General features: G+C 39.7%; 3 protein-coding genes across 5 annotated transcripts in view; 2 read left to right on the top strand and 1 right to left on the bottom strand.

Annotated features, from left to right (window-relative positions):
- The first annotated feature begins 16,050 nt into the window (after positions 1-16,050).
- Positions 16,051-36,639, top strand: LOC117371685 (nuclear receptor subfamily 1 group D member 1). The gene is made up of 8 exons (XM_033967386.2): positions 16,051-16,896; positions 27,166-27,501; positions 27,789-27,877; positions 28,307-28,451; positions 32,374-32,891; positions 33,245-33,430; positions 34,199-34,409; positions 34,752-36,639. The coding sequence occupies exons 1-8, from the start codon at positions 16,875-16,877 to the stop codon at positions 34,946-34,948; spliced, it is 1,704 nt and encodes a 567-aa protein (XP_033823277.1). The 5' UTR covers positions 16,051-16,874; the 3' UTR covers positions 34,949-36,639.
- Positions 36,640-44,004: 7,365 nt separating this feature from the next.
- Positions 44,005-50,965, top strand: faim2b (Fas apoptotic inhibitory molecule 2b). The gene is made up of 12 exons (XM_033967396.2): positions 44,005-44,217; positions 45,275-45,320; positions 45,409-45,476; positions 47,429-47,493; positions 47,581-47,634; positions 48,154-48,204; positions 48,291-48,330; positions 48,433-48,470; positions 49,113-49,200; positions 49,432-49,527; positions 50,120-50,173; positions 50,787-50,965. The coding sequence occupies exons 1-12, from the start codon at positions 44,203-44,205 to the stop codon at positions 50,934-50,936; spliced, it is 765 nt and encodes a 254-aa protein (XP_033823287.1). The 5' UTR covers positions 44,005-44,202; the 3' UTR covers positions 50,937-50,965.
- A 1,845-nt stretch (positions 50,966-52,810) lies between these two features.
- rbms2a (RNA binding motif, single stranded interacting protein 2a) overlaps positions 52,811-63,417 on the bottom strand; it is a 65,122-nt gene continuing 54,515 nt past the window's right edge. For all 3 annotated transcript variants that reach the window (XM_033967388.2, XM_033967389.2, XM_055222089.1), the window contains 4 exons: positions 63,104-63,214; positions 62,227-62,307; positions 61,705-61,786; positions 52,811-60,460 (listed from right to left, as the gene is read on the bottom strand). In XM_033967388.2, coding sequence (XP_033823279.1) covers positions 61,712-61,786; positions 62,227-62,307; positions 63,104-63,214 — 267 coding nt within the window. In that variant the 3' untranslated portion in view covers positions 52,811-60,460; positions 61,705-61,711. The remainder of the gene's footprint in view (positions 60,461-61,704; positions 61,787-62,226; positions 62,308-63,103; positions 63,215-63,417) is intronic.

Raw genomic sequence — 63,417 nt, 5'->3', positions numbered from 1 at the left:
AGGGAGAGAGAGGACAAGGAGGGAGGGAGGGAGAGAGAGAGAAGGAGGGAGGGAGGGAAAAAGAGAGAGGGAGACGGAGGTAGAGAGGGAGAGCAGGTGAGAGGGAGGGAAGGGAGAGAAGCAGAGAGGGAGGGAGAGAAGGAGATAGGGAGAAGGAGGAAGGGAGAAAAGAGGACAAGGAGGGAGAGAGAGGAGGGAGGGAAAAAGAGAGAGAGGGACAGAGAAGGAGGGAGGGGGAAGGAGAGATTGAGAGAGAAGGAGGGATGGAGAAAGAGACAGGAGAGGGAGGGAAGAAGGGATGGAAAAAGAAAGAGAGAGATGAGGAGAGGGAGGGAGGGAGAAAGAAAGGAGAGAAGGTGGAAAGGAGGGAGAAAGCGAAGGAGAGGGGGAGGGAGAAAGAGAAGAGAAGGAGAAAGAAAGGATAGAAGGAGAGGAGGGAGTGAAGATGAGAAGGAGAGGGAGAGAGATGGAGAGAAGGAGGGTGAGTGAGAAAGAGGGAGAGAGCAAAAGAGAAATAAGGAGAGAGGAGCAGAGAGAAAGGGAGAAGGAGGAGAAAGAGGGAGAGAGAAAGAGAGGTAGAGGCAGGGTGAGAAAGATGGAGAAAGAGAGAAAGGACAGAGGGAGAGAAGGGAGGCTGGAGAGTGAGGGAGGAGGTGCCAGAGAGAAATGAAAGAGAGAGAGATGATGGTGGGGTGAGGGAGGAGAGAGAGAGGCAGAGTGAGAAGGAGGAGAGAGGGAAGAGAGGGATGAACTGAAGAAGCGGCTTTGATGAGCAGCCAAACGTCTTCAGTCCTACAACGATTTGTCCAGTTACAGATTTAACTTTTGGCTTTACAATCGAGAATTGTTTCTGTTGAACAAAATCCTGCACAAACTTTTATCAACATTTGAACCTTTATAAGATCTCAAAATCTGTGTGAAATACTTTTAGTTTTTACTCTTAAAGTAAATTTTGAAACAAGTACTTTGATGTTTTTCTTTACTTAAGTAGATCTTTTCATGTGATACTTTTACTTTTACTTGAGTATGTTTTTGCTCCAGTATTTGTACTTTTATTTAAGTAACAGGTTTGGTTTACAGAAATACAAACATAAACAGAAGTCTGATTTCTCGGCTTGTTCCTTTGTTGTGACACGTCGACCAATCAGCTTTGAGAACTCGTTTGAACGTCCCAATCACGTTCACTTTCACTTTCAGACTCGTCCCAGATGGATCATGTGTAGAGCTCAGAGTACTACACAGGTCCAACTGTGAGGTCAGGAGTACCTCACCACAGGAGTACCTAAAGATACTATAACTACTGCTCCTCCTGCCAGTACTACTCCTCGTCTTCTGTGTAGTACTCGTGTGTTTGAAAGGAGCTGGAGGCGGGGCTTCGGCTCCACATGTGCATCCAATGAAGAGCCAGAGGTTTTTCCAATAAATGTTCCCCAAAATGAGGCATGATGTCACCGTGAACCTGCAGTGAACCCGACCTGTGTCAGCCGCCATTACTGTCTCCTCTCTCTCCTCTCTGTCTCTGTTTTCTCTCTCTCTCCTCTCTCTGCTCTCTCTATCTCTGTTCTCTCTCTCCTCTCTCATTCTCCACTCTCCGCTCTATCTCTCTCCTCTCCACTGTATATATCCCTCTCTCTCCATCTCTCCTCTCTGTCTCTTCTCTCTCCCCTCTCTCTGTCTCTTCTCTCTTTCCTTTACACTTTCTCTCTCTCCTCTCACATCTCCCCTCTCTCCTCTGCATTGCATTTCTCTCTCTACACTGTATCTCTCTCCATCTCCTTTTCCTCCTTCCCTTTCATCTTCTACACTTTCTCTTTCCAGCTTTCATCAGGCTTTGCTTTCTAGTTATTATCTGACTTGGTCTAGTCCTGGCCTTGTTCTGGTTCAGTCCTGGTTTAGTCCTGGTTTAGTCTTGGTTTAGACCTGGTTTAGTCCTGGTTTAGACCTGGTTTAGGCCTGGTTTAATCCTGGTTTAGTCCTGTTTAGTCCTGGTTTAGACCTGGTTTAGTCCTGGATTAGTCCTGGTTTAGACCTGGTTTAGTCCTGGTTTAGCCCTGGTTTAGTCCAGGTTTAGTCCTAGTTTAGATCTGGTTTAGATCTGGTTTAGTCCTGGTTTAATCCTGGTTTATCCCTGGTTTAGTCCTGGCCTTGTCCTGTTTAGTCCTGGTTTAGTCCAGGTTTAGTCCTGGTTTAGTAGTTCACTGTTGGACTTCTGTTTCAGGGCTGGTACTTCGGGTGTTATATATAAAAATGTTGTTTGGAGTTTTTGGAAGAACAGTAAAGAATTCCCAAAGACTTTTCCCAACAAACTCCCAAATGTTCCTAAGGATCCGTTTGGAAAATCTCTGCTCCAACCAGGACACTTTTAATGGAAACAGGCTGGCACATTCTGACTCCAGACCTGCACGTATGGGAACGCAATCAGAGGACAGAGGAGAGGAGGAGAGAAAGAGGGAGGAAGAGGAGAGGGAGGGAAGAGGAGAGAAAGAAGGGAGAGAAGAGGGAGGGAGAGACAGAGGAGCGGTGAAGGAAAAGAAGGGCACAGAGAGGGTAAAACTACAGAGACTTTCAGGAAGCAGACAAATGGTGAAGAGGAGAGAGAAAGAGAGATAGATGAAGAGAAAGAGGGAGAGAGAAAGAGTGAAGAGAGGGAGAGGGGAGACAAAGAAAGAGTGAGGAGAGAGAGTAAGAAAGACAGAGAGAGAGTGAGGGAGAGAGAGGTAAAGAGAAGAAGTGAAAGAGAAAGGAGACAAAGAAAGAGTGAAGAGAGAATAGGAGAGGGCATATGAAGGAAAAAACATGTGGGGTGATTCTGAAATACAGACACAGGAGAGAGAAAGGAGAGGGGGCAGAGAGCGAAAGAGGGAGGAGTGAGAATATAAGAAGTGAATAAGCTATTAAGTGAGAGAGAAAGAAACAGAGAGAGAAAGAGAGGGGTAGAGAGAGAATATAAGAAGTGAAGAAGCCATGTAGTAAAAAAGGCAGAGAAAAACAGACAGAAAGAAAAAAGGGGGTGAAAAAATGAGAAAGAGAGCAAGAGAGAGAGAGACAAAAAAGAGTGAGAGAGAAAGAAGAAAGAGAGAGACAAAGAAGGGGGTCTGTGTGAGTGGTCCCGCGGTTTGATCCACATGTGGAAGTGATCGTCTAATTACAACACAAATGTCAAAGTGTTGCAGGCGGCAGAGGAGGCGCCTGATTGGACGAGAGCTCAGGTCACATGACCAGGAGAGAGAAAGACGCTAATGAGGAGAGAAACAAAATGGTGAAGTCAAGTTTGGTTTTACAGTGATTTCATTTGAGTTTAAATGTCATAGTTTGTAAACGAGGGAAACAATAGAGAATGAATGAGCAGAGATGTGGCGAGAAGCACAACAAGACATAAAGCCGCTGTATGGAACGTTTTAGCCAGAAAATAGCTATGTCCATTTATATATACAGTCTATCCTCTGAGTGGGCTCACATCTCCACAAACCTGACTCGTATTCAGCCTAGAGGTTGTTCCTTTGGTAATAATATTCCTCAGTATGGTATAAAACTAACCTTTAACTCCATGGAAAATGTTCCAAAGTGTGGTTTTAATTTTGTATTTTTATGGAATCATGCAGAAGATGTCCCACCTCCAGAAAGTTACATACTGTGTCTTTAACTGAGAGCAGAAAGTAGTGGTCCAAGAAATTATTCAAGCTAAACTAATTGTACCTATTGCCACCTATTATATCTCTATAAATGAGGGACTGTGGGAAGGGCATCTGGTGTAGCAATGTGCACATGACCGGCCAGAAGGGGGCGCAATAAACCAAATTATAAAACCTGAATGAAAAGCAACGTAACACTGTGAATCTTACATGTCTTGGCATAATTAGAGTTTCTTTTAAAAATATAATAATTTTGGCTACACCACCTGCTTGTCTATCATATCTGGAATGTTTCATAATATGGCTTTAAATTTTTCTGTATCCGCGTAGGCAAGAGACACCACTGGGCCAGATTACAGGTCAGATCTGTGGAGAGGCGAGCCAACTTACAATAACAATGTTTTTTTTGTTTTTTCTAGATATCCCTGAGCAATAAAAACAGCTGTGATTGAATAAAAGCAAGATGGACACATTTAATGTCATACTGTGAAACATTCCAGGTAAAGCAATAGCATTTCCCTGCAGACAAGCCGGTGGCGGGCTCTTCTCTGGAAAAGTGACATAGTGCACCTTTAAACTGTTAAAAAAGTAGCTGGCCCTGAGTTCAAAGTTTTCAGAAGGTCTAGTTTTTGCTTATTGCTCTGAGTCTGTTTATGCTGCTTCAACTCTGCTGCTGTGTAACACTTCCATCTAGTGGTTATTATTGGTATTACAAGAACAAATGAAAATGCAGAATTTAGTCAAACATTTCAAGTGTTTTTGCCATGTCTGTGCCTTTAAATGCCTCCAGAAGCATCAGCCTGTTTGCAGAGGTGGTACTACTCACTCATATTTACTTCAGTAATGTTTTGAAGGTATTGTAGTTTCTGTTTTTCTCATACTTTTACTTCTATTGCAGTAGCCTAATGTATATACACAGTGTTGGGAAGTAACTGAACATGACATGCACCAAAAAATACTTATTCTGAATACTGATACTGAGTAACTGCATTCGAGTACAGTTACTTTTTCATTTGGTGATACAGTTTTCTGAACTAAAAAGGAATACATTGACATATTTGATCAAACGATTTAGCCTCAAACTGCACAGAATCAGTGAGAAATATAAAACTCAAAGCTCTTGTAGTGAAGCAGGTATGATTTTTCTGTCTTCAATCAGTGATAGAAATGCAGAACAAACAGTCAAACAAATATAAAACTGTTTATAATCCTATGTTGCGTCTTTACTCTATAAATAATACACACAACTCAATGTAAAAGTATTCAGATTACTCAGAATACAGTACTCTGATTGGCCCATGTATTAGAGTATGTTACAAAGTACATTTTAATGCAGGTATTCAGTACATGTATATGTTTTGTTTACTCTTCCCACTGAGTAAACAAGTGACAAACGCTCAATGGTAAATAAACACATAAGTCTGCCCGTAGAAAAATACTTATGTAATGTACTTCAAATTTCATAAAACGTAAATTACAAATCAAACACAACTCTTACAATTAGGCGTGTATGTTTACTAGTAGTTTCTCAAAGTACTCATATACTCTTACTCTTACTTTACTATGCTACTTTGTGCTTGAATAATGACTTTGCAGCAGTGATGGAAGAAGTGAAGAAGTACTCAATTTTGTTACTTAACTAAAAGTACAGATACAGTGGCAAAAAATACTCAAGTAAAAGTATTGTATGAAAAAATCTAGTAAAAGTATTAAAGTAACTTTTTAAAAATGTGCTTAAAGAGTAAAAAGTAAAAGTATTTCTTGCAGATTTTGAGTCGTATAAAGCTTCAAATGTTATGATTTTGAAAAAGATTTGAGCTGAGTTTTGTTCAACAGAAACAACTGAATCAGTTTTTTTTTTTTCTGACTGTTTTTATTTATAATTTTTTTGTTTTGCTCAAATTATGAACATGTTAAAAATAAACCTTTTCAGCAGGTCTCACACAATAATAAAAAATACTTTTACTTTTCAGTCCAGTTCAAAAATGTAGTGGAGTAGAAAGTACAGATACTGCTCTCAAATGTAGTGAAGTAAAAGTAAAAAGTATCCACAGTAAAATATGTAGTACTTAAGTAAAGTCCAGATACCTAAAAATTCTACTTAAGCACAGTACTACTTTTACTTCTTTACATCTCACCACTGTTTTGAAGTAACATTACTCGGCTGCATGTTTTGACTACTCTGCACCTCTGAGTATTTGACTATTTACTCGAGTAACTGTAACATTTTATTTAGAGCCTGTTTGTAATTTTACACTGATAAAAAGTAGGTCCAATCTGACAGAAACATAAAGCCCCACCACAAACACATCGAAGTCTAAGCAGCTCATATAACAAAAGGCTGATTATGAAACAGAGCCTGAAGCGCAGACGTGACTAGGCGGCGCTGTTGTGTCACTAAACCCTCCTCTCGTTTCCGGGAGCATCTGAGGACTCTCTATTTTTGAGTTGTTCTTGATGAGGCCATTACCCCGCCCCCTGAAGGCGCACGCGGAGCATTAGATGGATTCACCTGCACGAGAGGAACCTACATAAGACCGTGCACGAGCCTAACGACCGCCTGGAATGGAAGAACACGGCTAATTTAAGCTGTCAATCAATACAGAGACAGACATAGAGCAGCAGCCTGTAATACACAAGCCACAGGATCATGATGCCTCATTATGCACACATTTACATAATGAACATGGGACTTTTCACAGCTCCATAGGATAAAAATATACTGCAAAATATGATTGACTGAGTTTTTTCTATGGTTTAAACCTGCAGTGTGTAACTTTTCTAGTTAAGGCTCCGTCACCTGCTTGTTTCCATGGAGATAAGCTATTATTGTTCCGCAGTTTGGCATTAAGCACATCTTTTATTCATTGAGTTACAGGCGTCTCACTGCAAATAAACACCGTGAAGAAAAAAAAAAAAAAAAAATTCCTGCTGTGAGCTGTGGCGCCTCTCCACAGATCTGATCTGTAACTTGACCTGGCGTCGTCACCTGCTTGTCACCATGGAGATAGATACGCGTAACTCTAGCTGTGGAACGTTCCAGGCGGAGCAGTGACATCACCGTGGAGACAAGCAGGGGGCAGATGCACACAGAAAGTTCCGTGTTGCTCCTTTAACATCTCTGGGGTCCTCGTTTTTGTATTTTTACTTTTGACTTAGCGCGTTTTAGTTTATATCGTTTTCTAAATTTTATGTTTTTTTCCAGATCAATACATCTCTATGATATCTGTAATTCATCACCTGCTTGTTTCCATGGCGATGTTACTGCTTTGCCTATAAAATGTTTCACAGCATGGCATTAAACTCAGAAAATATGCTGTATTTTGTCTAATTAAATACAAAGTGACTTCATATCCTCTAGTTGACATACAGAGGAAGTAACTGAATACATGTAATGACAATATGTATTCAGAGTATTAATATTGAGTAACTGTAATCTGGTATAATTACTTTTTCATTTGGTGGTACTCAGGATACAGTCACTTTACTAAAAAAGGAATATATGGCAGTATTTTATCTCACAATTTAGGATTCAAACTGCACAGAATCAGTGAGAAAAAGAGAAAACACAACTCACGTGGTGAGGCAGGTGTTTCATGAGCATCATAGCAACTAAAGAACCAATCAGGAGCGAGGCTGTTAAAGGTAACGCCCCGCCCGTCCCGCCCGCACGCTGTCAATCAAACCTGTTGCTAACGTAGCGGGAGTGACCTCTGGGAAAGAAGGCGCCTGATTTGTCTGTTATTAATGTCCATATCTTGATTTACAGACACAATAGTGAAATAAAAACACCAGGATCATGTAGAGCGGGTTAATATGAACATTTAAGACCAAAATGATGAGTCAAGTACGCTGATTGGACCATGTACCAAAACATGTTACAAAATACTTTTTACTTTAGGTATTCAGTATTCTGTAAAGACATACATGTTCTAAATACTCGCCCCACTGCTGCTAGCATGTGTATATATATCTGTGTATATGTACAGTGGTGTTATATTGGCCTACATTAGTGGTTACGGGGGGAGGGCTTCTTCTTCTGTAAAATAGGTCTCTCAGTTTCACATTCGAGCGTCAGAGCCGACGTTGAGCCTGAGATAAGCTGATCGTTGAGCTGATTGCGTTACACTCTGAAGAACTGTCCAAATAGTGAAGACACAACACAAGAAGACCTCAGAGACTTTAAATGACAGGTTAAGGTCTGGCTGCGTGACAGTGCTGTTATTCAGCAGACAATGAGTGGGCGTGGCCTGATTGTGGGCGTGGCCTGAGGGTTATAAGGATCCTATATAATTATATTCTAACCCTTCAGCTTCCTGTTTATTTAAGTCTCTTTTTCTGACTAAACATTAGCGATCGTTTGGAGTCAGGATCGTGTTTCATTGTTGCTATTTTCCCCAAACATCAGTATCGGTCCGATATTTGGCATCAATATTTTTGATGCCAAATATCGGCGATAAGTTCATTTGTAAATTTCACTATAACTTAAAGGTGCACTATGTAGCTTTTCTGGTGTCTCGAGTGTCTGTCACCTGCTCGTCTCCAAGGAGATGTTTTTGTTTTGACTAGAATGTTCAGCAGTGCAGCGTTAAATTTGTCTGTCACCATGGAAACAAGCCAGTCACATCACCATGGGTTATTGAAGATAGTTTTGAAACGTAAAACACCTAAATGAGTAAATGCTAAATGGATGAGTTTAATGTCACACTGAGGAACATTATAGACAAAGCAAAGAAATCATCGTGGTGTGAAATCTATGATCTGTACTGTAGATTTTAAAAGTGTAATATCGACATAGCAGCAAGTCAAATATGGAATATCGGTATCGGCAAAACAAAATCCATAGTAGCCCATCCCTACTTTGGGGCAAATGTTAAAACTAGAAGAAGAGAACCTCACAGAAGAAGAGAACCTCATAGACTTTAAATAACAGGGTACGTTTTGCTTTGTTACAGTGGCATTATTCTGCGGGCAGTGGTCGGCCATAGGAAGTAATAAAGACAAGTGTCTTGCCCAGGGACACTACAGCCACGTCTCAGTCCAGTGACTGCACCCTTCAAAGGGTGGACCGCAAAGGCTGTGCCGAAATGGGAAAGGCCTACGCCACGGAGCGCATGTCAACCGCTGTCTGTGCACTTACGTCACTTGCGTCACATCGCCTAGCAACCATGACGGCTGTTTTTTATTCAGATTTTAACAGTTTCATGTAGCACTGCTGTAGGTGAGATAAACCAGTATTTACATGTAAAAGTGCATTCTGTAGCGGACACGGACTCCATTTTCTCCTGTTGAAGAAGTGACGCGCGGTGCATGATGGGACATAGAAGTGTGCGAAGTCTGCTTGGATGTACCCTTTGTTCATGGCCGATCTCCATGGAAACCCAGGGCTCATTTGTCGGCCGCATTTGTGGGGAGCATGAAATGGGACAGGCCTTGTCGCGCCGGAAGTGACCTAAGTGCCCTTCAAATGCAGCCGATGAAGTGTGCAACCATCGAATTGAGACGACGGTGCCACGGCAACGTTCGGAATACACTGAATAAAAACAGTAGAATAAGAACTATCATGTTGGAAATTAAATATCAGCCTATGCATAATATTAGATTGTCTGGAGTTTAATTCCCAATGTTTAAATTAATGACAAAATAGATTTTATATGAGAAGCTGTAATGGTGTATTTTACAACATGCAAACTACAATGTAATTCTATCAAATAAAACAAAAGGTATAGTCTACAGTTTTTAAGTTTTTAAGTCTTTGAAGAATTCATTTGTAAAAACAGATAAGAGCCATTTGCAAAAAATCCTTGAACGCAGTTCACTCGTAGTATTGTCATGTTTTTCAAAGCTAAATGTATTTTACTGCTATAAAAATATAATCCCATCCTTTCATGATAAAACCCACTCGACGCTATTACAGCGGTGGAAGAAGGACAGACAGGGAGAGAGAGAGACAAAGAGCATGACAGAAGGGAAGAGACAGAAAGAGAGACAGAGAGACAAAGAGCGTGACAGAGGGGAAGAGACAGAAAGAGAGACAGAGAGACAAAGAGCATGACAGAGGGGAAGAGACAGAAAGAGAGACAGAGAGACAAAGAGCGTGACAGAGGGGAAGAGACAGAAAGAGAGACAAAGAGACAAAGAGCGTGATAGAGGGGAGGAGACAGAAAGAGAGACAGAGAGACAAAGAGCGTGACAGAGGGGAAGAGACAGAGAGACAAAGAGCGTGACAGAGGGGAAGAGACAGAAAGAGAGACAGAGAGACAAAGAGCATGACAGAGGGGAAGAGACAGAAAGAGAGACAGAGAGACAAAGAGCGTGACAGAGGGGAAGAGACAGAAAGAGAGACAAAGAGACAAAGAGCGTGATAGAGGGGAGGAGACAGAAAGAGAGACAGAGAGACAAAGAGCGTAACAGAGGGGAAGAGACAGAGAGACAAAGAGCATGACAGAGGGGAAGAGACAGAAAGAGAGACAGAGAGACAAAGAGCGTGACAGGGGGGAAGAGACAGAAAGAGAGACAGAGAGACAAAGAGCGTGACAGAGGGGAAGAGACAGGGAGACAAAGAGCATGACAGAGGGGAAGAGACAGAAAGAGAGACAGAGAGACAAAGAGCATGACAGGAGAAGAGACAGAGAGACAAAGAGCATGACAGAGGGGAAGAGACAGAAAGAGAGACAGAGAGACAAAGAGAGGGTAACAGAGAGGGACAGAAACAGAGATAGACAGAGAGAGAGAGACAAAGAGAGGGACAGAGAAAGTTACCGGACCAAAAGAATACTCAAGTAAAAGTATAATACAAAAAAATCTACTTAAGTAAAAGTGTTAAAGCACCAACGTAAAAATGTACTTTAAAAGTAAAACGTTTTTACTCGTTTTGTTCCACTATACAGTACTGCCACTGTACTGTTAATATCTGTAGAAAATGGTAACAAAAAGAAAAAAAATCCACAAAATGGAGGTATGTTTGTGCTGTTGAACCGATTGACAAATCACAGACTTATTTGTAAAACACTAGTTTGTTCACACACTGTAAATCTATAAATAAAATAAACGTCAATAAACGAGTCTCATCCCCGTGTGGTATAGTAGGTAGAGAGACACAGAGAGAGAGAGAGCGACAGAGAGACAAAGAGACAGACAGAGAGAGACAGAGAGACACAAAAAGACAGAGAAAGAGAAAGAGAGAGGGGAGACAAAGAGACAGAGAGATGGAGAGAGACAAAGAAAGACAGAGAGAGAGACAGCAACAGAGAGATGGAGAGAGACAAGAGACAGACAGAGAAAGACAAAGAGAGGGAGAGAGACAAGAGACAGTGTCTGTCACTTGAGTAAAAGTACAGATACTGGAGCAAAAGAATACTCAAGTAAAAGTATCACATGAAAAAATCTACTTAAGTAAACGTATTAAAGTAAACGTTTAAAAATGTACTTAAAGAGTAAAAAGTAAAAGTAAAATGACATTAAATTACGTAAAGGTGTGCTTGTATAGGTCTAAACATGGCGTCTCCTCTCGTGTGCCACAGTAGGTAACAGTGTGATATTGGCTCTTTACGCCTGAAACTGAAGCTCGTGCGCGCGGATGCTTGCCCCAGTTTCTTTGAGGGCCGCGCGAGGATTCTCACAGGGATCACCTTCGCAGATAAAACTGGTTTAGAATAATAGCGCCCCGGGGTGCTCTAGGTGACCTAATTTCAGCCGTCGATGCGCAGAGGTCTTTTGTGGCGCACACAGAGAGACGCAGACAGCCAAAGCGCGCGCGGCGGCTGCTTTTTGGGCTCGTTTTCAATTCGCCGGGCCTCGTGTTTGCACAAGCCGCAGTTCTTGACCTACATTCGCAGCAGCAGCTCAGCCAATCAGCCAATCCTCTGCGATATTTTGGCTTTTCGCAAACACACACACACGCGGGGGCTGCAGCGGAGGAGAAAGGAAACGTGAGGCCAGTGGAGGAGGGGCCCCGAAGTCACGCTGAGCACCGCCCCCTCCGCACGTGCCGCCACTGACAGCCCGAGCTCGTGGACCAAGGAGAGGAGGTGTCACTCTGTACAATAAACACGAGCCTGGTACAATAACCTCTTTTCTTTTACCCTACTTTACAAACATGCTCTTTTGGATTTTTATGTTTTTGTTCATAAAAATCCTCAATGTGGAAACAAAAATATGTGTTAATGTTTGTCTGCCTCTGTGATTTAATTCAAAAAGAGGCTGGAGAGAAGAATTTGAGATGTTTAAGTGACTAAGATGAGAAGAATGTGAGGCGATACAATGCAAAATATAAGGTATAGTCTAGAGCCCATAACAGTTTCAAAATATTTGAAGAATTCATTTACTCAGAGGCTTCCAGTTCACTCTTAGTGTTTTTATAGTTTCAAAAGCCAAATGTGTTTTACTGCCATAAAAATATAATGACATACTTTCGTGATAAAACCCACTCAACGTTATTGCCATGGTGCAAGAAGTACAGAGAGAGATAAAGAGAAAGAGACAGAGACAAAGAGACAGAGAGAGAGGGACCCAGAGACAGACAGAGAGACAGACAGAGAGAGGGACCAAGAGAGACAGACAGAGAGAGAGACAGAGAGAGAGAGACAAAGAGACAGACAGAGAGAGAGACAGAGAGAGAGAGACAAAGAGACAGACAGAGACAGGGACCGAGAGAGACAGAGAGACAGACAGAGAGAGGGACCAACAGAGACAGAGAGAGGGACCCAGAGAGAGAGAGAGAGACAAGGAGACAGAGAGAGAGACAATGAGACAGACAGAGAGAGGGACCGAGAGAGACAGTGAGAGAGAGACAAGGAGACAGAGATAGAGACAAAGGGACAAAGGGACAAAGGGACAGAGAGAGACATAGTCAAAGGGAGAGACAGAGAGAAACAGAGAGAAAGACAGAGACAGAAATCGAGAGAGAAAGAAACAGAGAGAGAGCCAGAGAGAGGGACAGAGAAAGAGAGACAAACCAAGATAGGGGACCGAGAGAGAGACAGACAAAAAGACGGAGAGAGACAGATAGATAGATAGAGAGAGACATAGAGAAAGAGAGCAACAAAGAGACAGAGAGACACACATAGAGAAAGAGACGCAGAGAAAGAGACAAAGGGACAGAGAGAGTCAAAGAGAAACAGAGAGAAAGACAAAGAGAGGGACAGAGAGAGAGAAGGTTCAGCTGTCACATAAGTAAAAGTAACACATGAAAAAATCTACTTAAGTAAAAGTATTAAAGTACACATTTAAAAATGTATTTTAACACTAAAAAGCAAAAGTATTTCCATGTATTTCAGTGATTTTGACACTAAAGGGAGAGGAATTTGAGACGTTTGAGTGACTGAGTGCATCTTTGGATTGGAACTAAACTCTATCTCCTCCTGGATGTAAGGTTGATTTTGACCTGTATATTTTCAGCAATATTTAAATGTATAAATTTAAATATTTGCCTATAAAATGATTTAAACTGTTTTTTCTTGCTGTAGAATGGGTTGACCTCACACTGCCTCACACTTCGTAGTCGCTGGAGGGGTTCGAAGAAATAAAAATTATATATATCTGAAGGTTATTTGCTGGAAAATTATCCACCTTATTGTGAGCGGGCTTGCCTCTCCACAAACCTGACTCTTTTTCAGTCTGGAGGTCCTTTGGCTTTAATATTCAACAGTATGACATAAACACACATCTATCTCTATGGAGAATGTTCCGAAATATGTTTTGAACTTTCTATTTCCATGGATTTATGGAGGTGACGTGCGACCACCAGAAAGTTACACACTGTATCTTTAAAATGTCACGTAATTCATATTTGGAAAAGTGTCTCTTGCGTCAGACCTTGGAGCGTGACATCACCGAGGAGATAATATTTGTATTTTTCACTTAATGGCATTGAGATATTATTGCGTATGTATTGACACACTTTGAGTCAAAACACGGCGGAGACGGGAGAAGTAAACGCCTTGAAAAGTCCCTCGTGTTTCGTCTGAGTCTTATCTGAAGAATGCGGCGGCTGAGTGACGCTGATCAACAAGTCGATGGATCGATTGACGAGTTCAGACTCAGAGCAAACGGACCGGCCGCTGGACACAGACGGATCACCTCTGACTTACTTTGAATTTACAACAAAAACCTGAGATTCACAGACGCGCACAAGCCGATTGCGTAACCATAGCAACATGTTGAACTATTTCGTGGATCAGAAATAAGGTCCACTGTTGTTGTTTTTTTTAAGCGCCGTAATATTGGCGTAAGGTGGGACTGCAAGAGTGACCACAGGTGTGGAGTGTTTGTCCACTGATCTGAAGGTTGGTGGTTCGAATCCCGCTCTTATCTTAACATAAAAACATAATTTATTGCACGGTCAAAACACACATGACAAGAACAGAACCAAAAGAACATTTGAAGAGATAAAATAATAAACAAAATACAAATTATATCACAAAACCTACTATTTAAACTCATGCACAAAGAGTATTAGCCAGATTCTTATGTTCAGTTGGTTTAGTGTTTGTCCAGTAATCTGAAGGTTGGCGGTTCAAATCCCGCTCGTGACATAAAAACATCATCGATTGAGCGGTAAAATCCACTGACCTCCAGGTTGGCAGTGCAATTCCCACAGCTCTCACAGATGAATGCTGTCATTGTGTCCATGGGCAAGACGCTATCGTGGAAATTATCTTTAAAAGAGTACCAGAACATACAAGAAGACTGTCTTTGTTGATTTATTACAGTAAACAAACAGTCCCACTCCTGACGCACAGAGTTTCTGCTGCAGTGGGCCCAGAGCAATGGGGTAAATGCACTTAAATACTGTCTGAGGTTCAAGCTCTTCCTCAAGTACGATTTGCATTTAGGTCAGTCTGGCTGCACGTTTGGCATTAGCATCTGAGTACAGGTAAGAGTGATCAAACAATAAACATGTGACATAAAACAGCAGACATATAAATGGCTATAGTTTCCTCCCTAAACAACATAATCTCCTGTCGTATTCTGCATAAACGCTGCTAACCCTGTAGTTTAGATCTGCACAAACATGTTCTGAAATATAAATGGTTAATAGTCACATTTTTATGCAGCGCTTTTCCACCTTCAAGGCATATCAAGGAATCACACACACATTCATACACCAGTGTACACAGGCACTGGGGGCGAGGCAGGTTAAGTGTCTTGCCCAAGGACACAACCACAGCATTCATCTGTGGGAGCTGGAACTGCATCACCAACCTGTGGGTCAGTGGCTCTGACCGCTGATGCTTATAGTATCTGTCCTGTGTTTTACGTGTGTTTGAATCTCTCCTTTTCCTCATGTAATCCTGGCTGTGTGAGTCCTCACTGTGGATTGGAGGACTGTTTTCCTCACCTGGCCAATCCTGTGGCTCACCTGCAGCCGCCTCCCCTGTTTAAGGAGATTCAGCTTAGGGTTGAAGCTTAGGGTATGTTAGGGTTGAAAATCAGATACTAATCGATACTAAAAGTTGTACCAAAACTAGATACTCATTTTTCGCAGGTATCATTACTAAAAAAGTCACATTCACAGGACAGAAATAAACCTTTCCTGAAGCTTTAGAATGATGTTGAGGTGTATCTTTCACAAGTATAAGACACATAGACTAGTGTACACCCATGGGTCACTATGAACCTACTGGACACTGAGGGATTACGCAGATATAAAACACATGGGACTAGAAATCCATTTAATGTGGGAAATCACATTCTATTGTCTAAAGAAAGAGTGCTTTTTATTATCATTGTGGAATCGGAATCAGAATCAGTATTGAGTATTGAGTACTAGTTTTAATATGGATTAGTATCAGATTTTCACCCCTAATATAAGGATATAACAGAGCATTGAGAGAGAATTATAGAGAACAAAATGACTTAAAACATTGTTAAAATGCCAAAAACGACCAGCTTCCAAAATATTCCAACCCAAATCCAACACTTTCTGAATAATCTGCAACAGCACATCTTTAAAATATCCAGTTTCTATTGTTCTATTAAGGCTTTACAATGATCTTGAGCTGTATCTTTCACAAGTATAAGACACATAGACTAGTTTACACCATGGACCACTATGAACCTACTGGACACTGAGGGATTACACAGATATAAAACACATGGGAATAGAAAACAAAGTACTACTGTTTAATGTGGCGAATCACACTCTAACGTCTAAAGAAAGAGTGTTTTTTATTATTAATGGCTTAAAACATTGTTAAAATCTAAAAAATGTCCAGCTTCCAAAATATTCCAACTCAAATCCAATACTTTCTGAATAAAAGCTCCAGTTTCTATTGTCTAAATCTCATATTTCTCGCGTTTGTCTCTGCAGAGTGAGCGTTCTGTCTCCATTCGCCCATCTTCGCCTCCCTCCGCGGCTTCTCGTCGAGCCCTGTCGCTTCATTAGCATAAAATGTGTGTCAGTAGGGCAGCTCGCGCTCACATGCCATGCGCACATGCTCTGGAGCTTTCAGGCAGCATTCCACTGTCGGACCAGCTCAGTGCTCGGTCTCCACGCGGCTCTCCCGTCCAATCACAGCCCGGGAACGCGTAAAAAAAAAAAAAAGAAAGAAAGAAAAACGGGGTGGGGGTGTGTGGAGAGGGGGGGCAAAGAGGTGGATGAAGTGTTCAGAGCGTGACAGAAAGAGAGAAAGAGAGAGAGAGCAAACAGATAGACATCAACAAACAGGCGGTTAAAAGGACGCACAGAGAGACAAGGGGGGAAAAAAACGGTCACATTTTCAAGGCACCTGAAAACGTGCGAGCTATTTTCGGACTCGTGTCTCTTATTGATGACGGGGGGGTGTGTTTAAACTACTTCCACCGTTGTCATGTTTTGGTGACTGTACATGGCACGCAGCTGTACGCCTCGGGTCCTCTTGTAATCCAGAGAGAAGCGCCTTTTACGCGTTTGACACAGGTTAACAAACTGCGCGCAACACCCAGTCTCTTTCCCTCCTTGGAGATCACTTGGATTCGCGTTTGAATCCACTCTTTTCTTTCGTTTTTTGAGGGTTTTTTTTCGCGTTTGGCCGGATTTTGTCCACACTCCTCCAATGCCCTGCGCGCAACGCTATTCCCGCTTTTTGGACACTTTATCCCCGCCTTGGCAGTTCACAGTTCTTTCACCTGTTTCAACCAAACTCCTCGGTGTCAGGCAAAAGAAGCAAGTCTAGATTTTGAAAAAAACAGAAAACGACTCACTGAAATCGCTCTGTAATTAACCAACAACGACTTGCAGCTGAGCATTACCTACAGACCATGGACAACAGCCCCGGAGGTGGTGAGTCGGCTCAAATTCACATATTAACGCAAATAAATAGTGGAGAATTGCATGTTGGAATTGTAATTGTAATGTCATTAAATGTGATATTGCTTAGTGCTGCAGGTGCTAATACATCCACTATGAACTGGGCTATAGGTCACTGGCGCAGATCTTTGGTCATATTACGCACGGGTTTATATTTGGAGCAGGTCGCCCTTTACGCGCAATTTTGGCACATGTATTTTAAATAGCTCTGTTTTGAGCAGTTTAAATGTGGTTTGTGCATTAACTTTGGTTTTTATATGCATGCAGGTGTTATGGTTTTAAATTCAGCAGATAAAGATGCTAAAAAAAAGTTGGAAATGCTGTGTTTTTGATGCGTTTTAGCCTCCAAAATCAGTTCACATTGTCAGTCAGTACTGTTTTTTGGTTACATGAGACGCATCGATGTGTGTTATCTTATCTGTGTTACCATGTCACATCTCCCTCCAAACGCGTTTTCAGGGTGTCATTAGGAACTCCTCCTCTTCATGCAGCCTATAGACATACAGTCCCATGCACGTTCAGTACATGTAAACAGACTCACGTGAAGTGGAGCCGAGTCCTAGGATGCCCTCGCGCTCTGAGATCTGAGCACGTTTTGCCACCCCCAGCTTTTAAATGTAGCCTATATTTTATACTGTACGCACGTGTTTGTTTTGGATTGACTTCGAGGACACACCTAAAGTTGTAAAGTCCAATGGTGCATGACCAATATGTTTTGAATATGGGCTGATTGCAAACTTACAGGACGAGCTTTAATGAACTTGGCATTGAAAGCGCACAGCAGCCCACGCCCACACAGTCCAAACAAGCGCCTGGAGCCAACTGTTGCTGCCTTAGGGTGTAGAGCACAGTTGAAAATACGCCCTTTAAACTTTTTTATGGAGGATTCCAGAGAAAGACTTGAATGAATGGTTCCTCCAAACATTTCCCGTTAACTCCATGACTCACGCGCCCACTCTGAGTTTGTAAACAGCACTTATGCGCCCTGACCTACCGCAGAGGTGGCTTACATTTCAGCACAGTCATTGCGTTTTGTCTGTTAACCCGCGCGCCACGGGAAGTCTTCATAATTTAAGCAATCACGCGCCTTCTTCACCTCCTTTTCTCTTTTTTCTCTGGTTCAAAATGCGTGCCTTACCCCGCCTTTGCGCGTAAAGCACGTGTACCAGCCTCGTCATCCACGTGCGGCGCATGATTCGGAAGCGCCACCGCCCCTCCCCTCCGCCCTCCCCGGCGCGCACGGGGATCCCTCTGTGCGCGCGGGTGTTCTTGAGTGAGAGATTGGTCAGTGGGTCACAGAGGGTGAGCAGCGGCACGAGGCAGCCCTCTCCTCGCGCCCTGGTGTTTAAACCTGCAGGAGACACGTTTCATAGAGAGATTATTACAAGGACTGGATTCCCCTAAGCCAAGGCACTTTGAAATCATGTTTGAAGGATGTTTTTGCGAGACTGCAGGTCGTGGTTCACATAGAAATTAGAGCAATGCAATGAAACAGTGCAGAATTCAAATTATAACAAGCCTTTTTGTTTTATTAGATGTTTTATTCTTTAAAAGGACACCTTCACATGCAGTTTCTAATACAATTTAAAACAATATTATACAGAATAACTTTAAAACATCTGAGTAATTTAAGACCCTAAATTTAATCAAAAACCAGGTGTTGCTCCATTGACCTTCTAACCTAAAATCCTCTTTATTGCTCCATTACTGTCCACACTGGTCTAATCTGTGTCCAGTGCCATTGTGGCGTATGAGCTTAATACATTGTGATGCTGGAGCCGGAGCCGTATGCCGTGTGTGCGCGACAGACGAGCACATGCGAACCTGGAATTAAAAATAAAAACCTCTTCACGCGATAAACACGATACATCCATGAGGGACACATGCAGTTTAATATGATATACATGCTAATGTAAGAGCGAGAAGAGATGGAGGAAGAGATGGGACTAAACCGGGTCTGAACCAGGTCTAAACCAGGTCTAAACCAGGTCTAAACCAGGAATAAACCGAGTCTGAGGCAGGTCTGAACCAGGTCCAAACCAGGTCTAAACCAAGATTAAGATATCAAAACTAAACCAGGACTAATCCAGAGCTAAAAATAGGACTGAACCAGGACTGAACCAGGACTGAACCAGCACTGAACCAGGACTGAACCAGGACTAAACAAGGACTAAACCCGATCTGCCACATCATCAGGTAATAAATAATGCTAATAATGCTAATGGTCCATTTTGTGCCATAAAACTGCGTCCCTCTCCGGCTCCATGTTTACTTCTCCATCTATAAAGCTTCTCTGAGGGACACATGTGAGTCTAAACAAACACATTCCAACCAGCTCCATTTAAACAACTTTATACAACCAGGACTGGACCAGGACTGGACCAGGACTCAGAACCAGGACTCAGAACCAGGACTCAGCCAGGACTTTCTAAGTAAACTTCTCACACATTGCAGCCAGTTCACGTGTCCGGACACTTGGAGGCACGCTGCTAAAGTCTCGCATGAATGAACTTTGGGCGGCTCCCCTCTCCATATATGACATTGGCGTTGTATGTTGCTGCATGTTACAGTGGAGGGAGGGGCTGGGTGAGGCTTTCCCATAGAGGAGGGGGGAGTGTGACTGTGTGTGTGTGTGTGTGTGGAGGTTTTGTATCGGTTCACATGCAGCGGTCACATGTTGTCCTGCATGACTTGACAGAAGGGCCTGTATATTCCCAGAGCTTAGTCTGGCATCGCCTCAGAACGGATTCTAGGAAGTGGCTACAGGTGGTTCACTGGGATCGGAATGTTTTTATCCCAACAGGAGCGAATGCGGGAGTGGAAAGTGGGATTGGCTATATACACAAAAGCTTTATGTAATACCGAAGCGGGTTAAGTGCTGGTTTTGTTTATCTTATAAACACCAAAATATGATGGCAAACACATGTACTTTGATATTAAAGGTCCTATATTACACAAATGGATTCTCAAAAACATATTATTATTAGTCTGGTTACATCTCCAAACCTCAAAATGCTCTGTTTCACCTTGTGATGTCATGAAGTGGTAGTTTTAAACGTGTGAATGAAGCAAAACACATCTCTAGGTCTGTTTGTGATGAGGAAACAACATTATAACAGGAAATAGTGTAATATGGGCCCTTTAAGTTCTCAGTAAGCATATTTTTAAATAAAAGTCACTCCGCAAAGATTAAAACACAGCTGCTAAACATATAAAATCTAATTGAGTTCAGAAAATATACAAAGAAAAACGTTATAATTAAACCAACACAATGAAAGATGCAGTTACTACTTACTACGGCATTTAAAGGGACGGTTGAGCTTGTAAAGTGATGTAATCTGAGGTGTGTTACTGTCAGGTTATATCAGTTGTTTGGACATGTAGACCAGTCTTGCAGCTTTAAATATAATTACAATTCACCTGGGTAAAATAATTATTACAGTTAATTCAGCCACATAAAAAGCAGTTATGTTTTTATAATACCAGTCATCTAATAAAGTAGATATTAACCTGCACGTGCTTTGGGTGTGATAAGGGCAGATGGGGTCATGTCTTGTTTTTAATAAGGAGTAATTAGCAGTATTCAAAAAGTTATATATAGAAACAAAAGTCTGTTAATGTTCTATATATAGTGTTTTGAATATTTGCATGGGAACTTGCATTAAAATTCTGCACCAAAGAAACACCACAGCTGCAGCAGGAGTCTTCAGAGGGTTAGGGTGAGAGTGATATGAGGGAAGTAGATTTGTGATTTCTGTTTTAATAATGGGATTCGGGTCAAAGTTTTTTATACACACACATAGGATGGATTTTTGGTTGTGGAGGAAATTTTGGCACGTCAAAAAATTTGTTGATTGGGTCCATTATTATTATTATTCTCACTGTCCTGGGTGATACTTTTTCATTCTTAGCGATTGGGTTTGGTGGGTGTGAGTTCATTGTGTTAGTTAATAGCTGTGGGGGCGTGGCCTCCATGTGTTGCCGTTAGCTACAGCACATGTTCATATAGGGGAAACTCCACCAGTGTGTGATGCTGCCTCACACCTTACTTGTCCTTCACTTGTCCCTCACTCGCTCCTCACTCACCCATTAGTTGCTCCTTACTCACTCCTCACTCACCCCTCACTCGCTCCTCACATACACACACACACACACACATATGTTGGGTTTGCTTCATTTCCTGTTGAAGACTTTTCCCGACTTTAACCACATACTTGCCTGACCATAATCTATATTTTAACCTCAGATTAAACACAATCAAATGAATATCGATATCTGAATGGACACAACTGGTACCTAGCAAAGTGTTTTAATGTGAACTTTGAACACAATCCCGCTATTAAAACATCAATTCATAATCGCAGTTTTTGTCTGAAAAATCCCAATTTGATATTTCTCCCAAATTGTTCAGCCCTGCTTTAAATCATGTTGCTGCTGGTGCAGGTCCCCATGTAGCGAGCGTGTGCAGATCAGAGTCCCCACAACGTGCTAAATACCCACCCACACACATACTCTGACAGACAGCAGGCAAACGGGACGCTCGGCTCTGACACGTGTGAGCCGAGCAGAGGGAGCGGAGGTATTAAGCAGCCACTAAACCACGGCTAAACACAAAACGCACGTGGACTTTGAAGGAGACGAGGCCACGGGGAGGGAAGAGTCAAGGTCCTACACTTAGGTCCTACACTTAGGTCCTACACAGATCAGTCTGCACACGAGTCCACCGCACATCTGGGCTTTAAACACTCGAATCTGGACGTGTCATTTGGTTACTGTTTTACATAACCCATTGCTAAAACCGTGTGCAAATGAAACAATTTCCTTAGGTCTAATCAGGGTCAAAACCAGGTCTCAGCGTGGACTTAACCAGGACTTAAGCAGGACTAAATATGGGCCAGCTGATTATAAAAATGACTGACGAACTTAACCAGGACCGAGCGAGTACTAAAAGACTTGATCAGGAAATGGGTCTAAACTGGGTGTACAAAATGAAAGAAAACAAAAGTCTAGACTAAATAAAGTTAAAATGAGGGTAGAATCGAGTCTAAGATGGTACAAAAGCAGGACTAAACCAGGATTGAACCAGGACTAACCCAGGACTAAACCACTGTAGATCCAGAACTGACCATTTAACCAGACAAAAGGTGTTAACACAAGAAAATCTAACTCTTAAAACTAAACTCCATTCTAACTTTAGCCCCCCAGTGTCCCTGTCCCTCACGCTGACCCCCTCTGCTGACCCCTCTCCTCTTCAGACCGGCTCATTCTGGGCCCGTGACCCATTGGGCAGTGCAGGCTTTGGCCCATAACACTAAAATGTAATACGGTCCAGACGGCAGGCTGAGCGTCCCGTCACCACCACACGAGGCAGTGACGCACTTTATGAATGAATAATGCACCGTTTGAGCCCACGAAAGAGACACTAGAGATGTGACACACTGAACGCAGGGGAATGCTGTCAGATGGAGAGCAGGGTGCTGTTTGCATTAAAGCTGCGCTGTGGAACTTTTCCGGGGGAGGCTCTTGTTGTTGTTGTTTCGAATGTTCCATAGATATATTAACAGTTGCGTTCTCAATTCTCCGTGTCTTATCACTACATATCTGACACGATAAAAGCATGGGAACGCTGCCAGACGGAGAGGAGGGTGTTTGTTTTTTCCATTAATGCCACACTGTGGAACTTTTCTGGTTGTTGGTTTACCTATAATGCTCCACAGTGGTATTATGATCTATAAGTTGCATTTATTAGATTACAAGTGTTTTATTGCTCAAAAATACCTCATAAAGCATGAAATATTCCACAGACCTGACCTGTAACTTAGCCAATAGTTGCACCAAATATCTCCTTGTTTCCATAGCGATAGTAAAGTTGTACTACGTGCGACAAAACTTAAAACTTGAACACTAAACCGACACAACTATAATGACTTCCTGACTTGTTGTAAAGTCTAGAACAGATTTAATCTTTCGGAACATTTTGTAAAACTGGCTGAACCTGCTTCTTGTCAAATATTTTAAAATCTTTGACACATTGTTTTTTGGTCATGCCGTGCAATTCCAAATAAACAATATTAGTGCAGCAAAATTGATCATGATGATAACATTTCGATAGGAATCAATAGACTGAACCAGGACTAAACCAGGTCTAAACCAGGTCTAATTTCAGACTAAACCACCTCACGACAGCTAACACAAGTTTAGACTGGATTAGTCCTTGGTTTGGTCATAATTCTAAACTAAAACTAACTCAGGACTAAACTAGATCCAGAACTGACCATTTACCCAGACAAAATACACTGATACAAGAAAATCTAACTCTTAAAACTAAACTCCATTCTAACTTTAGCCGCTCAGTGTCCCTGTCCCTCACCCTGACCCCCTCTGCTGACCCCTCTCCTCTTCAGACCGGCTCATTCTGGGCCTGTGACCCATTGGGCAGTGCAGCCTTTGGCCCATAACACTAAAATATACCACAAAGATTTCTCTAAATAAGCGTTAAATGTTCGTACTTTCTATCCCCATGTGTCTTATATATCTGTGTTATCCCTCAGTGTCCAGTAGGTTCATAGTGGTCCTGTGTATGTGACTTTTTTAGCATCAATACTTGCATGTTTTCTCTTTATTAATGTTCAAAATCCAGTTCTATTCCCGTCCTGTTTTGGTCCTGGTTCAGCCTCTGTTGATCTTATATTTCCACACAGTTTGGTTTATATTTAACAGAAGTTATTATGCAGAAACATAATAAAAAACTCTTGCTATCGAATCTCAAGCAGCCTCATAATGACTTGTCTTTTCTTTGGGTTTTTTTTGTGCGCGGCCCCACGTGATGTGAACTGTGAAACATGTGACATCGCCTATTTTTCCCTCATTGATACAATATTGAAAAGATGTCAACGTGACCGCCGCTCATTTAACCTTACGCACAATTTCTCAGTAGGAATGCTCTTAAAGGTCCCCCCCCCCCTTCCATGTGCATATCGCTGTAGTCATAGCATTTAAAAGTGTCTCTCGTCCTCCTCCTCCTCCTCCTCTATCTCTCCGTCTCCCTCCCTCGCTCCAAACGTGATCTGGCTCTTTGTTATTGCTCTGCTGTTGTATACACGGGACTGCGCCAAAGCTAGCCGTGTGAGGCAGCCGGGGAACTATGTCAAGGGTCCATGTGAGAAGCTGGTCAGGTGGCAGTCGGATAGAGAGAGAGAGACGAGAGGAGAGGAGGAGGAGGGAGAGAGCCATAGAGAGAGGGAGGGCGCTGGCTTTAGAGCACGTCTCTTGCACGATTAATCTAGTTTTGAATGCACTGGGTGAATATGTTGTTCTGGTTCGCCCTCGACGAGTCATAAAACCAACCCAAAAATGCACATCAAGGGACAAATATTCATAATAATGACACAATTCTTGGTATTTTTCTCTATAAAATACAGTATATTTGCAATGCGTCTTGGTTTAGGTTCAAAATAATGTTCTAGAAATGAGAATTTATTCTAAAATCAACCACAAAATGCAGAAATTTTAAGAAAATCCAAGTTTGCAATTCAAATTTTGCTGTGGTGATGATACTGCAGTGTTTTATGTTTCCAAGTGCAGATATTTGCTTAAAGAAATACATTTTGTTGCACATTCTGTTTCTATAAAGGTGGTTTTCAATGGCATTTGCAGAGCTTAAGTTACTGGGTTAGACCTGGTTTATTTTTAGTCGTGGCTTAGCACAGTTTCAAAGCCGGTTTCTCCCTTTTATTGTTTAGTCCTGTTTTTTGTGTCTAGACCTGTTAAAATCCAGTTCAGTTCAACGTTTTTTTTTAGTCCCCACATTTTTTTTGTTTGTTTTTTTGTGAGATTATTATTGTTTTGTTTTTTTGTTTTTTTTGTAACAGTTCGTTGTCAGATGAGTCCTGGTTTAGTCCATTATTGCTGGCTGAGATCCGGCACGAGGCTGGATTATAGAAAAGAGGGTTGGAGAGAAGGGAGAGAATTGAGTGGCGGATACAGGGGCGGAGGGAGGGAACGAGGGAGGGAGGAGGAGGTGGAGGAGGGGGGCGGGGGAGGAGCCAGTGCACGTGAGGGGCGGGGTCAGATCCAGAGGGAACATTGACTGAAAACAAGAGCCTGCGTCTGCTTCTGCTGCTGTAGTGGGGCTGCTGATGTATTTCACATTATCAGACCTTCAGACCAGCGCTGTGTTTACCACATTCAGAACGCAAAAGTACAACGAGGAACCTTTCATATTTAGGCTGCGAAACAGAAAAACAGTCACACATCAAAATAATAAAAAATTTGAGTTTGAATATAATGGGAAATACGGCTGGTTTAAATGATTAGATTTAGAATGGGCGAATATCTAAAGCAAGACTGGACTGGGACTGGGGACGAGACCAGGGACGAGACCAGGGACGAGACCAGGGACGAGACCAGGGACGAGACCAGGGACGAGACCAGGGACGAGACCAGGGACGAGACCAGGGACGAGACCAAGACCTTGACCACGGACTAAACCAAGGACTAAACCAAGGACTAAACCAAGGACTAAACCAAGGACTAAACCAAGGACTAAACCAAGGACTAAACCAAGGACTAAACCAAGGACTAAACCAAGGACTGGATCAAGGACTGGATCAAGGACTAGACCAGGGACTAGAGCACTAGAAATAAAACAATGTAACACAAAATGTAAAACTTAAGGTCTACATAAGCAGGATTTGACGATGACAAAAAAAAAGAAAAAATCAAGATTCTCCCAAACAAATGGATCTAGTTCAGTGGTAAATGCTCTGTTATCTTGTATTGCTTTACACATCCATATAAATGGGTGAACCAGCTCTTAATGAGGCACTGCCCTAGTTAATATCGCAAATGTATTATCAATTCCAACTAATTCAGCCATGCCTCCAGTCCTCTGTTATTACACTGTCAAACCTGTATTTACTTTATGAAGGAGGTCAAATGAAACGCCCAACGAGAGATTTTCACTTGGGAAAGGCTTGTGTGTTTTCAAATGGCGGAACTTTGGCGAATGCGTTCAAAATATTTATCAAAGAAGAGATTAGAGATGTGACGTGGGTTGACACATTTTTGTTTTGAATGCTCTGTCGAGGTTTTGTTTTTGTGGATGTGAGCCAAGTTTAAGATGAACAAGTGAATCAAAACTTGTGCCAACAGCAGAATGGTGAAAGTGGCTGGCAAAATGGAGGAAGTTGGTCCAAGCCCCTGTTTCTTTGGTTTATAATTTACTTATACTTACTTAAACCTATTTTGTTCATGGTTTTGGGTAAATTATACATCAATAAAACTCTAAACAAGGATTAACCATAATCACCCAAACATTTACATCATACCAACCCAACAAAATGGGACTGAAGCAGGACTGAAGCAAGAACCACCTGGCACTGAACTGGATGTACCTGGACTAAATCAGAACTAAACCAGGACATAACTAGGTCCAAACCTAAGGACCATGAAATAAACTATTGTCTATTAAATTAACCTGGACTAAACCAGGACTAACCTTGGAACCATTTGGCAATCAACTGGATAAAAAACTGGTACCTGAACTAGACTAGGACTGAACTAACCTAAGAACTAAACCATGAAGTAAATTCTTGTCTATTGATTTAACCAGGACTAAACCAGAACTTAACTGGAACTTAACCAGAACTTAACCTGAACTTAACCTGAACTTAACAAAACCCAAGCCAAGACTAAAAAACAGTCTATTTCCAGCCTCTTTAGTTGAGTCCCCCACAGTTTGGACCTCTGCTCCACTCGATATGTTGCTACTGTGTTTCTGTGGCTTCCTGCCAAAAAGTCAGTGAATAAAAGTAGGCCAGCCACTGCTCCACTTCACTCTCACGTTTCACTGTTGTCGTTTCTCTAAAGACGAGCTTCAGATCGATGTTAAAAAGTCAATTTTTTTGTATTGACATGAGAAAAATACATAACTCCCAACTATTTTTGTCTGTTAGATTCTAAAAGCTACCTAAATACTAAACATTTTATAGGGTATGTTAGAGATGAATGGCACAGGAGTGAACCAGTTCCAAATTGCGGCCAAACAAGGACTCAGTCAAGGACCAGGACTAGACCAGGACTAGACCAGGGCCAAACTGGCACTAAACCAGGACTAAACCAGGACCAAATACAGTATAAGTCAAATTGTATTAATGTGTCTGTATTTAATTGTATACCACAGAATGTTGTTAAAGTTGTGGTTAAATGTACTAAGGGGACGTCATCTCTTTCTCTGCCCAGGTGGAGTGATCCTGTATGCGGGCTCGTCGGGCAGCGCCAGCCCCAGCCCTGGCAGTCCCTCCAGTGGGTACCAGACCCAATCCCCCTCCTGCCACTCCCAGCCCTCTTCACCCGAGGGAGGGGTGTCTTTCCAAGAGATCGGAGCCCTGAAACAACAGCCGTCGCAGAGGGGGGACCAGAGGGGGGAGCAAGGGGGAGGAGCCACGCCCAAAATGGTCTTTCAGTTTCCTGAAGTCAACAATGCCCCCGTTGCCCAGATCTCAAACGCACCATCTGGGAACTACAACCACCCCCCAGCAGCTAAAAAGCTGTGCACTTTCAGCGGTACCTTCACCAGTAAGTCCACTCGTATTTATCAATGTTGTTCAGCCGTGTTGTCCATTATAACAATGACAATAAGATGATGTTTATATTATGTGGGGAAAATGGTTCAAGTTTTGCCAATCACCCCTCTGTATATCACTTCTAAGAGTATTTTTTTCTTACAACATTGTCATTTCTCTTTCAAAGTAGATGGTCTGGCCAAAACCTAAGTACATTTTTGGACAGACCATCTACCTCAGAGCAAGGTCTGAACCAGGTCTGAACCAGGTCTAAAGTGCTTTTATTCCTTTGCTTTACAGAAACTGGAGGAATGGTGCTGCTGTGTAAAGTTTGTGGGGACATTGCATCAGGTTTCCACTATGGAGTCCACGCATGTGAAGGCTGCAAGGTGAGAACAAAAACCTTATTATTTTACTATAGTTCATTATTAAAGTTGTACTATGTAGCTTCTCTGGCAGTGGGATCACAAACCTGCCTCCATTGTGACTAATTTAACTGAAATCTTCCCCAGTCGGCATGTAATTTTTGTAATGTAACATGTAACTCTTGAAAACCATGCACTATTACTGTGAGTGGACTCGCCTCTCCACAGATCTGAGCTTAATGCCATACTATGGAACATTCCAACATAATCTCCAGTCAATTCAGTGTATTTTACGCAACACAACAGCCGTCACCTCACAAGGCTTCACAAAACTCCACTAGAAAAGCTCCATAGTGCTCCTTCAAGAAAACATTTAAAGTTATAATAGGATTGGACAAAAACAATGTTTGCATAAATCTGACCCTTTTTGTCCCTCTTGTCTTCCTGTTGTAGGGTTTCTTCCGGCGCAGTATTCAGCAGAACATCCACTACAAGATGTGTGTGAAGAACGAGAACTGTCTGATCATGAGGATGAACCGGAACCGCTGTCAGCACTGCCGCTTTAAGAAGTGCCTCTCTGTCGGCATGTCCCGTGACGGTGAGCGGAGACACAGCTAAACATGCTAACAGGGCCCAGGCAGATGAGATCCAATCAAATGACCAGGATTCATTCTGAAAATATACTTGTTAGAAAGGCTGCATTCACACTTACACGATTAATGTTAAAATTCAGACTAAACCGGGACTAAACCGGGACTAAACCGGGACTAAACCGAGACTCAACCTGAGACTCAACCTGGGACTCAACCTGGGACTTAACCAGGAACTAAACCTTGGATTAAATTTGGGACTAAATCTGGGACTCCACCTGGGACCAAACCGGGGACTAAACGTTGGGACCAAACCTGGGACTAAACCTAGTACTAAACTGGAGACTGAACTTGGGACTTAAACTGAAACTGAGACTAAACCTGGGACTAAACCTGGAACCTCAACCGAGCAATCAGCCGGGGACCTGAACCTCAACTGGGGAAAGTGGGACTAAACCAGGACTCGCGGACTTGCAGTGCTTGGGTGTAACTTGTCAGTCCAGGAAAACACATCCATTATTTGAAATATTTTTGTAATTTTCCAATATTGGCACATTTGAGGTCTTAAAAATGTACTACTACTGCAACTAATACTATAAGCACAGCACAGGTTTATGTGAATATAACATTATTATTGGACAAACAAGTTACTAATTACCAAAAATTTCAAAAATCTTGACCTGACTTTTGCTTTAAATTAAACCAAATTATAAACCACTTCTTTACAAATATAATTGAGAAGTAATAGTTCTTCCACTTGTGCTGTGGGCGGCAGGTCGATCTCAAACCTGGGCTCAGATTTATGCAGGTTTAGCAAGATGGGACAAAATGTTCCACTAGTGAAACCAGGTTAGCCCCCCTCTCCCTCCACCTCCCCCCTTCTCTCCCTCTCTCTCAGGGAATTGCCTCCTTTCCTTGTCTTACCCCTTCTCTCCTTCCCGTGTCCCTCCTCTTCCTGATTTATGGTCGGAGCATCCACATCGGCTCCGTAGTCATCCGTCATGCCAAAAATAGTTTATATTGGGAAATTGGGGCACATACTTTTGGAGATGGCCTGGTGTGATATAGACATTGACAACGAGCTGGTGGGGACAGTCTATGCTGGCCTTATTAATAATTAATCCACACGATGTTTACTTTAAATTTGAATAAAATGGCTCCAGCTTCAGTGTGCGTGATCCCAGGGGAGGGGACGGAACCGCGTGCTCATAAATCATAGGCATTTCTGGAGCAAACATTTTTAGTTGACCCAAAAAAGCCCAAATGCAGGTGAAAAATGGCTAATGCCGAGCCAAGCAGGTTTTAGCGAACGAGGAGCAAATATAAAAAGAGGTTTATGACAACAACTTTGTATCCGTGTCCCTTTTGTTCACTTAGTGTTAAATCCGCACTATGCAACTTTTCTGGAAGGTGTCGGGACTGGAACCTGCTTGTCTCCATGGCGATGTAATTGTGTTTGCTTGGAATGTTCCCCAGTATGGCGTTAAACTTGCGGATCATGCATTTACACAGTCATGTTTTTTATGCTTGTGTTCGTCAATATAGATAAGCATAATGCCATACTGTGGAACATTTCAGGCAAAGGAATAACGTCTCCATGGAGACGAGCGGGAAAGTTGCATACTGCACCTTTAGAACTTTGTACGCAATTGTTTGATTTAGATTTTTGTTATTCCATAATTGAATTGCTAAAGAGCCAAAACATATCGAAGTTTAATTGCTTCATTAAGTCAAATTTTGCATATGCGTAGTGCTGATTTTATACCAGATGCCCTTCCAAATCAAGGCTGTAACCTGGCTCAATTGCACCAGCTGCTTGTCTCCATGGAGATAGATGAGCAATTAATGGCATTCGGTGCAACATGCTAGCAAAGCAATAAATTCTCCATGGAGACTAGCAAGTGGTGACAGACCCTCCACCAGAAAAGTTCCATAGTGGCCCTTTAATGACGTCATATGGGGGCTGCTGACCCAGTGGCCTAGTTGCAGTGACAGGAGGAGGAGGAAGAGGAAGAGGAGGAGGAGAGGAGGAAGAGTTGCTGCAGAGGCTATAAATAGGGTTGTCAGCCAGAGGAGGTGCAGCGGTGAAGGGGGGAGGGGACCAGGAGGAGAGAGCTCTATAGAGCGAAGAAAAGTGTCAGATATATCAGGTTTTATAACGGGAAGTTTAAATCAAAATGGTGGAATAAGTGAATATTGAAAATGCACAATAGATTTTATTGTCTTATAAATCATCATTATAAACGATGATTAAACTGCAGGCAAACCAAGTACAAAGACTGAAGTAGAACTGAGCCAGGACTAGAACATGGACAAGAACAGGGACTAGGACCTGGACTAGGACCTGGACCTGGACTAGAACGTGGATTAGGACATGGACTAGAATGTGGACTAGAACAGGGACTAGAACATGGACAAGGATGTGGACTAGAACATGAACTGGAACAGGGACTAGAACCAGGACTAAAAATGAGACTAAACACAGGAATAAACTAAAAACAGGATTGGAGCCAGGACTAGGGCTAGGACAAAATTAGGACTAAACTAGGACAGAACTGGACTGGACCAGGACTGGACCAGGATTCGACCAAGACTGGTTCAGGATTAAAGTATAATACAATACACAATTTAGCCAACACTAAACCTGGACTAAAGCAGAATTAAAGTCTCAAAATCGGGACTAAACCAGGTCTAACCCAATACCTATCCCAAATGAGGTTGCAGTACATTATAATCCACCAAGTCACATTGTTACTACAGTATCCTAGTTCCATAAACAGCTGTGAAGCCCAAACGATGTCAGGGTTCGTGATGGGAGCGTTGTTAATCCTGCAGATTAAAGCGATCGCGTCAGATGAAGAGGGAGAGTTACAGATGGTCAGTTTAAAAACATTAGAAGACAAGCTGCCAGTGTCAAAGTGGACCCACTGCCAAAATACAGCACCGTGAGACCCATTCAGTAAAAAAGGGATTACAGTGGAGTGGTCCCGTTTACTCTTCAGTCTATTCAAACATGCTGGTGATAGGTCATCTTGTTTTCTTGACTATAAAATCATAGGTCCTGTCATTACAAGGTCAAAGTACACCTCATTTATCAGCACATTTGCCCTGTCAATATAAAAGTCTGCTAGCCTATATATTTGTAGTTTTATTTTCAAATTATATGTTTATTTGCCGGGACAGTCCAACTAATATTGATCATTTTTGGTGGGGAAGGTACCATACTTGTACTTGTTTTTAAGTTTTTGCTAATATATCCGCTAATAGGCTCTGTACACAGTAGCACGCTAGCTAGCTCACTGTGTCTCATAGCTAACAGTCATTTTTATTAAACATCAAATCAACAACCAACTGAAATGAAGACTACCCGATTATTTAGAATACTTCAGTTTGTGATGTTGTTTTAGTATTTATTATGCCTCAAAATTAGCATTAGCATTAAACATGTCTCTTTCTAAACACAGAAGTGTCTCTGATGAAGTATTAATTTTATTTGTGTAGTGTTTAACACGTTGTCATTGACATCCACCCACATCTCCCTGTCCACTGTCTGACCCTAACCCGATAACCTCTGACCTCTGACCCACCCACAGCTCCCTGTCCACTGCCTGATCTTTAAATATTTATTCATTTTAGCGTGAGTCAGCGAAAACCACATAGAGATAAAATTGGACAGGAAGTAATGACGCTAACAGTGAGTTTGCCATTGTGAACACAGCCTATTTCTATACTTTTGTACAACAACTTGGACACATTCAGAGTTGGTCTTGTTTGATGTAGACTTGGTTTGGTCTTGGTTTAGTCCAAATTTTGTTTTGCCGTGAGCTCAGTCTATACATAAAATATCCCATTTATCAACCACGTTTTATAGACTTGATAAACATAATGGAGGATTTAACACCAAACCCTCTCTCCTCTTGCCCCCCTCAGCTGTGCGATTCGGCCGTATCCCGAAACGTGAGAAACAGCGCCTCCTAGATGAGATGCAGAGTTACATGAACAGTCTGAACGAGTCCGCTACAGTCGAGATGGATCTGTCCCCGACTCCGGACACGCCCTGCAGCCCCGCTCCCCAACAACAACCCCCCAACGACCCTATCCCGCAATCCTACCGCCTCCTCCCAAGCACCCAGGATGAAAAACCGGTCCTCAAGATGTCCCCCAACAACCATAGCACTTTTCACACCAGCCCGGAGCAGAACCAATCCATCGCGACCACTCAGACGTTGCATCAGGAGCAGCAGCCGCCGTCAAACTACCAACAGATCTGCCCCAAAATTGAGAATACGTCCAACTCAGATATCGATAATGGGAACTATGGCTATCACAGCCAGTGTCCAGTGAGTGGCAGTATCGCGCCCCAGCCATATCCCACCAATCACAACAGCTTTGAGACGCAAAACCAGACGACGTGTCCATGGAAGCTCCACGCAGGGGCAAAAGTGTTGGTAAGTCAAGTATTTTAGTTTTTACATCTATTTTAATAAGTAAATATGTACATTATTTATTTAACATTTAGATTCTAGTCTTTGTCCTCAAAATATTGGGAGGATGATTAATGTCTTTGGAGTAAAGTTAAAGGCGCTGTACTAGATCAAAATACAACAAATCAAAACATAAATAATCACAAATAATCATCATAAAATTCACATTAAAAGAGAAGAGGCAGAATAAAATCCTTTCAGTCATATGCACAGTACTGCAGCAAGATGCATTGTGCTCAAATAAATTGGAAAAAATCAGGTACAGAACCTTTTACTAAAGATAATAATTTGGCTCACCATTTTTCCTCCTTCTTCAGGCGTGTCCTCTGAACTCGTGCCCCGTGGCTCCTGCGGGTCGTTCCAGTCAGGAGGTGTGGGAGTCTTTCTCTCAATGCTTCACCCCGGCCGTTAAAGAGGTGGTGGAATTCGCCAAGAGCATCCCCGGCTTCCAGACCCTGAGCCAACACGACCAGGTCATGCTGCTCAAGTCCGGCACTTTCCAGGTACAGAAAACCAACCAAAACATTATGATCTTTGTTATCATGTCTTTGTAAACATGTGGGTTGAGGAATAAAAGAGATAAGACGATTTGGAATAACTTTACGGAAATGGACACATTTAGCAACTATACTGTAGTGCCAAACAGAAGATCCAAATCTCCAACTTCCACAAACTGCAGGGCATTAAATTAGGATGAAACTGGGATAAAAACCTGGAATTAAATCTGGATTAAACCATTCATTTTGGCTATAGCTAACAGTTGCTTTAGACATAGTTTAGAACTGGTTTAGAAACTGGTTTGGATCTGATTTAGAACTAATTTAGAAACTGGTTTAGACCTTATTTTTAGACCTGCTTTAGTCTCAGGTTAGACAGAGATTATTCCTGGTTTAGCTCTTATAGAGGGTTCAGTAATCATTGTCCACCAAACAGTCTTTCTTTAATAAAATTAGGTGTAAACCAAGTTTAAGCCAAGTTTTAAAAAAAAATTGGACTGAACCAGGACTAAATCAAGACTGAACAAGATCTAAACAAGGACTAAACCTTTACAATAGTAGGTCTAACCCTGCTCTAACATATACGATGACTCACAAAGACTAAAGATGGACTTAATCTAAGACTTGAATCAGTTCTAAACTAGGTCCAAAGATCAAACAAGTCCTCAAAATTGATTACGCACTGTTTTCTGTCTCACCTTATGACCCACATAAAAATCTTGACCTACATAGGCCTAACCCAATCCAACACCTGACTCTCCCTTGCTTCTTCAGGTTTTGATGGTGAGGTTTTGCTCCCTGTTCGACCCCAAAGAGCGAACGGTGACCTTCCTGAACGGACAGACGTACGCTCTGTCATCTCTGCGTGCTCTGGGCATGGGTTCGCTGCTCGATGCCATGTTTGATTTCAGTGAGAAGCTCGGATCGATGGGACTGGAGCCCGACGAGATGGCACTGTTTATGGCTGTGGTGCTGGTGTCGGCAGGTACGACCGGTTTTGTGTTTTCTTTACTCTAATCCTTCCATTGCAATGAAACGGAATGGAAAAAGCTTTTGGCCAGGCTGATATAAACTTGTATAACTAATCGTCCAAGCTTCATAGGTTTATATATTTTTCAAATACCATAATTTCCTCCCCAAACGGCAATATCCTATCTTATCCTGCATAAAAACTGCTAATCTTGTAGTTTAGATCTGCACAAAAATGTCCTGAAATGTGCTTTTTGTATTATTTAAAGCCTAAATCACAATGCTTGTCAGAAAAATGTGATATTTTTTACCTCAATGCTTTCCAGTACTAACCAATCCTTTCTTGTTCTTATTTCAGACCGTTCTGGCATCGTTGACACCGGAGCCGTGGAGCAGCTTCAGGAGAACTTAATAAAAGCCCTGCGCTCCCTCATCACCAGACGTCGCCCGGACGACAGCACCCTCTTCCCCAAACTGTTGCTACGGCTACCAGACCTCCGCACCCTTAACAACCAACACTCAGACAAGCTCCTCGCCTTCCGCATCGACCCTTGAACTCAAAAAACCTAAACAAAAACTGAACTAAAAACATGGGCCTAGTGAAGATTTGGAAGTACGGCAGCGTAACTTTGCTTCCTGATTCCAGTCTGAACCAAGCCACCAACTGTCCCGTGCATGTTGGGGCAGTAGTGGTAGGAAAAAGCTATGGAAGTTGAACCAGTGATGCAGTGGTAAAGGGGACTCGAACTCACGCACTCCGCCCGAAAATGCTTCCAAAAACTGTCTGACAAACTGTGTTCTTCCTTTGGGTGGTGCAAACTGGCCTCCTTGGTCCAAAACAGACACGAACTAAAGCAAATTTGGAAGCACAACCTCCCTATACAGAATTATATATGTACAAAATATGTTTTATTAATGTATATTCATGCTCTGAGTGTGACGCGCACCTTTCCGTACATATTGACTATACAATTCAGTGGTTTTCAAACTGTTTGCACCAACAAGTATCGAAAAGAAAATACCAGGTATCTTGGGTGCCAGTATATTTGTGAGACTTATTGAAAAATGTGTAATATCAGGGTCTAAACCAATTTGAAATATGGTTTTTGCTTTGATTCATCTGATATCCTGGTTGGGCAAGTAAACTGATGTAACGAGGTCATTTTACTGGTCGTAGTTGGCCCAGAATGTCTCATAATGTTTGAATTTTTATTTATACAAAGTTGTTCTCTGCACTCGTATTGGTTGACATCAGTAGATACTTAAAGCTACAGTATCGGAACTGGAAAAGCTGGATCCCTAGTCATAAACTTTAAATGTAAGCCCAATCAGTGCAGGACTAAAACAGGAAAAAACATTTCTCAAAAATGAACTCAATGGGAACAGGAACTTACAAATAACTTGAATATAAACCGACCTTGTGCCACAGTTTGAGAAGCACTGGATTCTTATCATGGCAATATCGATGTGTAACTCACTGTATGGAGGATGCTTTCTTTGTACATGTCCTTAATAATAATAATTATATAAGCTATTTTCACATGTCATCCTGTGGAATTATCTTTATTGAAAATCACCCATTTGTGATTGAGTTATGTATAACATTTTTAAGAAATGAAAGTACGTTGCATTGTATTTGTATGCAGTAATCAGGGAGAAAACTACGTGGTCATTTTCGACCATATATCTGACATGAGGTGTTTGAGTTGTACATATAAAACCATTATTCTTGGTTATTACTGTAGATTATCTGTAGAGACGTAGTAATGATTGATTCTATGATGTTGACGTCATGTAAGGGTTTGGACAAATTTACGCTCTGGAGATGTTTGACAAATATATATATATATATATATGTATGTTATGTCAATAGGTTGCGTTCACGGTCCAGTTTTTTGATAAAGTCGACATTTCAGATGGACGTGGCTCTTTAAACTGAACTATATTTGAACTCAGTGGGGAAATACGCAAATATTGAACCAGAAATTTGTAAAGGATGAAATCTACCAGTGTTTGTGCTGACTGGAAGCACGTTAACCCGGCGATATATTAACCATAAACCTGGTCAAACATCTGCATTTTGAATCTTGAGAAGAAAAATCTGTTTCTACAATCTGTCCTCCATTTTTTTTACCGTTAAGGACACCACATGAACGCAACCTATTGACTGCATAGATTTGCAAATATTTTGTAAATGTTCCAATGGTGTAGCATACCATTATTAAACAACATTATACCGTAAATCACATCTCTGGTCTTGGGAGTTATGTTCTTGGTACATTTTGACAGTTCTTCCTGCAGGACATATAAGATAGAGCGGTAACCTAGCAACAGCAGCAATCAGCCAATCACAGCGCAGGACCGAGGACCATTAGAGACCATTACAGACTCCAAAATATCAGTGGACTGTTTAGAAAAGGCTGAAGGTGATATGCAAATGTGAAGAGACACTCGACGAGCAGGAATCCGGTGAGCGAAATTAAAATAATAAAAATGACACGAGTGAATCCACAGCTCTGAAATGTGGTTCTGTAATGCACTCAGGCATAACGGATATAACATACAAGGTAACTAGGAGCAGCTGCTATATATCTACAAAAATTACATCATTTCAAAGAGCCCATATTACGCTTTTTTCTGATCCATGTTATAATGGATCTTCTTAAACTAAAAACACTTTGTTCCACCTCGTGATGTCATTGAGTGGTAAAACAGGAAGTGCCCCGCTGTGTTTTTAAACTCCACCTTCACTAGAATCATTTGGATAAATTCAACTCTGGAATTGTTAATCTCTACTGAACTAAAGGTAAAAACGTAGCTGTTAACTTGAAAACTGCCACTTCATGACATCACAAGGTAGAACAGAGCATTTTGAGCTTTGTAGATGTAGACAGACTAATAAAGTGTTACTCAAACATGTGTGAATGAAACAAAACACAACTCCAGGTGTGTTTTTGAGGAGGTTACAGCGTTATAACATGGCTTAACGCTCATAAGAGTCAGTTTTGTGTAATATAGGATCTTTAAGTAGTTTAATTGTCTATATTTACAAATTTCTGTGTATTTGCTTACATAATGCATACTTATTATTTTTAATAATAAAAGTACCATCCATAGTGTAGAATAGTAAGCACCTACCAACACTGTAGTAACACGATATAGTGTTATTTTATAATAAATATAAAGTTGTTAGTAGTAGTAGTTGTTAGTACTCACTGATATGAACATTTCTCTGTATAATAAATACTTAATTATTCGCACTATTGAGGCAGGGCAGGGGGTAAACTAAGAGATTCTTTTGACTTTGATTTAAAAAATATGCATTAACTATTTGGAAAAGACTACTGGAAGACATGTTACTACTGCTACTGCAAGAATACTTAAAGTGTTTTCATTTCAAAATACCATACAAGTTCCTACATGGCTCATATCTGGAGAAGAATCCCCCAGTGCTGCCTTCGCCCACTGCTTCTGACAAACCGCCCCAAAGGAGTAAAAGCAAGGGTCAAACACAGACAACCAATTACCTTGATCTGACCTACATAGACTTAACACGGCGTCCTCAACCGTGAACAAAGTCACTTATATTTTCCTGGATATAAATAACTGAAAGTATTTTTAGTTTTTTCACCTTGATGTCTGAATTTGAAGATTTGCACCGCTCAGGCTCAGCGCTAAAATATTGTATTGTAAGATTAGAGAATCCAAAGAAAAAAAATTAAATTGGACATGATCACAAGAAACCAATTTATAAAGCAACACCTATTTCCTGAATTAAAGTATCAGTATTAACTTTTTGACCTAATAAAGCCTCTGTAGGTGATTTTTCCCATGTATTTTAGCAAAATGTGTCTTGTCCCAGTACATATATATTGTCTAAGCAGCTCTTGGGGTCAATATCAGCCTGCATCTGATTAGAAAGTATTTTATTGTCCTGTAACCAGAAAGTGCTCATTAGCATTCTAGTTGTTATTAACTTTTAATGTCATGGCAAAACTCCAGTGTGGAGAGTTGTGAAAAGTGCTTATAAACTCATTGCTGTGAATAGCTAAGAAGAAGAAGACGCTTTGGTTGCATAAAGTAAGTGAGGAATAACTCTTTAGAATGAACTAGTTTTGTTTTTTTCTGGTTTTTGCTGTAGTAAAAATAAGGTACACCCCTGTTAACTGGCTCCTCCTGTTCAGTCGTGTTCTTTCCACACTAGAAACACCATTACATCCTATTACACATCTGGTCTCATATTACAGTTGTGATAATACCAAAACTGGGTGAGTCTGGAGTAGATTTTCACAGCATATCCCACTGTGGAAACAATGGTCAAATTCCACGTGACTCATGTGTGCTTTTGACCTATCTTGCAATTGATCCTACCAAAACAAATAAACTGAAACCACATTTCTTTGGCACAGGATCTTAAAATGGCTCCCCCATTGTTTGAGAGCTTATCCAGTGCGTGGTTCAAATGCGTAAATCCAAAACTGCAAAACTTCTAGCCACTTTAAATCAGTATTTTTGCTTTTTATTTTATTTTATTTTTTTATCCTGACATGAAATACTATACCATTTGATTCGATGCTTTGGGGGTTAAATGAAACGGAAACACTCTATAGCCTGAGTCACTTCTGAGTCCTGCTGTGCGTAAAGTTTGGGTTCATCTGAGGACACAGGGAGAAAAAAAAGAAAAAACGCAGTTCCCAGAAACGATCTCACTGCTGGTTTCCATCGAAATTATGAAGACTACGCAGTTACACATGGGCTTTTATGGGTTTCCAACTGGACTGACGTTGAATCCATAATAAATATGAAATAGTGCTCTGGTTTTACTACAGCCAAATAGTTTTTCGCCTCGTCATAACATATCTCCCAAGTTGTGCGAAGGCGTGCTATTGTTCGTTCCAACTGTAAACCTTTGCTTATATTTGGGTCATTTCCTGTGCTCCAGCCTATATCCGAGTCGTATATGATCTATCTATGGGAAGGAGGTAGGTCAGCCTCTTGCGCAATGCCGTTTTGATGAATGATACTGCGAAGCGTGCCAAGTTTATCCACCCAAAAGAGCTCGTGTCCTCATGTGAACTGCGCCGTTGGTTGGTGCAGTGGGGAACGGGGACTTGTGGTTTCCAGCAGGCAGCAGACTACACTCACATTGTATTAAGGAAGTGCTGGAGTGAAGGTCTCAGGCGCCCCCTGCTGCACAGACACGGGGTTTTTCATTTTGTACTTGTAAATGGTCCAGTTTTTGAGTGTGTAATGTTTCTGTGGACCTGGTTCTACCACAGCATATTGGCACAATCTTGGCTAAGCTTATCTGTAAAGAAGGTGGGACCATATGGGTAAGTTATAAGTGTTTATAAGTTATGAGCGTTTCTGTTGGTTCCAAAACTGCCTATTTATTGGGTTATTGCGCCATCTAGGCACTAAGATAGGAATAGGCAAGGCAAGTTTATTTATATATCACAATTCGTACACAAGGTCATTCAAAGTGTTTTACAAAATCAGAAAGACATTAAAATCACAATACAAATCAAAACATGAATAATCACAAATAATCATCATAAAATTTACATTCAAAGAGAAAAGTGCAAAATAAAAACCACAATAGCAAAGTAAATGACATTGTACACAATAAAGAGAGATCATGAAGGGAGAAGGATCTTACATATTCAGCCTACTTCAAATGTGCAGGAGACTATGTAACTTTCTGAAGGTGGCACTGCATCTGCATGCTTCCAAGGAAACAGACAGTTAAACTCATACTCCGGAACATTCCCCATGGAGGTTTTATGTCATACAGTGGAAGACTGTCCAGAGGAACAACAGTTCCATGGAAACCTGCAGGATGTGGCACAAATTGAGGCTAAATTAGTCATGTTTGTCCCTCCAAACGTCCAGTCCCCACCCCCGCCATAACAGTGAACTGGACTCTGCACTGACGCAACAAACTCATGTACCTTGTCCTGCTGTATCCGCCTCTGCCTCCAGCCATGTTGTTGTGTTACATACCTCAATTATGTTGTTTCTTTTGAAAGTGCCTGTGAAAAATTATCTATCTATCTATCTATCTATCTATCTATCTATCTATCTATCTATCTATCTATCTATCTATCTATCTATCTATCTATCTATCTATCTATCTATCTATCTATCTATCTATCTATCTATCTGTCGGTCTGTCTGTCTGTCTATCTGTCTGTCTGTCTGTCTGTCTGTCTGTATTCTATTCTTCATATTCCATTCTGTTCTACTGTTACGCACACACAGACAGAACAATGAATAGGCTTTAATTAAATATAGAAATAAAACATGAGGTCCTACCAGGCCATTCTGGTGTTTGGCTCCTCCCAAAATCTTCCAGAGAGTGCTTTTATTTGACTTAATCTTATGCACCCATCACTTTCACTGAACAGTTAGCCCCATGTGCCCTATTTGAATTACTTAACACAGGGGATGTTGCTGTTGTTGTTGTTGTTGTTGTTGTTGTTGTTGTTGTTGTTGTTGTTGTTGTTGTTGTTGTTGTTGTTGTTGTTGTTGATGTTGTTGTTGTTATTGTTGTTGTTACATATGTTACCTATAGATTATTCTAGAAGGGTCCAGTTCAATACCGTTTCAGGTAAATCACATTATTGTAGTAGGCTGCAGGTCATGACTTGTGTTTTGTAATGATCTCAGTGTTAATCTGATTAGTCTGTTTCCAAAAAAAACTTACAAAAACATGACGTCACTGCTAAAGATGTACAGTAAATAAATAACATATATTTTGTAAAATTAATAATCCTGTAGTCTAAAAATGGCCTTTATAAATATATATATTTTTTATAATAAAATATTTAACTTCCGGTAAATGTTCTTTTATTTTGAAAAGCACTTCCGGTTGGAGATGGAGCAGGCTCACGTGCTTTGACATCAACAGAGATTTAAGAAGCTAAAAACTAACAACAAACTACACTTTTTTGGCGCTGACATTTCTCAAATAGCACAGGTAAAATGTTTCAAAAGTGTCTAATCGCACACTTCTTTCAGTTAAATGTATTATGAGTCTTATTATTACGTTAATTAGCTGGAAAATAAAAGTACTCTTAAATGTGTATATTATAGCATAAGTTAGCCGCTTTCTTTAGGCAAACTGACTTAAAATTGTTAGATGTGTTTTAAATAGAATTAGTGAGAAATGTGTTGTTTCTCTCTGACATATGTTTCTGTTGTTTCTGTCTAAAACTATGCTAATTCTGTCATCAGATTTGATCGATTCTTGTGCAACTGATACAAAATTCTGAATCTACCAAGTTTTAATAGCAGCCAGCTGATCACTGGACTACCACATGAATGAAACAAACACAAGTAAGTGAAATTTACTTGATTACATATACTAGGTTTAACAGATCAGAACATATCTTTTTGCTATAACTAAAATGGCAGCATCAACAAAACCTGCTTAGTGTTTTTTTTCTAGTTCTCTCCATCACTTACAAAAGGGTCTGTCTGTCATATATAACATTAAGTCTTTCCTCTAGTCACAACAGAGATTACTCATGATTATGTCCTGACCCCTGTATGTAAACAGATAAGCCTCAGGATGACTCGACTTGTGCATTTGAGTTGCACAATATTGTTAAGTCATTGCTATTTCATTTCAAGCCAACGTAATACATCATTAGACACTAAATATATCATAATAATACTAATAGGTTTATTGCATTTTGTATCTTAATAAAAAATGTGATGGTCCTGTATTACACAAAACTGATTCTTGTGAACTTCAAGCCATGTTATAATGTTGTCACCTCCTCAAAACAAATCTGGAGTTGTTTTGTTTCATTCACACATGTTTGAGTAACACTTTATTATCAGCCTGTCTACATCCCCAAAGCACAAAATGCCCTGTTCCACCTTGTGATGTCATGAAGCGGTCATATTTAAGTTAGCAGCTACATTTTACCTTTAGTTCAGTTTGGCAATTCCAGAGCTGAAATCATTCAAATGATTCTAGTGAAGGCGTGTGGAGTTTATAAACACAGTGGAGCACTTCCTGTATTACCACATGATGACATCACAAGGAGTATTTTCTGTCTGAGAGAAGAACTCAGCCTAAATATGCCGGGTTGGCGTGTTAAATGTGTGTGAATGAAACAAAACAAAACTCCAGGTCTCTCTGTGATGAGGAAGCAACATTGTAACACAGATCAGAAAATAGCATAATATTGGCCCTTTAGATTTTCATTTGTGAACATAGACAGTCATGACATTTAATCAGAGCCATTTAAAACACACACACACACATCAGGTTTATTCATCTGAAATGTGAACTCTTCAAACCACATACTTTTACTGCCCCAAGCCTATCATTATAATCTTTAAACAGTTTGGTCACAATTTAATGAAAAGTCATTGGCCGTTCCTTGTTTAGTGTCTTTTAACATTCACTCAATCATTTTAGCATTCATTCTTTTACATTCAAATTATAATGTATATATTTTATCTCCATTATTTTATTTATTGGATCCAAATCTGTTACAATATTAGTTAATGATCATATTCATGGATCTTAGCTTCCTGTGCAACATTTGGACTTTTTACCATTACCTAGATATAGGCCTGTCATGATAAATATTATACATACTATAACCGGGTCTTAACCAGGTCTAAACTGAATCTCAATCTCGACTAAACCAGGACTAAACCAGGACTAAACCAGGACTAAACCAGGACTAAACCAGGACTAAACCAGGACTAAACCAGGACTAAACCAGGACTAAACCAGGTCTAAACTAGGATTAAATCAATAGTAAACCAGATCTAAATCAGGCCTAAATCAGGTCTAAAACACGACTCAACCAGGATTAAAAAAGGACTAAACCAGGTCTAAACCAGGTCTAAACCAGGTCTAAACCAGGTCTAAACCAGGTCTAAACCAGGTCTAAGCCAGGTCTAAACCAGGTCTAAATCAGGTCTAAGCAAATTCCAAACCAGGTTGACTTATCGTTCAATATATGAAGCTGGAACAATATTTTTTGGGGTCAATATTTTTTTGCATGACTAGGAAATTTTTGGTTATTTTCTGGCTATATGAAAACATTTAAGCCATCATTCTGAAACCCGTGGATGTTGCATTTTTGTCATCCATATCACTTATATATGTAAACAATAGAGTGTTTGTCCACTGATCCGAAGGTTGGTGGTTCGAATCCCGTTCTCGACATAAACATCACCGGTAGAGCGGTCAGATCCACTGACACGCACGTTGATGGTGTGATTCCAGCTCCCATAGATGAATGTTGTTGTTGTGTCTTTAGGCAAAACACTTAACCCACCTTGCCCCTAGTGTCCGTGTACACTGGTGTATGAATGTGTGTGTGAATGGGTGAGTGGTTCCTTGATGTGAAGTGCTTTGAGTGACTTGAAGATGGAAAAGCGCTATATAAAAATGTGGCTGTATTCCATTAGTATATCTCAGTGCACTGTATCTCAGGTGAATGGTCTGGGGCCTGTACCTGGACTGTATTTGGTGCTGATTACTCTGAGGATGAGTCTGGATCAGGGTTAGAGGCAGATTAACCACATGGACCAATATAAAGCTGCTCTGTAATCCCTGTGCACAGACACTCACAAAGACCTGTCCACTGCTGTACTGCTGACCATACAGACGAGATATTCTTCACTTATACCAAGATCTGACATTCGTATTGTGGAATTTCAACCCAACTTAACCAAAATTACTGAAAATTTACAATATTGATCAACGTTTGTTTTCAAATTTCAACCCGAAGATTTGAATTTTGAGTTACGAGCAGCCGGGATCCAGAGGAGCAACCATGAAGAAAGGAAAGGTAACTGTTGAGCTTTCCTCCCAATTTTGTGACTAATCTTTGAGTAATTTCTGTAGAAGTAGAGTGGTTCACCAGTGGTTTACAAGAAAGAGCCAAAACTAAACATGAATACAACATAGTAACAGTAAAGATACATATAGGAAAAAATGTCTTTGGATCTTGGACGAAATAAGTAGTTAATTATTTGGAATATCAGATTTATATTAGATTTAATTGCATGAAAACTAGTTGTATAATGTTCTTAGAGAGGTTTTGTTCATTAGTATCAAGTTTATGTTGCTACTGGTTTTATCACAATGCAAAAATACAACAATGAAGATTTAAAAAAAAAAATCCTCCTTTTTCGATTAATCAAATGTAATTTTATATACAAAATAATAGTACTTTCTTCATGTCACCATGCGATCTTAAGCTAGTTCTGATAAAGCTCAAAATGACACTTGAACTGTTCAGGAAAGCTCAAAGTCTGTCTTGTTAATGTTAGTATCGATACCTGCTTAAATAAGTATCTAGTTTTAATATTGGTTTTAGTATTTTCGATCCTTTTGACAGCTCTGTCTATGTTACTCTACTCTTTCTATGTTGTGCTATGTGCGTGTCTCCTAGCATCCATTTTAACTCTACGCAACCATGGAGACTACAGCGTAAATCCTTTACAGAAACAGATCAAGAAGAAATTAAACTTGATATGTAAAAATAACTTAAACACTTTCAAAAAATAAAAAACTTAAACACTTGCAAAAAACTTCATATTATTGCGTAAAATTAAGTTTATTTGGAGTTTCGGCTAATTTATGCTCCAACAATGTAACCTTTAGGGATGCATTAAAAGGACAAAATGATTTATGTTCTTGATTGGAAAGGAAAGTACTTAACACTTCCACATACAACTTTAAAACTGGTACTAAAATCTGGAACTTAACCAGGACAATACCACGACTAAACCAGAGCTAGAACAGAACTAAACCAAGTCTAAACCAGGACTAAAGTATAGCATATAACTTTATTAGCTAGTGGTAAATTCGTGGATTCACTAACAGCTACAGTTTCTTAGCAGGTCACAGATGACAACGAGCCCCCCACCTACCAGGAGGCCACAGCGGGTAACTACAGCAGACTATAATGGAGAGTGATGTTTTGTTGTGTTTAGCTGGTTTTATACGTTTGGTTGTTTTTCTGATTGTTTTGTAGGCTATTCTGAAATGGAGGCCCAGTTTGCGTGGGATGACAAAGTTATTCGTCAGACTTTCATCAGGAAGGTAAATAAACTGAATCTTTATTAACTGTTTATTGAGTTTTTCACAGTATACGCTCAGTCTAATAGAAACTGACAGCAACCATGTCCGCTTTGGTACCCTTATACCCTTACCCTTAGACACTTATACTTACGTGCTTACTAAATTACTAAAATGTGTAGAAAAAAAAGACATCTGAACATTCACACAGACAGGGATTAATGAATGTAGAAAGAAAAAAAATCCAAAATGGAGGAAGGCTGGCAGTACTGGGGATTGGAGGTAAATGAAACACTTTAGACGTTAGTTTGCATCTGTGATGAGTCACACAAGTTATTAATTCAAACTTTTATGGCTTAAATCTGATCACATAGTCAAAAAATAACCAGAAATGTCCCAGTAGTGCAAAGAAAACACGGTAAAAACTGACCCAAAAAAATATAGTTCCAGCTTCATATATAGAACAGTGAGTTGATATAGTGATAATAGTGACAGGCCTATGTAAATGATTTTGAAAAATGGATTTGATTGTACACACTCATCATGTGTACTTTGTCTTAGTAAAAATGGGGAGATTTGGTGTATTTTTGTTGAAATACGATCAGATTTGAACTGTATAAGGTTGAGAAAGTGACTTCTATGGATAATTATTGGTTCATTCTTTTAATTATGTGTTTCAGCTCATGTCTTTTAATGAACCAGTAAAAATGTTTTACTAGGATTATCTTGCATTATAGGTTTTGTGTCAGTGGCATAAAGTAGTTTCAGTGTGATAATGTGTTAATAATTTTTTTATTAACAATTAATAAAACTTTTTAAAATTATTTTTTGTGATAATAACCCTATATTCATTGCAAAGCTGTCAAGCAGGTTTTTATAGGTGATAAGACCCAATAGAGACGCACAGGGACATTTAGTTCTCTGTAGTAGAGCATGCCAGATTTGCAAATCACTAAAATGTAATTATGAAGTTAATTAGTTTTCAGATTGTTTTGTTATCCCTGGGAATTACTGCATAACTGATGAGTACACATTTTGGGATTGAGTTGAGACGTAAAATCTAACTAGATAGGTTTCATACAGAGACAACAGAATTTCAATCCAATATAGCTGACTTCCTGTTCCTCATAGGGCAGTGCTACAATTCAACTTTAGGCTTGTCTTGTGGAGGTCTATTACTGTTCTGAATCTCATGAGTCGACTCCAAAAATGGCCTGTTCCCACTCCCAATGGAGTCCAATTTGTCTCGCTGGTGAATTGGTACCACAGACTGTATAAAGAAGTGAGTGTGACATCACCCACAGCCTTCGGCTTCAGTAAAATGAAGCTCATCGAGGTTAGCAGTTATAGGAGCCAAGTTCAGACAAGTATCATAGCAACCAAAGAGCCAATCCAGAGCAAAGCTCTTGAAGGTAACTCCCCTTCCCGCCCGCACCGCTTGTCAACTTGTTGCTAACGCTAGCAGAAACGACCTCTGTAGCCGATTTATCTATTAATGTTCATATCTTGAGTTACGGACACAATAGTGAAATAAAACACCAAGATCATATAGAGTGGCTTAATATGAACATTTAAGACCAAAATGTCTGACAGCGGTAGTTACAGAGAGAGGGACCATAGTTTTTCAATGTAAAATGAATTGGAGCCAGAGTCAATGGAGCCAGAAGTGCGCCCACGATCACTTCCTATTTGGAACGCGGCGGCTAGCAGGTTAGCTACATCCATTTATATATAAAGTCTATGATTGGTAATGTGACCGGAATTATCGCGAAGCCCATTTTATGATTTTTTGCCAGGCCGGTCAATACACCTATACCCCATTGTGAGACATTTCATCAATGTTCAGGAGGTCAAAATGCATGTATTTTGGGAAAAAAATAATACATTATTTAATAATAATATAATAATAATAAACTGATCAGGAAAAACACCACCCTCCGTTACTGACTCGGGCTCATGATCTCTTTCTGTTCCAGGTGTATGCCATCCTAATGACGCAGTTATTGGTGACAGTCGGGATTGTCTGCCTCTTCACATTTTGGTGAGTTTTTTTCTCTGATTCCTTCCCGATGAATCTCTGTATGTTTGAATGTGATTGCTGTGACATAATGTTGTTTCCTTCCATCAGTGAGCCAGTGCGGTACTACATCCAGACACATCCAGGCCTGTACTCTGCATCTTAGTGAGTAGAGCTTCTGCATAATGAATAATAATAATAATAATAATGTGTTGCTGTTGTATATACTCTCAAAAATAAGAATTAAAAAAGAGAACAGTATGTAACTTTTTTTATTTTGGTTATGTTTATGGCACTAAAATCTTGCGTCCTTAGATGGAGCGTGTGCGTATCTCCACAAAGCTGACTCGTATTTAGTCTGGAGGAGGGCCTCTTCCTGCTCCCTTTCTTTGTTTCTATGGAAATGTTGTACCTTTGGCTATAATCTTCCTCAGTATGGTACAAAATGTATATATGTCCATGAAGAATAATTCTCAAGTCTGGAACTTTCTATTTCCATGGAATCATGCAGGTGACAAACCACCTCCAGAAAGTTACATACTGTTCCTTTAATCTTTATACTTTTAAATATATATATATATATATATATATATATATATATATATATATATATATATTTTATTATTTTACTAAAATAACTCATTATACATTTCTGTATAACTATCACTTCTCTTTTATTTCCAGTCTCATGTTCTTTGCCACATACATTGCTCTGTCCTGCTGTGGAGATCTGAGGTTCGGGCTTTTTACTAACTTTAAAATATTTCTGGTTTATTTAAAATCATAATAGTTTTTCATTCTGTATATTTCTTCTTTTACAGGCGGCAGTTTCCATGGAACGTCATACTATTAGTTCTTTTTGTAAGTTTTAATTTAATTATATTATAATTTTAAACCAACTTCTGTGAATCACCCATGACTTAGAAGTTTTGTGCTGATTTTTTTCTTTTTTCTTTTTTATAGACTTTGAGCATGGCATTCATGATGGGGTTTATGTCAAGGTAATTAAATACGTTTTATTGTTAATCACAAACAATTAGTCAAATACAAAATTGCGTGATATAAAAATCGATAAAATATTATAAATGTTGGGTTTATAAAGTAAAATCACAATGCTCAAACTAGGATCAAATTTAACAAAGTTTAGTTTTTAAATGGGTTTGGTGGTTACAAAATCACATCCAACACTAAACTCAAACTCTGTAAAACCTGACAGTTGTTTATTATATTCACCTTATTCCAGAAGTTGGGGCGACGCCATCTTTATTATAGTTGTATTATTTTGCATGGAGCTGCCGATCTCGACCGTAAATAAGTTCTTTAGGGACTACAGATCTGTTTTAAAGCCTCCCAGAGAAAGGGGGCAGTGTTGACTTGTTGATCACATAAACACATTCTACACAAATCAACACAACTTTATATCAGACTTCAGAGGCAAAATTTTTCTCAAATTCTCTGTTAACCGACAAAAGTGCAGTTTAGAACCATTTAGAGGCATGTCATTATATAGTAAAATGTCATTATTGTGGGTAACAAGTATCTCATGTGATATTACCGGGTTGTTATTTTTTTAGGTTAAGTTAGAATCCTGAAAATGTAAACGTTTAAACTGTACTAATGTGTCCTGTTTTTCTTTCCTCCAGCTTTTACAACACAAAGTCGGTGCTGTTGTGTTTGGGGATCACGGCCATGGTCTGCTTCTGTGTGACCGTCTTCAGCTTCCAGTCCAGAGTAAGTTTATTTTACTTCTCTTGTACATTTGAGCGCAGTGAGGCTGTAGTCAGCAAAAGACATGTTCTGCCGATCGATTAGTGACTAAAAGGGGGCCTGGAAAAAAAAGCTCTCAAAACTATTACGTATATCTATGTATCTGACCCAAACTGCGCTCACAAGACTACACTACGACGAGTGAGGGATACACAGATTTCCACCAAATGTATAACTTTATAACCCTATTTCCAGATTGACGTCACCTCTTGCCAAGGCGTGCTGTTTTCTCTCTGTATGGTGATGCTGCTCTGCGCCATCACCATCTCCATCGTGGTCCCATTCGGATACGTAAGTCCACACTCGTCTCCATGGAGATGTTATTGTTATCTCGAATGTTCCACAGTATGGCATATATGTATCTACTGTGTATAGAATTTATTTTGCTATGGGTGTTTTATTGCTAAAAAATGCCTTTAAAAAAATGTGCATTCTTACTATGAGCGTGGTCACTTCTCCATAGATCTGACCCATCCATGGTATTTTGAATGAGAAAAAATTGGGCCGATGCAATTTAAAGCTAAATATTATCTTTCAAAGAGGAAAAAGTCCTCAAAATGTTGCTTATAACAGGAAGCTGAACTTGTCTACATGGAGATTGCCAATTTTAATGCCATAACATGTAAGTTTTTTTTGGGTAAAGCATTAATATCTCCATGGAGACAAACAGAAAAGTTACATAGTGCAACTTTACGATGTGAAAACAGGACGGGGAGCGTTCTAGAAGGGTTTGAAATAGTTGAGATTAGCCGCAGGTCTATGAATGGAACTGGTTCACTCAGGTATGGTTAATTGGATGGGCCAGTCTAAGCCAAATCTCTGTTGTCATTCTTAAATTAGACTTGTCTTAGCTGTGTTTTGTAATGTTTTTTTTACCTCACAGGTCCCGTGGTTACATGCGACTTACGCTGTGTTAGGAGCCATATTGTTCACTCTGGTAAGAAATAAATACATGTTAATTATCTGCTTTTAAAATGTAGAATTTGGTCAGTTATTATAGTGTTTGTTATAAGAAATATCCGACTTACTGTATATGAGGCATTCACACACACCACAATATTGGGTCCAAACTGGAACTAAACCTGGACTTGACCAGGACCAAACAAGGATTAGAACAGGACTAAACCGAGGCTACATCAGCACTAAACCAGTCGACTCAAGATACCTCTTTAATAATAATGATGATAATGATATTACTACTACTACTGCTGCTGATACTACTCCTATTACTACTACTATTCCTGTTACTACTACTACTACAGTTACTATTATTTCTACTATTACTACTATTATTGCAACTACTACTACTACTAATAATAATAACAATGATAATAATATTAATGATAATAACTGTAGCCACAGTTGTCCTGGGGCAGAGTGACGGAAGCAAGGCTGCCAATCTGTCTTTGGTCCCTCTGACCACCACCATCACTCAAACACAGACACACTCACCCCAACTCACACACTCACACACAAACTCACACACACCACATTGATACTACAATATAAAGATGCTCTACTAAGTTAACGTCTTATTCTTCTTGTGTCAGTTCTTGGCATTTGACACTCAGATGTTATTGGGAAACAAGCACTATGCCATCAGCCCAGAGGAGTACATCTTTGCCACCCTCAGCATCTACCTGGACATCATCTACCTCTTCAGCTTCATGCTCGCCATCTTTGGAGGAGGACGGGACTGAGAGTGCAGACTTTCTTACAGGACACTGAATGCACCAGGTTGAATTTGCCACATTTGAACAAAATCCATACAGCTTCTGTTTATCCATGTTGCAGGAAATATCAGTTGCAGATGTGGGTTTATTATTGGTTTTATGCCAGATGCCCTACCTGACCCACCTCATGTTTGGATTGCAAACTTGAGCTTGTTGCTGTATTAACTGTAAGAATACATTTTTCTGTTTCAGTTAGCAGCCATTTTCAATTTTCAAGTTTCTAATGTTCAAAATAATTCGTAATTGGCCATATATGTTAAATCACACATAATAAAATCTATTTATCATCTATACATGGATTTATCATATTTTTTTGCCAGATGCCCTACCTGACTTATCCCAGCTCATATGGACTGCAAACGCGTTGCTATTTATTGTAAGAACATATATTTTTCAATACATTTCAAGCAGCAGCTATTCCATTTTCTAGCTCCATTTAAGTAAATTGTTAAATAATAATAATAGTAATAATAATGATGAATTCTTAGCCATATACTGTAAGTCATGCTTATTGACAAAATCTGTTTATAAAGTACTTTTGTATTGTGTATATATGTGTGTGTATACATATATATTAATCAGTAGTTATATCAGTTTCATATTTTTCTACAGACATTTTTAAACCTACTATGTGAATAGTTAATAGATCAAATATATAGGATATAGAGTTTTTTAGAGTCAGAAGAGTGAGTTATTTCAAACTGAATAAACCGTGGCCTTTTATAGAGTAGGATATTACAATACTACATTTATTAAAAGATGAAATACACGTACACACTCACTAATGGTTCTAGCTTCATCGTCTGCACTAACACACAGCCTAGAGGTTCAGTGTTACATCAAAGTTTTGGTCATTTTAAATTTGTAAATCTTATTCTCGTAAGTGAATGTTGTTTGTATTTGGGTAACGGAAAGTCAGCTGTAATGTCTCTGGTCTGATCTTAAAATAAAAGCAGACAGTGTCAGTAAATGATTTAACATCACATCACTTTTGTCTTTATTACATGTTAGACAATGTTATTTTTCCCTTTCTTCTACTTCCCAGAATTCTGCATATTTGAACGTCTCATGTTTTGCACAGGGTGAATGAAGAAACTACAGTTGGGCTGCACAATACACACAAAATTAGAAGTCGGACTCTGTGTAAATCAGCCCTAAGATAGTCACCTTATGATACCTGAAACATGTGAAGGTGTAAACCACACACTGGTCCGTTAAAAATAACCTTTTTGTAATAATATTGTGAGATCGAAATGAACCTCTTTGAAGACAATACAGGCTAAAGCATTGTGCATATCGCTAGAACCTAAATACTTCATAATCTTTATTTAGCCCTAATTTTCTTATTTTGACAGAAGTCACTTATTTTTTGGCTCAATTTGACCTGAATTTACATATTAAAATTACATTATTTGATGGAAATAATCCTACATATCGGCAGAGCTTATCGACTGTCTATACAGCTGTGCGCAGTAGCATGCTAGGTTGCTCACTGTGTCTGAAAGCTAACAGTCACTGTTATTAAAATCTGAACACATTAAGGAAATAAACTATTAAAATTCAAATCAATTAAAAATAAATACTAGACAGTTATTTTTTATGTAGAATACTTCAGTTTGTGGTCTTGTTTTAATGGTTATTATGCCTCAAAATTAGCATTAGCATTAGCACTGAGGAACAACCATGTCTCTTTCTAAACACAGAAGTGTCTCTGGTGAAGTATTCATTTTATTTGTGTAGTGTTAACATGTTAGTCACTGATCTTTAAACGGAGCCATTGGCCATGAAAAACCCGGTCACTCTCGTTTTTGTACATACCATCAGTCAATACAGAACAATACAGTGTCATTTAAACAATTTTATTAAAAAAAGAAAATTGACATATTCAAATTCAAAAAGATAAAACCAAAGAAGAAGAAAAGGAAATCTCATCAATCAATAAAAAAAACACAAAAGTTACAGACAATTTTAGCAAAGTCTGGCACAGGAAGACAAAAGGAGCCTCGTGGCCTCTGCAAAAACATAAACCAAATATCAAAATCCTCTATTCTTAACAAAAGTGTACAAAATGAGTTCTGTATAAATAAGAAACTGTTCACAAGAGGAGTGGCGGCCATGTTGGATCATTCCCCAAACGTTTAAATGCACTTAGACTATGTACAGTGTTAGAAAGTAATGAGGAATTAGCATATTTCTGTTAAACCAACCAGTAATTCTCAACTGGGGGTGGGGCCTTAAACCAGGACTAAACCAGGACTAAGTGAAGACTAAACCAGGACTAGACCAGGACTAACACAAGACTAAGACAAGACTGAGCCAGGACTAAGTGAAGACTAAACCAGGACTAGACCAGGACTAACACAAGACTAAGCCAGGACTAAGTGAAGACTAAACCAGGACTAGACCAGGACTAACACAAGACTAAGACAAGACTAAGCCAGGACTAGACTAAGACTAAGCCAGGACTTGACCAAGACTAGACCGGGACTAGACCAGGATTAAACTAGGACTAAACTAGGACTAAGACAGGACTAAAACAAGGCTAAAGCAGAACTAGACCAGGACTGAACAAGGACCACACCAATCTTAGACTAGGACTAAACCAAAACTAAACCAGGATTAAACTAGGTTTAAGGTAGAACTAAACCAAGACAAAACCAGGACTACTAAACTAGGACTAAAACTATTACTAAATCAGACGTAAACAAAGACAAATCAGAACTAAACCAGGGTTAAACCTAGACTAAACCAAGACTAAACCTAGACTAAACCAAGATTAAATCAGGACTAAATCAGGACTAAATCAGGACTAAACTAGGACTAAACTAGGACTAAACTAGGACTAAACCAGGACTAAACCAGGACTAAACCAGAACTAAAACTATTACTAAACCAGACCTAAACCGAGACAAATTAGGACTAAACCATGGCTAAACCTAGATTAAACCAGACCTATGGGGCCTAAACCAGGACTAAATCAAAACTACACAGAATTAAACCAGGACAAAACCAGAACTAAACCAGGTTAAGACCAGGACTAAACCAGAACTACACTGAGTCAGTGGAACCATTCTCCTAACGGTCCACTTTCCTTTGCCAATGCCAATAGGACACTTTCTAAATTGCATATGTAAATCTATTTTTTAATCACCACAAAAGGTTAAAAATGAGTCAAATAAATATGCTAAATATTACTGAATAGAGGTAAATGTTGGTGGAGCTTATTCAACAGCTGACCTATAATGAGGTACTCAAGTTTGACTCTGCGTTAACCAAATTTGTATAAAAAAACAATTGTGCGAAGTAACATCCTAAGTCAGGACAGTTGAGAGTTACTGATTTGAACTGTCAGTTAAAAAAGAAACAAAAACGATAACTTAATTTTAGCGAATGATCCAAGCAATGCCCCATCTCCTACGTGGAAATCCTGTTTTAGCAGCAAAACTTTTGAAGCTATGAAATAAGCCATTCCTCCGTATCGACTATCTCCAATTTAACTATGATAAGTGCAAGGAACCGTTTGAACTGTCCTATCGTTCATATAATTTAAGGTATAATTTCATTCATGTTTAAAAAAAAAAAAGAACAAAGAAATAAAATAAATAAACACTGCATTGTAACCCCTGGCCATTTCATAGTTTCAAAATGTGAGTTTTTGAATTCAAAGTGATGGCTATGGAAAAACATTATCTGAACATTTATAACAGTAGCCATGATTTTTCCTTCATGGTGCATTGAGTCTGAACATAAAGCCTGTTTGATATTAAAATCAATGTGTCCACAATAAAAACACACAGAAAAAGTGAACAAAAATATATTTACAAAGAAAGCTCTGGAGAAGATGGTCTGTTTGGTAGAGCAACAAGAACAGAAGGGAGTTGATCTCAATTGCTTTTAGACAAGAGCTGAACGATTTGGGGACAAATATTTACATTTTTTTAATTAGATTTGCGATTTTTGTTTTAAAGCGCCCATAATATGCTGTTTTCTGATCTGTTCTAATGTTGTTTCCTCATCACAAACAGACCTGCAGTTGTGTTTTGTTTCATCCACACATGTTTAACACACAAATCCTGCATATTTAGGCTGAGTTCTTGTCTCAAACTGAAAACACTCCTAGCTGTTCACTTGAAAACTACCATTTCATGACATCACAAGGTGGGACAGAGCATTTTGAGCTTTGGAGATGTAGACAGACCAATAATAAAGGGTTACTAAAACGTGTGAATGAAACAAAACACAACTCCAGGTTTGTTTTTGGAGGTAACAACATTATAACACAACTTAAATCTCAGAAAAGTCAATTTTGTGTAATATAGGACCTTTACAATAAGATTCTGTTCAAAGTTCACATTTAACGAGCCCAGAAGAACTGTCAAAAAACACTAAAATATAACTAACACATTTCAGAACACGTTTGTACAGATGTAAACTACAAGGTCATCAGTTTTTATGCAGAATAAGAAATTTTGGTACTCTGAAAACTGCAGTCTTTGTGATTTGCTTATTTAATCTTTTCAAACTACGATTTTGAATCAGTGCTATCTTAAATTATCTGATTTGTTTAGACATACCAACTAAAAAAGGGTTTTCAGTTTCTGACAAGCACCTTTATTTAGCAAATGTATAGCTTCATATTTTTCTCTGGACATGTTTCCTAAATTGGTGCCGGCCAATTCGAGCTGTTTGAGCCTCAGGTTTTAAAGCAATTGAGAAAAACTTCACACAGTTTAACTACACTCGGTTAATTTTGTTTCCCTAATCTTGACCAGAAACTCTACAGATGGCTACGACGTCTTTGGTTGCAGAAATGAGAAATTACAGCTACTAGTGTTGTCATTATACTAACATTTTAAACTCGATTTTGATACTAAAGAATAGACTTGATACTCGATACCAGTTCCGATACCACAAAGATAATAAAAAACGCTGCTTCTTTAGACAATAGAATGTGATTTTCAACATTAAATGGTAGTACTTTCTTTTCTATTCCCATGTGTCTTATATCTGTAATCTCTCAGTGTCCAGTAGGTTCATAGTGGTCCATGGGCGGTTCATTTCTGTCTTGTGAATGTAACTTTTTTAGTATCGATACCTGCTCAAATGAGTACTGATATCTAGTTTCAATACTATTTTTAGTATCTGAATTTTGATACTTTTGACAACCCTAATAGCAACAAAAACAACAAAGTTCAGAGCAGGAAAAATCCTAAAACATCTAAAATGACATGCGCTTGTGTCCGTATTTACACTTCCTCCTCCTCGCTTCAAGGCGGCAGTTTCATCTGAAGAGCAACGTTAAGGCGTTAGCAACAAGAGTTTTTGCGCAACTCTGAATCTTTGCACAAATCCAGACTTGGGCTCACTAAAGGCTTGAAATCATCTGTAATGGCACTTCCATGGTCTAGTGAGCAGCCTGCCTCCGACTATCTACATATCTACAGTCTGCGGTTTCACATAAATTAAACGTATTTGGATTACGGTACGAGGACAAGCTAAAGTCAGTGTTTGGTTAAGCTCTTTTTTAAAAAAACGCACGGCTTTCAGGTCCAAAAATCAGCACCTGTTTTGGAACGGAAGATATTTCAACAATAGGAAATGACAAAAATCAACAAAAAGGCGCAAAGGTTTCTACAGCTAAACTCTAATCTACGTCAAAAAAAGATAAAGTCATAAAGGCAACATGACTTTAAAGGCTTTAGCTCTAAAAGTTCAAGTGAAAGAAGACACAAAACATTTTCTACAAAAACAAGTCACTGATGGTGAATAAAACTTAATGGAGCCCCAAAGTCAAGGAAAAAAGGACATTTTAATCACAGAACAACACAATGTCTTAAAGGTGAGGACTTGTTACTATGGAGATGTTTACAGCACGCTAGCTAGCACACTGTGACTCAAAGCTAAAAGTCACTGGTATTGTATTACAATTGAAAAACATAACATAAACAACATATTGAAATGCTAATTAATTCTAATCAAAACTACACAATTATTTTTATATGTCAAATACTTTAGTTTGTGGTGTTGTTTTAATGCTTATTATGCCTCAAAAGTAGCATTAGCATTGAGACACAAACATTTCTTTTCTTTATATATTTATAAATTTTAGTGTGACTGGGCAAAAACCTCATAGAGATAAAACTGGGCAAGAAGTAGTGACGCTAACAGAAAGTCGGCCGGGCCCAGAGCCAATTTTCATTTGAGCCGAATAATGTGCACACTGTACATTAAAAAGGGGGTGTTACACTTCTATGGGGTATTAACTGCTAACACAGAACATATTTACAACACCATGGCTGTGTCTGAATGTCTCCCTCAGCCCCTCACCCCTCGTTCACTCCACAGCCCACACTCTTTAGTGGACTCTATAGAGACTCGTTCACAAGTCACATGACTCTGTCTAGGTGTCTGGGTAAAAAAAGCAAAGGCTAAACTCTGATAAAAGTTGATTTGTGTCATAAATAATGATCAGATTGGACTGGCACAAGTCTTTATGGACTAATAATAATCACACAAGTTTTTATGAAGATGGATCTCACACATCTAGATTTAATTTTTTTTAACCTGAGATGTGGAAATTCTCACTCTGTTAACAGCTCAGGCTAAAGTGGCTAACGCTAGCAACTTTACACATCAACAGTTTATTTAATAGTGTTTAATTCATAATCAGGATCAACAGTGAAATAAACCAGCGCTTCTCTCTGCTTCATTCACTCGTGTTGTGTCCAGTTAAAGACCTGTCTCTGCCCACTACTTTTCAAGGTGCATTGTGGGAAATTTTAAGTGCACTACTTTTTCACCAAATAGACATTCAAACACCACTAAAAATGCTGTGACCCCTAAATATTGCTCCCTGTAGGAAGAGTGTGGACATTTAGACACAGCCCATGTTTCCTTTTTATTGTTTTGAAAATGCTATATTGGCCGAAAACAAAGTATTAACATGCCCCCGCTCCCATTGCTCCTCACACTAAGTCACTTCCCCTTCAGAGCAGTATCACAACACAATCATCGTGCATTTTGCTAATTAAACTACTGCATCAGGTGTTTGAAAATGTTCTCTTTTACACTGACCTTAGGGCTCCATTCAAACGCATTATGTGACAGCAGCATTGATAAAGACTGACTAACTCCCACCTCCAAAAAACATCATATTCTCTGTTAGATTTTCCCTCATAAACAACTAGTCACTGCATTGTTCTGTACACACAACAAGTTCATTAATAAATCTGTAGCATATTTTTACTTCAACCACAAACGGCCAAAGGATTACTCTGCTGAAACCTCAATAAAACCGCTTAAAACCACTTCTCATATCACGGAATATTTTACAAAAGTAACTTGACTAAATGTTAAAGTGCCCATATTATGCTATTTTCTGATCTATGTTATAATGTTGTTTCCTCATCAAGAACATACCTGGAGTTGTGTTTTTTTTGTTTCATTCACATATGTCTAACACAGAGAGAGAGTTTGAGAGAGTTCTTCTCTCAAACAGAAAACACTCAGTTCCACCTTGTGATGTCATGTGGTTATACAGGAAGTGCATTGCAAACATCTTCACTAGAATCATTTGAATAATTTTAGTCGTGGAATTTCCAATCTCTACTGAGCTGGACATAAAAAGGAGCTGTTAACTTGAAAACTATCACTTCATGACATCACAAGGTGGAACAGAGCGTTTTGAGCTTTGGAGATGTAGATAGACTAATAATAAAGGGTTACTCAAATGTGTGAATCACACAAAACACAACTCCAGTTATTTTTTGAGGAGGTAACAACATTATAACAAAAGTCAACTTAGCGTAATATAGGACCTTTAATATCGGACTTGGTTTCTTCAACTTTAAGTAAAAATTCTAGTTTTTTTAAAGCCCTTATAAATGTCACTCTTGGAGCTTTTTTCAGTGCGTCGTGAAGTTTATCTATATTACATTGCAAAATAAACTATTAAATAACTTTCTTTCTAAAAACTTTGATCTCTAAAAAAATCTAAAAATAGAAATTCAAATATAAATAGAAAGAATTGATTGTCTTGTGTTGGTCTAAACTGTTCTCTCCTGTGCGTGAAAAAGCAGCAGTTCTGCAGCAGTTAAGAAGAAGAAGAAGTAGCTTTAAACGGTTTACCTCCGAAGCTAACTGGACTGTCACCAGCAAAAACAGGTTCAAATGTTTCAGATCTGTACAAATTGTTGCTGTGCTCCTGCAAAATACAACGTCAAACATAGGCCTGTCACGATAATCACTATATCGACCACAGGACGTAGCTAACCTGCTAGCCACCGCGTTCCAAATAGGAAGTGAGCATGGGCTAGCTTCCGGCTCCATTGAATCCAATTCATTTAAAAATTGTCACCCCTCTCTCTGTAACTGCTGCTGTCAGACTTGTCATTTTGATCTTAAAATGTTTGTATTAACACGCTCTATATGATCCTGGCGTTTTTATTTTGGTATTGTTCGTTATTGATATGAACATTAACAACAGACAAATCTATTCTTTAGGTTTCCTCGAGGTTGCTCCCGTTAGCATTAGCAACAGGTTTGATTACCAGTGTTACTAAGCTCCCACTCCCTGCCAAAGCAGCAGTTCGAGTCAGAAAGGGGTGTTACCTTCAACAGCCTCACTCCAGATTGGCTCTTTGGTTGCTATGATACTTGTGGTCAGAATTCCAAATATGGAACTCTGCTCCAAATTGGCCCCTATAACTGCTCTAGCCTCGATGAGCTTCATTTGACTGGAGCGGAACGCTATGGGTGATGTCACGCTCACATTTATGAAAGCTGGAATAATATATTTTAGGCCTCAGTATTTATCATGAGTCCTTTTTCTTTGCAAAAATGTGGAGTTTTTGGGTATTTTTGTTGCAATACTTTATGTCTCTTCTATGGCTAATTATTGTTTCTTTCTATTTTTTTGTTGCAACTCATGTCTTTTAATGAAACAGTCGATTTAAAAATGGTTTACTGGGTTCATCTTGCATCATTCAAATCTTAATCAGTGATATAAACTAGTTTCAATACTATCGTTTATCGCAGTATTTCTCTGTAGCGATATATCGAGCTTTGAAATGTATTATCGTGACAGGTCTTGTCAAACAACACGACAGAAAAAAAAAGCGAGTTTGCATATTTTACAAAACAAAAAAAAAAATACATCAGCTCTTTCTCAAATCACTCCGAAGCGTCCAGAATGCTCTTGAAAAATAGGATTTCATTATAATTTGCACAAAAATAGCGCTGCACCAACTGTCATCTCAATGTGTTTATCAAAATAGTGTCTGTGGAGAAGAGTCCCACCTTTGGTTCATGTTGTATTGTCCTTTCGGTTAAAAAAAAAAAAAAAAAAAAGCACAGAGGTTTTCCACACATAAACAAACACACACACACGTTCCTTTTGTGATCCGGGTTCAGTCCAGGTGCAGGGGACGAGCACGCCGCGTCCTGAAGCCTGATTGGTCAGATTCAACAGGTGCGCTTCTCCTCACCCAGAGCTGAAACAACATCATAGTGTAAGATTTTGGCATAAATTTGACATTTTTAATTTTTTTGCCAGTTTTACAAGTCCCATTGAGGACATAGACTGTATAAAGAAGTGGACTAAGTGAGTGTGACGTCACCCACAGCGTTTAGATCCATTAAAAACGAAGCTCACCGAGGCTAGAGCAGTTACAGGGGCAATTTGGAGCCAAGTGATATATTTGAAATTCCGACTGCGAGTATCATAGCAACTAAAGAGCCAATCAGGAGCAAGGCTGGTACCACCCCTTCCCATCCGCACCACTGGTTTAGCAACGGGTCGGGCGCTTAGCAATGCTGTCAGTCAAACCTGTTGCTAATGCTAGTGGGAGCAACCTCTGGGAAAGAAGATGCCTGATTTCTCTGTTATTAATGTTCATATCTTGATTTTTGGACACAATAGTGAAATAAAAACTCCAGGATCATGTAGAGCGGGTTGATACGAACATTTTAAGACCAACATGACCAGCCTGATAGCAACAGTTACAATAGAAAGTGAATTGGAGCGAAAAGAGCGCCCATGATCACTTCCTATTTTGATTAGCAGGTTAGCTATGTCCATTTCTATAAACAGTCTATGGTTGAAGGGCTAAAACATGTGAAAATTGAAATATTTTGATAAAAACAGTTGGTGTAAATGAATCACTGTGAAATAGTCGGCAGCAGCGGTTCATTCCATCACATTACAGATCACTGCAAACTGCCATTGTGTCCTTAGGCAAGACACATCACCCCCATAGTATCAATGTGATGTGTTTGTGAGTGATTGTTTGGTGCTAGTTGGAGACTGCAGTTTTGCAGATTGGCAACCTCTTCTCTGTCAGACTGTCCCAGGGCAGCTGTGGCTACAATAGCAGTTTATCAACACCAGGAGGAGAGTGAGTGAATAATGCACTGTAAAGCTCTTTGTATATGAGCATTTAAGGCACTCAAATTTAGTTATAGAGTTAGAGTTAGTACATTATAGAAATTTGATGACAGAAAATTTAGGTGTAAAGTATTTGATGATGCGTCGAGGTGAAAGTAGGAGTCTTCCAAAAAAAATTAACAGCTACCTTTAGTAGAAATTGGCAATTCCAGGGCTAGACTTATGCAAATGATTCTAGTGAAGGTGTATGGAGTTTAAAAACACAGTGGAGCACTTCCTGTATCACCACATGACATCACAATGTGGAGGCTTTGTGTGTTAAATGGGCCCTTTATAATCACACTTGTGTACCTTAGCTTTACTTGGTGTATGAGTAGTTTGAGTGTTCTGCAGGAGTTTCCATGGTGACCTGCTGCTGCTGACCACCATTCTCCTGGAAACATTGAGATAGAAAAAAAAAAAAAGAATTATACGACAGTAGATATGGTTTAAATATAAATTAGCTGAAACATGACTCCTGTATACTGGCTAGCACTATTGTTCTACTATCCTGTTGTTTTGATTTAAGTCTGAGGATGGAGTTATAAATAGGAGATGAGAAGAGATTGTCTTTCCTAACAAAATGGCCTCTTTATCTCCCATCTTGACTAAGATCTGTACCTCACTCTCTTAAAAAAAAGTGGTTAATGGCTTTGAGATGGCGATGAACCGCAGATTGAGGTGCTGAGTGGCTCTTTACAAATTCAATTAATCTTGAAACTATTCACAAAAAACACTCAATAAAAAGCCAGCAAATTATACAAATAAGTAAGGAATACTTAATTATGTTTATATAGTTTTGAGTTATTATCTTGTCTACTATATCTTTCATACCTCGACTTGGACGTTGGAGGGAGGCACTGGGGTGTACTGGGGGATGTAGGTCCCTTGCATAGTTGTGTTGGCCGGAATATACTGAAAAAAACAAACAAAAACAAGAAAAAAACATATAAATACATGAAGTCAAGTCAAATCTATTTTATCTGTAGAGCAGCTGTCATGCACACGGATAATTCAAAGAGCTTTACACAGAATTAAAATTACAAACATTTATGAAATTTGTGAAAAGTTCAGAGTTAGCAAATTATATATGAGTTTAAAACATATCTATTATTAATTAAAAAAACATTTAAAGGCCCATATTACACTATTTTCTGATCTATGTTATGTTTCCTCATCACAAACAGACCTGGAGTTGTGTTTTGATTCATTCACACATGTTTAACACACAAAACTGCATATTTAGGCTGAGTTCCTCTCAAACTGAAAACACTGTTCCACCTTGTGATGTCATCATGTGGTAATACAGGAAGTGCTCCACTGTGTTTTTAAAATCCATACACCTTCACTAAAGTCATTTGGAGGATTTCAGTCCTGGAGTTGCCAGTCTTTACTGAACTAAAGGTAAAAGGAGCTGTTAATTTGAAAACTACTACTTCATGACATCACAAGGTGGAACAGAGCATTTTGAGCTTTGGAGATATTACAGACTAATAATAAAGTGTTACTCAAACATGTGTGAATGAAACAAAACACAACTCCAGGTTGAGGAGGTAACTTTATAATAATCACAAGAGTCAGTTTTGTGTAATATAGGACCTTTGATAGTGTGATCGTGTGTGTGTTTATGTGTGTGTGTATGTATATGTACGTGTGCGTCGGTGTGTGTATGTATGTGTGTGGGTGTGTGTGTGTGTGTGTGTGTACTGACTGTGCCTGTGCTGCCCAGGGACAGGTGGCTGAGCTGCTGTGTGAGGGGCCCCATCATCGACGTGGGCTGGATGGACATAGCATGGTCCATAGTCGGGGTCAGAACAGCTCCCTGCCACAGCACCACATACAGGTGAGTGAAAGAACTACACATTTATATCATCATGTGCAAATTAGCCTGGCGAGCTAAAAGTCTCTTCCTGTTCTGTACTAAGATGTAGTCTGGGAGTCTGTTTTCCTTATAGACTGTATACATAATTGGACATGGCTAACCTGCTAGCCAGTACCTTCCAAATAGGAAGTGAGCATGGGTGC

The sequence above is a fragment of the Periophthalmus magnuspinnatus genome, chromosome 5, assembly GCF_009829125.3.
Source record: "Periophthalmus magnuspinnatus isolate fPerMag1 chromosome 5, fPerMag1.2.pri, whole genome shotgun sequence".
Classification (NCBI taxonomy): domain Eukaryota; kingdom Metazoa; phylum Chordata; class Actinopteri; order Gobiiformes; family Gobiidae; genus Periophthalmus; species Periophthalmus magnuspinnatus.
The sequence above is the reverse complement of the archived record's forward strand: the minus strand, read 5'-3'. Positions and strand labels throughout refer to the sequence as shown.

Bases quoted from the DNA above. Each gene is read 5' to 3' on its own strand.
- LOC117371685 (XM_033967386.2), top strand. From the start codon at position 16,875: ATGGACAACAGCCCCGGAGGTG. The intron at 33,431-34,198 runs GTACAGAAAACC...TTGCTTCTTCAG, and splicing joins TCAAGTCCGGCACTTTCCAG to GTTTTGATGGTGAGGTTTTG. The intron at 34,410-34,751 runs GTACGACCGGTT...TTCTTATTTCAG, and splicing joins TGTGGTGCTGGTGTCGGCAG to ACCGTTCTGGCATCGTTGAC.
- faim2b (XM_033967396.2), top strand. The intron at 47,494-47,580 runs GTGAGTTTTTTT...TCCTTCCATCAG, and splicing joins GTCTGCCTCTTCACATTTTG to TGAGCCAGTGCGGTACTACA. The intron at 48,205-48,290 runs GTTCGGGCTTTT...CTTCTTTTACAG, and splicing joins TCCTGCTGTGGAGATCTGAG to GCGGCAGTTTCCATGGAACG.